This window comes from Rattus rattus, chromosome 18 (assembly GCF_011064425.1).
Source record: "Rattus rattus isolate New Zealand chromosome 18, Rrattus_CSIRO_v1, whole genome shotgun sequence".
Classification (NCBI taxonomy): Eukaryota; Metazoa; Chordata; class Mammalia; order Rodentia; family Muridae; genus Rattus; species Rattus rattus.
In genome coordinates this window covers 6,218,711-6,288,706 of record NC_046171.1, presented here as the reverse complement: position 1 = coordinate 6,288,706, position 69,996 = coordinate 6,218,711, and the positions used below count along the sequence as shown (strand labels likewise).

General features: G+C 52.3%; 3 protein-coding genes across 9 annotated transcripts in view; 1 reads left to right on the top strand and 2 right to left on the bottom strand.

Moving 5' to 3' along the window:
• Hmga1 (high mobility group AT-hook 1) overlaps positions 1-1,926 on the top strand; it is a 7,597-nt gene extending 5,671 nt beyond the window's left edge. For all 5 annotated transcript variants that reach the window (XM_032888561.1, XM_032888563.1, XM_032888559.1 and 2 more), the window contains one exon: positions 700-1,926. In XM_032888561.1, coding sequence (XP_032744452.1) covers positions 700-753 — 54 coding nt within the window. In that variant the 3' untranslated portion in view covers positions 754-1,926. The remainder of the gene's footprint in view (positions 1-699) is intronic.
• A 91-nt stretch (positions 1,927-2,017) lies between these two features.
• Smim29 (small integral membrane protein 29) lies at positions 2,018-4,180 on the bottom strand. Of its 3 annotated transcripts, none has more exons than XM_032888557.1 (5): positions 4,100-4,180; positions 2,966-3,150; positions 2,785-2,810; positions 2,401-2,506; positions 2,018-2,295 (listed from the first exon to the last, which is right to left on the bottom strand). In XM_032888557.1, the coding sequence occupies exons 2-5, from the start codon at positions 3,074-3,076 to the stop codon at positions 2,230-2,232; spliced, it is 309 nt and encodes a 102-aa protein (XP_032744448.1). In that variant the 5' UTR covers positions 3,077-3,150; positions 4,100-4,180; the 3' UTR covers positions 2,018-2,229. The 3 variants fall into 3 exon arrangements, with proteins under 3 accessions (XP_032744448.1, XP_032744446.1, XP_032744447.1); XM_032888555.1 differs by having other exon boundaries at positions 3,815-4,100; XM_032888556.1 differs by lacking the exon at positions 4,100-4,180 and adding an exon at positions 4,025-4,081.
• Positions 4,181-17,688: 13,508 nt separating this feature from the next.
• Positions 17,689-65,130, bottom strand: Nudt3 (nudix hydrolase 3). Its single transcript, XM_032888333.1, has 5 exons — positions 64,783-65,130; positions 39,262-39,372; positions 23,542-23,586; positions 22,379-22,463; positions 17,689-19,197 (listed from the first exon to the last, which is right to left on the bottom strand). Exons 1-5 carry the CDS (start codon positions 64,879-64,881, stop codon positions 19,031-19,033), a joined length of 507 nt encoding a protein of 168 aa, XP_032744224.1. The 5' UTR covers positions 64,882-65,130; the 3' UTR covers positions 17,689-19,030.
• Positions 65,131-69,996: the final 4,866 nt, after the last annotated feature.

Sequence of the window (69,996 nt, the reverse complement as noted above, 5' to 3'; positions counted from 1 at the left end):
CGCCCATGGTCCCCTTCCTAGGACCCGCATGGAAAGATCAGAAAGTGAAGGTCTAGATAGGGAACAGCTCTGTCCTATCTGGGCAACCCCTGCGGGCTGCCTCCAGGTTACTGTGCCCGCCCTGGTTCTAAGCTGCCTGATTAAGAGAGCTGAGCCGCCCCTTAGCGGAGGGGCTGGGGGGCCCTGCTGGCTGAGCCCCAGGAATGAGTAACAGGAAACATGTTGTTTTGGAGTTTGCCTGGCACTGTGGGGGCTGTGGGGCCCTGTGGCGTCCTAACATTCCCGCCCAGTGAGTGAGTGAGTCCCCGGGACGCATACTTTTCCCACCCAGGGAAGGGTCAGCCACTGGACACCCCGGCCTTCTTGGAACCAGCCCCACACCTGCCCTGTGCCACCTCCCAGCTCTCCAGTTCTTGTCCCTTGCCCTCTGTGAAGAGCTAGCCAATTCCTCAGCCCTCCACACGGGCCTGGGCCTGGCGCTGGGTCTGGCCTGTGTGAGAGCAAGTGTGTGTGTGTGTGTGGTTTTTTTTTTCCCCTCCCTTTAAATCCTTCATTTTTATGAATGAAAGCAGCTCGGAGGCTGCTGAGTCACCCACACACTCAGCCCTGACTCATCCCCCTTCTGCAGAGGAGAGCCTGGGAGGGAGGGGTGTTGGCTGAGAATGAAGGCCAGTCCTTGAGTCGCTCTGCCTCCCACAGGAGAAGGAGGAAGAGGAGGGCATCTCCCAGGAGTCCTCGGAGGAGGAGCAGTGACCACTTGCAGTGCCGCCTGCTCCTTGGCCACTGAGGAGCGGCCTTCCCCTGGGACTGGAAGCCCTGCTCCCAAGGCCCCGCCTCGCCCCCACTGCACGCTACTGCACCAGGCCCCAGCTGCAGGCTCTGCGGCACCCACGGGAGCAGGATTTGGCTCAGTCCCTGTGCCCTCCTCCCCCAACACACCTGCCCCCTCCTGACAAGGTTAACTTCCCATCAAGCCGCAGCCCAGCCTGCTGCGTGCCTCCCTCAGAGCCCTCGCTCTTAGCTCTCGGGCGCTTTGTTTCGCGGGTCCCTCCTGCCCTGCTGTTCCTGGCTTCCCTGTAGAGGGTCCTGGGAGCATTCCCTGGCCTTAAGGGGCCACAGCCCCATCTCATTCCGACAAGCCCCGATGGCTGACCTGGCGGCAGCAGTGTGGTCAGTGCAGGGGAAGCTTAGGTCCCAGCATGTATGTCCCCCATCAAGCGTCACCGGGTGGGTTTCTCAGTCCCTCCTGCCCCACCCTACTGAGAATCCTGCACCAGGTTGGCTGAGCCCCTTGGCTGGACAACAGGAAGTAGGATGGTGTTGGCTCCACCCACTTTGCTGCTCTTCCCTGGGACAAGACAGATGGGCGCTACCACCCATCTCGAGTGAGGTCCTGAGCCCTTCCACCTAAGGCAGACGGGGCTCCAACAGGCGCCTCCCCCACTACACTCTTCCTCTAGCAGGGCACCAAGGAGCTCGCCTTGCCCCCTCTCCTTTTGCTCCTCCCTGCCCCCCAAGGTTCTGGTTCCACCTTTTCCTCTGTTCACAAACTACCTCTGGACAGTTGTGTTGTGGTTTTTGTTCAATGTTCATTCTTAGACACCCACCATTGCTGCTACCAGCGCCAGATGTCCATCCTCCCGATTTTGCCTGTACCCCCCACACAGTACACTCTAGGGGAAGGGGGGGGCTGGTGTGCAGCAGCAGGCTGGTTACTGAGTACCCCACGCTAGGGAAGATGGGGCCCCCGCCCCGTGGATGCTGCAGCAGAGTGAGGAGGGGGGCCCACTTGGATGGGAAAAGGGTATAGGACCACCTCCCCTTGTTGTCGGGGAGGGGTGGCCAGTATTTGTCCCAGCCTGGGGCTCCCCCTCTGGTTTCCTATTTGCAGTTACTTGAATAAAAAAAAAAATAGCCTTTTCTGGACAGCTTCTGGTGTGCGTGTAATCACATGACAAGAGGTGCTGCTCAGGCACCTGCCCCACATTGCCGTCGAGTCCTCCCCAAAGAGGGTAACTTGAGGCCACAAAAGTTTTATTTACAAAATATATACAACTATGCATCTGGGCCGGTCACCATGGGAATTGGCTAGAGGAGACAAGGTGCTGTGCTATACCCACTCCACAAGGAAGAAAGGCCCGCCAGTGCCTGGTAGGCCTGGCTCGGGGCCAGCTGTAGGTGCTCAGATGCCCCGTACCTATCTGGGTGGGTGACAAGTGGCGCAGACCTTCATGTCTTGATGTCCAGCAGGGGCATTCGCTTCTGCTGGTAGCCGCTCTGCCAGCCATGAACCACCTGTCAGGAAGAGCAAGACGCTGCAGCCCCATGACTGCCTGGCTGCTTAAAGTGAGGGGGAAACGGCCTCTTGTTGCACCATGGTTCTTACCCAGAAGTACTCACCTTAGGGTCTCCCACATCAGACAGCAGCTCCTGTTCAGCTTCGTGGAGCTCTTCTGCTGGGTCATAGCTATACATGGGAAGCAGGTGATGGCGAAGCCGGTCCACCCTGGGCAACAGGAGAGCATGACTGAGCCCGGACCCCAGTCCTGCTCTTGAATCCATGTCTACTCCCCTCCCTTAAACCAGAGATACCATCAGGCCGAAAAGGAAACCATTTCTTTTTTTTTTTTTTCTTTTTTTTTTTTTTTTTTTTCGGGCTGGGGACCGGGACCAGGGGCCTTGGCGCTTGCTAGGCAAGCGCTCTACCACTGAGCTAAATCCCCCAACCCCAAGGAAACCATTTCTAAGGTAGATGGTAGAGCACCAGGGAGTTAGGACACTCACCGCTTTTTCTTCTGCACATACATTACCTGTAACAGAGACATGGGACTGTGGAAGCTGGGGAGGCGAGCATGGCCCAGTGTGAGGACCCATTTCCACACCCTTAACAGCTGAGATGCTGTGGCCACCATACCATGCACGCCCGGCAGCCTCCCCAGGCAAGTCTGCTGTGGGGGCTCCTTACCACGGCCACCACCACTCCGACCAGGGTGATGAGGAAGAAAGGCCCCAACACGTAGCCCACCATGGAGTCGCTGTTGGCCTGGGGGGCATTGGGCACTGTCGTGTTACTCATGACATCAGAGGCCAGAGGGCGGAGTGGACTGCATGAGTAGTGGTGGCCTAGGGAGGGCGCCTCCCCTGGGCTCCCTGGGGGTGGGAGGAGGGAAGGTTATCAGTTATACCTATGGTGACAAGCAGGTCTGTATCCCTCCCCAAGACCGGGAATGGAAATCCGGGGAAACACTGGGATGATCCCTAGGTAACCATGGCTCTAAGTACCAAGGACAGACCCAGATCTCAGCCAGGCCTGCCTGTTTCCTGCCCAGCACCTACAAACAAGAGGGTGTGGCCTAGCTCAGATGCCTGGTAGACATTTGCAGGGTGTCAACTGCTTGGGGAAGGTTAGGTGCAGGTGCACGGCTAAGTGGAGGGAAAGATAAATAAGGCCTGCACTGCGCTGGAGGGGTGAGCTAGGATCCTGTGAAGGGGGTTCTGGTTCCGTTCCCACGCTACGAGCTAGGAGCCGCACGCAGGCTTACGTCCTACACCCTCCTTGTCCCTGGTGTAACCCTATACTCTGTCCTCAGTATCAGGCTCAGGTACGAGTGTGGACACTATATAGATGGACAGTATCTAGCCCCCTCCCTCTAGTACACCCGGGGCTCCGCCTATGCCCCTCCCCTCCCGGCCAGCGCTGACAGGCAGGGGTGGAGAGGATGGCCCCCATCCACAGATACGAGATCATCCTTGGGAGGCGGCATTGAGATGACCCAAGTTCCTGTCCCGGACTCTCAGATAGAGGAAGAGGTACGGGCTAACTGCGCCCATATCCGTAGGTCAGTTTTGCCAGTTCCCAGTAGCGAGCTCCGGGTCTCAGGCCGAGGGGACAAGCCAGAAACGAAAAAGTATGAGGCCGCTCGTAGGATGCTGGCCCGCCTCGGCAGGCAGATGGTCCCAAGGCGCGGATAGGATGGGGGGTACTGGGGAGGGGGTGTCGAGGGGCCGATGCCCGCCTGGGTACCTTGGAACCCCGGCACCCCGAGCTGCTCCGTGCGGGCGCGCTGCTGCCCATCCATCCAACCCGGCCATGCCTTACCTCCCGCCGTGCAGCCCTGACAGCAACACCTCGGGTTGGCTCCGGCCCCGGAAGAGCCCTCCGGCGCGTGATCAAAGAACCCGGAGAGAAGGCGGGGCCTTAGCATAATGGCCAATCCGGAGGCGAGTGGGCGGGCCAGACAGGGGCCTGCAGTGTCCACGCCGCGGCAACAGGGGGCGACCGAGGGCCGTGCAGCGGGAAGGTTGCGGGGCGGCGCGCTTTCCTGGCTGCACACGGGAGGGCGGGGCGAGTGGTCACTGCAGGAGCTCGGCGACTGGTCGAGGGGAGGGCCTCCCTCCTTTCTGTCCTCACGTCTTCAAAGCAGGTTGTGGTGAAGCTGAAATGATGGCGCGAGACAGGAGCCCAGCACATCCTGTGGGCCAAATAAATGCTTGCTCCCTGGAGCGCTTTCCCGGTGCAGGGTGGGGGTGGGGGGCACAGATGGAGCAGCAGGGTGCAGCTTGCTTGGGTCACGGGCAGCTTGGTAAGCCAGTGTCCAAGCTGTCATGGTCAGACCATTAAAGTTACTCGGACTGGAGAAATCTGAGTAAGATCTACGTTTAGTGGGGGAAGAGGCTCAGCGGTTACGAGCATTTCTTACTGAGGACTCAGGTTAGGTTCCCAGCACCCATGAGGTGGCTCATAACCATTTCCGGAGGCTGCAACACCCTCTTCTGTGCCCCACGGACACTAGGCAAAGCAGGTGATGCAGGCAAGACACACATCAACATGAGACTCTACAACTTTTTTTTGTCTGTGGCAGAGTCTTACCTGATCATCCCTGGCAGGCTTGGAACTTGCAGTATAGCTCAGGGCAACCTTGTGCTTGTGTATGTGAGCCTCCTGGATGCTGGGTGGGCATGTAGCACCATGCCGGGGAGATAGCCCCCCCCCCTCTATCTCATGTAGCCCTGACATCTTGAATTCCTCATCCTGCCTTCAGGTTCAGGTCACCTCCTAAATGCTGGGATTCCAGGCCTCCAGAATTGTAGCCAAATATTCTACCAACTCTCTACCAAGCTCTCTCTTCCTCCCACCGTTTCTCCTCCTCTCCCATCCCTTCTTCCTCCTCACCTCCATCCACCTCTCTTTTCAGAGTGTTGGGATTAAAGGCCTATGCCATCACACCAGCAGGACGTGTATTCACTGAATGGGTGTGATAGTTTTAGTATATACTCTGCACCACGCCTCTTCTCCCACTGCCTGCTGGAGCTGAAGCAAAGCCTCCCAAGTCAGTCAGATGGTAATGAGGACATGGGACAGACTAGGTGCCCTGTTCTTGCAGAGAAATCCCAAGGGGCAGATGTGGGCTACCCAGAACTAGGCCCACTTGCTACTTCCTGCCCGAACAGATTGTTGTGAGTTCTTCGGCTGAGAGTTGACAGGAGGTCAGGTGCAGAGGAAGACCCAACATGCAGAGGCATGGGGCAGATGGGAACCTTGACTAACCCTTCCTCAGACAGCATCACCTGACTGGGGGCAGGATCAGGGAGAGGGAAAGAATCAACAAAGCCCCTCAGCCCGGAGGTCACAGGGGCATCCACTGTCACCTTCAGCAAAGGGACAAGATGCCAGAGAGCGAAGCTGAGATTTTAGAAGCTGGGCTCCCTCCTCGGTTGTCCACATAACCAGTTCGTCTTTATTCTTGGAACTATTTGTTTATTTATTATATATAAGTACACTATAGCTGTCCTCAGACACACCAGAAGAGGGCATCAGATCTCTTTACAGATGGTTGTGAGCCACCATGTGGTTGCTGGGAATTGAACTCAGGACCTCTGGAAGAGTAGTCGGGTGCTCTTAACCGCTGAGCCATCTCTCTAGCCCCCAACCCCCCTTTCATAAAGTATTTACTATTATAATTTGTAGTAGAGTTGTACCAGGGTCTTTCTGGGTAGCTCAGGCTATCATTGCATTGATAACTCTCCTGTCTCAGCTTCCCAAGTACTGGGACTACACACTTGCTACACCATGCCTGGCTACCTTTCTTTGTTGGTTTTCGATTTTTTGGCTTTTATTTATTTATTTATTTATTTATTTTAAAGATTAGGATTGCATGTAGCCCAGGCTAGCCTCATTTCATTATGTAGCTAAAGGTGGGCCTCCTGGCTCCCTCCGAGTGAAGTCCCAGAGTGTGCATCAGTGGCTGGCTTGACTGGCTGCCCCTCCATCCTACCATCGGTTGTTTTAGAGTTGGGGGCTCTAATCTCCAATATTACAAAAACCCTGAGCATTTTGTGGCCCCGTAGGAAACGGGAAGCCTTGGCTTCAGGTCCTCAACCCCACTCTGGAGTAAAGGGTCAGGGGGCTACTGCACATGCGCCAAAACAGTCGCTGGCCCTGGAGCTTACAGAAGTGGGCCATGGCCTTTGTTGCCGATCTGTTTCTGCACATCCGGTCATCCACGTGGTCCCGAATTCTGCCCGTGCCCCTGGGCTTGTGGCCATGTTGCCCCAGTTCCTCCAGCTAAGGAGGCTGCAAGTCCCGCATCCAACCCTGCTCTGCCACCCTTGTTTTGCACCAAAGTGCTGGGAAAGCATATTCATTCTCTCTCTCTCTCTCTCTCTCTCTCTCTCTCTCTCTCTCTCTCTCTCTCTCTCTCTCTCCCTGCCCCTGTCTTCTTCCCGTCTCTGTGATGGGGTGCACTGAGAGGTTAGGGTGACTTGCCGGGCACAAATTCCATTTACTGTGTTTTCAAGATGCCACTTTACTCTGTTTTCTCCGGCCCGGATTTCCCAGGAGCCTGCTTTTGCGACACTGGGATATGGGGAGAGACTCTGCTCTCTGAAAGCACCTTCCGAATGGGGGCGTGTGCAAGGGAACGCAGTCCAGTTTAGAGGCAAAGATCTGAGAGCTTCCCTAAAGTGGGGCAATGAACGTGTCAACAGGATGCACTGTGGCGGCACCTGGTGCACTCGGAGAACTGCTGCAAGTTCCCGGCCCCGGGAATGACCAGGCACCCACTGTAAAGTCACTGCCATGTAAAGTCACTGCTGGCCTCCCTGCCAGGTCACCTGACCTCAGTTTACCACTTGCACAGCGCTGCCCGCCATGTTACAAAACCGACAAAGCCACAGGCGCTAAGCACAGCCTAGACCACGGTGTTTCCTCAGCCCGGGTTACCTCATCCTCATAAATCCTCAGATGTTTCCTCCTTGGAGAAGGACCCACTTCACCTCTGAGCCTTTTCTGCTAACGCTGGAGATCAAACCCAGGTCCTTGCATATCCTAGGCAAGTTTTCTGCCAACCTACACGTGCTCTCTGGACTGAAGCTATGCAGTCGAGCCTGGCTCGATTGAACTCAGAGAAGCGCTTGTCCTTGACTCCTGAGTGCTGGGATTGAAGGCATGTATGCTACTATACCTGGCTGATGTGTGTTTGTGTATGTGTGTGTGTGTGTGTGTGTGTGTGTGTGTGTGTGTGTGTGTGTGTGTCTGCCATAGTGCATGTGTAGAGGTCAGAGGACCACTTGTAGTAACTGGCTTTCTCCTTCCATTATGTGGGTCCTAAGGGACCGAACTCAGGTCACCTGACTTGGTGGCACAAGCCATCTCACCAGCCCTTTGCTTCCTATTTATATATTTACTTAAATACCTACCTACCTACCTACCAAGTGTCTACCATCCACCTATTTACTACATACCTACCAAGTATACACCTGTCTCCTACTAAGTAACTATCCACCTGTCTGTCTGTCTATCCACCTGTCTATCCACCTGTCTAGTCTGTCTATCCACCTATCTGTCTATCCACCTGTCTATCTATGTATGTGTGTATGTATGTATGTATGTATCTATCTATCTATCTCTATCTATCTATCTATATGTGGTTTTTTTTTCTTTTCTTTTTTTCGGAGCTGGGGACCGAACCCAGGGCCTTGCGCTTGCTAGGCAAGCGCTCTACCGCTGAGCTAAATCCCCAACCCCTATCTATGTGTTTTAAGACAGTCTATGTATTCCTGGCTACATTCCTGGAACTCATATGTAGACCAGGCTGGTCTCAAACTCCCCGCTGACCCTGCCTCCCGAGTGCTGGGATTAAAGGCATGTGCCCAGATGTTTTTTATTTTTTGAGACAGGGTTTGAGGGTTGGGGATTTAGCTCAGTGGTAGAGCGCTATGAGGGAAGCGCAAGGCCCTGGGTTCGGGTCCCCATCTCCGAAAAAAAAAAAAAAAAAAGAGACAGGGTTTCATTCACTAAGTTATCCAGGCAGGTCTTGAGGTCACTCTGTAGTCTGGCCTACGCTTAACCCTTCAGTCGGTGTGCCTTGGCTTCCCGGGTCTGATAGCTTGTCGCATTACTGCTTCTGTCTGCCGTGTTATTAGTGAGCGGAGTGCAGCCCTGCCTGGCTCTGACAAAACCACCTAAAGACAGGGATGGCTGCTTTTTCCTCAGTCTCCGATGTGTGTGCAACGTGTATGTGTTCCTGTGCTTAGCTGTTTAAGCCATGGGGGACAAGACACAGAGAGCAAGTCAGCAAGGTGCCAGGGACAAGGGAGCTGAGAATCACCCCCGAGGGACCTATTTCCTCTAGGTCTCCAGACCCTCCTGAAATACTGCCACTAGCTTGGGACCTGGGCTTTTATCGTGAGTCTGTGGGGGGATACTTCCTAACTACACCATCATACCCCGACCCTAGCTCTGGTGCCATACACACCCATCACTTATGAACACAGTAACTGGGGCTGGCAAGCCGTACAGACCATTAACGGCAAGGCTGCACCAGGTCTGACTCCTGAGCTCACACCTCCCACCGGCGATCTTCCCCTCCTTCTGTGATGCTGACACAGACCCGCCTACCCCGATTGTTACCTCTCCCATTTCGCACCATCTGTCACGTAAGCAGGTGCCTGCATGGGGACTGTGTGTCCTGTTGGAGATTGGTTCTAATGCTTTGATTTAATAGGGCATCTGCGTATCCAAATGCTGAAGGACCTTGTCCCCAACTGGCTTTTTTTGATAGATCAATAAAGATGCCAACAGACAATGGCTGGGCAAAGAGAGGGGGGAGGACCCTTAGATTTGTGAGGGCAAGGATGCAGGGGAGAGGAGAATCACCATGACTTGGGGGGGTGGTGCAGGGTGGGGAGGGAAATGGATCAGATTTAGAACTACAGAGGAAAGATCATCCCAAATGTAGGTGAAAGGGAAAGCCGCCCCTGAAGGGCTGCCTAGAGCATGTTGGGCGGCACAGAGGGTAACAGAGTAGCGAAGTTAAACATAGATTCAGACGGTGTTGAGCCAGGAGTACCAGAGGGAAAAGCGTGCTAGCCCTAGGAGGATTAGAACTGCCCAGCCTTTGAGTAGCCAAGGCGTTTACAAAAATAAGCGAATGTGTATATATCTTTCATTCTCCAAAGAGCTCGGCGCCAGGTGGCTGGAATCAGGACCAGAGGGGAGCATCGAGAGGAGTAACGCTACAGTGTCCCACATTTAGCACACTGCTGGTATTCAGGACACTGACTGGAGGCTCACGGCTGCATCCTCTGATATCCAGGTTCTGGCAAGACAGTGATGAGAAACTAACCCTTCAGACCCCAAGTCAGCCTGCGCCGGGAAGGCTGTGGCTTGTGACCGGCTCCCCCCCCCCCCCACCCCCCCCACCTCCCCGCACAGTGACCAGATCTCCAGGGATGGCAGCCAAACAGGGACAGGGGTGAGCAGAGCTACCATGCAGAACATCCACAAGCGCTGTCAGGAATGCAAAACCTGTCCGCACAGTGTCAGGAGCCATCCTGCTTTCTTCGGGGTGACATCCTCCTGTGACTTAACCTTTGGGGGTCTTCTAATGTCCTTTTCTTTTTCTTTTTCTTTTTTTTTTTTTTTCGGAGCTGAGGACCGAACCCAGGGCCTTGTGCTTGCTAGGCAAGCGCTCTACCACTGAGCTAAATCCCCAACCCCTCTCTCATTTTTTTAAAAGATTTATTCATTTATTATATATAAGTACACTGTAGCTGTCTTCAGACACACCAGAAGAGGGCATCGGATCTCTTTACGGATCTCTTTACAGATGGTTGTGAGCCACCATGTGGGTGCTGGGAATTGAACTCAGGACCTCTGGAAGAGCAGTTGAGTGCTCTTAACCGCTGAGCCATCTCTCCAGCCCCTCCTCCCTAATGTCTTTTTCTAGATACAAATCCTGGTCAGTCTGCAGGAAGACAACCTCACACTCTGACTTTCCCTGAGTTACCTCAACCACTGGTGTGACAGAATTCAGTATGATGTAGGTCAGAGAAAGTCTTTTTATTTTATTTTAAAGATTTATTTATTTCATGTATGTGAGCACACTGCTGCTGTCTTCAGACACACCAAAGAGGGCGTCAGATCCCATTACAGATGGTTGTGAGCCGAACTGTGGGTGCTGTGAATCGAACTCAGGACCTCTGGAAGAGCAGCCGGTGCTCTTAACCACTGAGCCATCTCTCCAGCCCTCAGAGGAAGTCTTTTTAACACCCCACTACAGGACAGTTGTAACTCATCCCTCTGATAGGGATTTGAACCTGTAAGCCCAGCTGAGGAAGCTAAGGCAAGAGGACCATGAGTTCAAAGTCAGCCCCTGTTACCTAAGATCCTGTCACAAAGAGGAGCAGGCGCCGGGAGATGGCTGTCTGGAAAGAATTCTGCAGCGCAACCTGTGAGGGTGAGTTTGATCCTGGCACTCGAATAAAAGCTGGACAGCGCCACATGCAGCAACCGCTGGCCGGTGAGGCAGAGACTCCCTGGGGAGGATCCCCAGGGTTTGCTGGCTTCCTGTCTACCTCAATCAGAGGGGCTCTCTCTCAAATAAAAAAATAAATAAATAAATAACCCCCCCCCCAAGAAACCAAGAGGATAACAAGAAAGAGGGGCCGTGCATCTGAAGGAACAAAGAAGAGAGAGGGAGGCAGAGAGGAAAGAGAAAATGATGATAATAATCTCAAAAATAAGAGACAAGGTGGGCTGTGACGGAGACCCCCGGGCTGTGCTGACCTCGGGCCTCCACGGACAGGAGGGGGGACAATGGCAGCACGCAGTCTGAACTCAAGAGCAGGTGTCTGACCTGACAGGCATCCATCCCACAGTGAAGCCAGTCGGTACTATTCAGGGACTACCCTTCTGCCACGAGACAGTGGTAGCTACGCCATCGAGGTGACCTGGACCGACCTTTGTCATCACTCAGATGGCGTCAGCACCCGTTGGGCACACATGTTCGCCTCTGCGCAAGGTCCTGCAGACTTCTGTCCTGGAAGCCTCTCTTCCACTCACCGGGTCAGGGAAGCAGATCGGCCATTGCCAAGGGCCGGGTGTGTCTATCTGGTTTATCATGGCGTGTGGTTTATTAGTGCTTTTATCCCCACCCGCTCGTAGCCTCCCCACCCCCCCCACCCCTGTCTACAGGGCTTCTGCGGGCCCTGAGGGCAGTCTTCCGGGGCAGCTGCTACGTGATCCCCCTGGTTCAGGAGTGCACCCTGTGCGCGAAGTCGTCATTCTCCAGCATGGGTTTAATTTTGTGTCCCTTTGGGGTATGTGTGTGTTTCTATAAACCAGCCTCATTATACTGTTTTTCATTAAACTAAAAATGTTCGTCAAGCTCAGTTTGATGATCTGCCCTATAAACCTGAGGCAGGGGGATCTGTCTTTGAGTTTGAGGTCAGAATGGTCTATGCGGTAAATGAAGCCCTCATCTCTAAGGGCAAACAGTGAAGCCCCAGTTTCCGTGTTGGGGCCAGGGGGACGGAGCTTGTTGAATGCTGCCCCACGCCCAACACAGCCAACCTTCCTCCACCCCACTACCACCCAGAGGGCAGCCAAGCTGTGACGAGCCCTGTCCGGGTTAGCACAGGGTGGGAGGAGTCTACCTTGCTTTCCGTGCCTTCAGCAACGCAGACAGGAGACAAGACAGCCTCTAACTGCCTCAGCGCCTGTGTCACCTGTTTCAGTTCTCTGAGTGGCAAATCCTGACTTTCATGGGGCCATCTCTGACCCGGCAAGGGAGGTGGGGGTCGGGGTGACAGGGAGGGCGAGCGCATCCGAGTCAGAGGATTGACAGGTCACGGGACTGGCAGCTGCTCCCGTAGGATAACAATTAGTAAGTTGTTTTTTTTTTTTTTTTTTCCCTTTTTTTTTTTCGGAGCTGGGGACCGAACCCAGGGCCTTGCGTTTGCTAGGCAAGCGCTCTACCACTGAGCTAAATCCCCAACCCCAAGGTTTTTTTTTTTAAAGATTTATTTTTTTTTATATATGAATATACTGTAGCTGTCTTCAGACCCACCAGAAGAGGGCATCGGATCCCATCACAGATGGTTCTGAGCCACCATGTGGTTGCTGGGAATTGAACTCAGGACCTCTGGAAGAGCAGCCAGTGCTCTTAACCTCTGAGCCATCTCTCCAGCTCCGTAAGTAAGTTTTTAAACTGACTCAGGAAGCCCCTGGGAAGAGGAGAACAGATGTGTATTAAGTACCGAGCAGGCTCAGCAGGAGCAAGGGCATCACTCACAAGGGTGAGCCTTTGTTTTTAACAGAGGGGGCTGTTGGGGATTGGGGATGCTACCCAAGTGCCGGAAGTGCTCTGATGACTCCTCCTTGTGGGAGGAGCCTGCTGTAAAGGGCGGTAGGAAGGCATGTACCGGGTGCAGAGCTCAGTTGTGGAAGAACCCTTGCATGGAGAAAGGCAAGCGGGAAAACTCAGCTTCCTTCTGCTTTCTCAGGACGGGATCCCATTTCTCCCAGTGCCCAAGAGCACTGCCAAGGTCTCCCCAGCAGGGCTCTGAGGACACCGGGAAGGGGGCCAGGCTGGGCCGTTGGGAAAATGGAAATCCCGGTTATGCCCCACAGGCTGTGAAGCTCTGGAACCCGGAGCCCATTTAGCTGGGATCCTACACTCCCGCTCTTGTGTCAAGAGCCGAGGGCAGGAGCTTTAAGGCCCACAGCAACCCTTCCTTGTCTTAGAATGTTCTATCCAGCTCACCTGGCATTACTTGTGTGCCTCCTTCGGTGTCTCTGTGACACATCTGTGTCCCCTGTGAAGCCCCGGGTTGCCTGGCCTGATTCTAAGTCTCAGCTCTGGAGACCCGACTAAATTTAACCACTTCTCCATCACTAAAAGAGGGCAGGAAAGACAAAGATGGCGGCTACTCTGCCCCCATGACCTGGGCTACCTGGAGGAGTCCTGGCCACTGGAACCTTTCTGCTGCCAGGTGGGGCAGGGTTGTAACTCGGGCCCTCAGACCCAGCCCCTCAGAGCTCTAGATGGGACGAAGGCGCAGTCAGCCCCCAGATGCTCCTGCCCAGCCTCAGCAGGGTGGTGGGGTAGCACTTGGCTCTCCCTCAGCAGCTTCCGAGGCTCCCGACTTCTTTTAAGCATTCACTCAACTGGGAGCCATCTGGGCTACGATTTTACTTTTAAACACCAACCTTTCCTTGATTATGACCAGCTGCAAGTGTTCCGGCCATAAAAACAGGAGAAGGCAGCCGACGCTCCCAGAACCATCCCGCAGGCTGTTTTGTTTACAACAGACCGGACCAATTAATTTTGTCACTTGCAGCGCTACACTGCGCCGCACACCCTCCCGTGCCGGCTGCGGGCTGCAAGTCCACCCTCCCTTCCTCTCGCTCTCCGACAAAGGCTGCCTCATCCCACCTGCACTGCAGTGTTTCCCCAAGCGTCTCCCTGGAGCTCTTCTCCAAAATGTCTTTCCAGAGAGTCTGATCTCTTGAACCACAGGCAGGTGAGGAGCAAGCCGCACAGCTCTCATTAGGGGCAGGCGTCCATCACGGGCTGAGGCGAAGGCTCAGGAGAGGGAGAAGCTACTGAGGAAAGACTGGTGGCTCAACTCAGGGCCACGGCAGCTCAGATGGAGGAATGGCCTACAGGAGTATGCAGGTCGCCTCCTAGGTAAAATGATTTCCTTAGAGATCACTCGACTCCACAAACGGGAGTTTGAAGGCCCAACCAACTGCCAGACTGAGGCACCTCATCCTTTGCCGAGGTTAGAAAGACTTCTCTAAAGCCATGCTAGGCGGTGCACGCACACCTTTAATTCCAGCGCTTGGGAGTCGGAGGCAGGCCAATCACTGGGTTTGAGGCTAGCCTGGTCTACAGAGCAAGTTCCAGGACAGAAAAACGAAAATAAGTAGAACGGAGGTTTTTTCCAGTATTGTCTAGTAAGAAGTCAGGTAAGATCAGGGCTCACGGCTGCTTCTCTGTAAGTGAGGCAAACACCTGGCCACCAGGAAAGGAAAAAAGCAGTGACTTCACTTTCTCAGGGCCCCTCAGCAGGATTTCCTCCTTCCCAGGGGAGGCCCTCTGGCCAGTGAGAGCACAGTTTCCCCCACTGGGCTCTTCTCCCCAGGGCCTACGCCAAGTTCTAAGACATGCTAACACTCCCTGAACCACTGAGCGGGGAGCCTTGGGGACAGGAAAGACAAAAAACACTTCATGTCAAAGAGCCAAACTCACGCCACCACCAGACTCACCTCAGGAGTAGCCCAGACACCGGGCACACCAGACGGCACTGTAAGGTAGAAGCGTCCGTCTCCGCCCTCCCTCCTCAAGCTCACAGCCACATCCCAGAGCTCTAGGCACCGGGAAGGGGACCTCCGGGCCCACAGCACAGAACACACTCAGGCGGCAGGTGGCCTCGGTCCTAATGCAGTAAAGTGACACAGAAAACAGCTTCCTCTTTTCGGACATGGGGATTGGCTGCTTCTGGACACTCCAAAGGCTAGGCTAGGGTGCTCACTAAAGGGGCCACCTCGGCCAGAGGAAACGGCCCCACCCCGGAGAGCGGGCACAAGTGCCTTTCAGAAGAGCCAGGTGGCTACCCTGTCCCTCCAGCTCTGACAGACTGCACTGCTCTGCCTTGCCTCCCTTTTGTCAAGAGAGAACTGTCTTTCTGAACAGGAAGTAGTACAGCTCATTCCCCTTTTTCTTAAAGAAAACACTATTTCTTTAGGTTTTCTTCCCCTTCAAGCAATAGTACACTGTCGCTGTCTTCAGACACACCAGAAGAGGGCATCGGATCCCATTACAGATGATTGTGAGCCACCATGTGGTTGCTGGGATTTGAACTCAAGACTTTTGGTTCAGTGCTCTTAACCACTGAGCCATCTCTCCAACCGCCCCCACCCCTCAATTCTTATTCTTATCTCAACTAGGACATGCTTAGAATATACTCCAAAAATCGTGAAATCAGCACACTGAAACAACCCACACTGCTTGGCTGAGCGTGGTGGTGGCACAGGCCTTTCACCCCAGCACTCTAGCGGCTGAGGCCAAGTACTCTGTGAGTTCAAGACCATCCTGGTTTACATAATGAGTTCTAGAACAAGCAGGGCTGGCTACCCAGTGAGATCTTATCTCAAACCAAACCAATCCAAGCCAAACCACACCACACCACAGTGCTTCTTTAGGTCTTTCTGTGACCAGAGATGGGGATGTCGCTCGGGTTGTTTTTACAATGAAGACGGGACTCTAGCAAAGGCGTGGACCAGAGCAAGTACAAGTGGGGAACAAGTGAAGGATAGCATGCTACACACAGCAGGATGCACAAGGGGCAGCTGTGAGCGTTCGCTTGAGCTGGCTTTTCCTCAGTGGCAAGCCCAGGGCCCTTTAAGGCCAACTCCTCACCACGCACAGTATCTCTGCCACTAAGACACCTGGCTACGTGGCTCCATTCACAAACTACTGACCCACTCCCAGGGAAATGACTCGCCCTGCTCCCTGCGGCTGTGGTAAGCAAGGCCACCAGCGGGCCTCCCTGTTGGCAGGTGCTCCACCACACATAGCCAGGGATGGGGGCCTCTGGGCCCACTCTAGGCTTTCGGTGGCCTGTTGGATATCAACACTCCCACAGGTCTCATGCAGGCGAGGCACGGTGGGGCAGGCTGAGCTTCCGTCACGCGGCACTGACAGGGCTGTTCCTTCCCTGTCCAGCCCTGTGTTTGAGCTGAGGAACCGGGGCTCGGCTTGTGTCTCAGTGGCTGCAGTTTCTGGGACATTACTATAGAGACTCTAACGTGGCTGACTCATTCTTTCGTTTTGTCTCCTCCTCTTAAAGACTATGAAGCCCAGGCTACCATTTTTTTTTTTTTTTTTAACTTTTCTATTTTTCGGAGCTGGGGACTGAACCCAGGGCCTTGCACTTGCTAGGCAAGCGCTCTACCACTGAGCTAAATCCCCAACCCCCCAGGCTACCATTAAATGGCAGCAATCCTCCAGTCTCAGCCTTCCAAATGTTGAGATGATGAGCATCACTCTAGGATTAAACTATGCCTGGCTTCTCGTTCTAAAATCACACGTGCACAGAATCAACTCCCGTTTCAGGAGGATCACATGACCTCACTGCAGTTTCCCCAGTGTCTACGATCACAGACAGAAACAGGACACTTTTTTCTTTAAAGACACTCCCTCTATGCTATCTTTTCTACCCAGAGTATGGTGGACTCTAACGGGTATTTCCTAGTGACAGAATCTAGGACATGCAAATTTACTGTGAGCGGGACACCACGGCGCGGAAACCAGTTCCCATCGGGCTGGGGACTCGTGACAGAGCCTGGATTTGGGCAAGTTTTTTTTTTTTTACTTTCTTGTTCCTTCTTTCCTCACTGTGTTTAAGACTGTGGCTCTAACCAATCTGTCACAAAAGAACTCCGACTGTGCCAGCAGCAGCCGCCAGCACGCAGACTGAGCCAGGGAGGAAAAACACCAGCATGCCCCACTCCTCAGGGTACAGGGGACCGACGACAATGGCGGACTCTGGAACTGTCCGGAGCTGGCTCCCGTTAGCTGAACTTGGAGGTCCAATCTCTGCTGTTGGCTGCTGTGACAGGCCACTGAGGCCGCTGAAGGGGACTTGGTGCCCTTTACTGACTGACCCCGTGATGCCAGCAGCAATCAACACTTGGGCACAGTCAGGTGCACCTGCAGTGGCCCGAGAAGGCAGCCGGCAGCTTCCTTCCTTCACAGCTCACAGGGCAGTTTCCCAGCACAGCACTGTCAGGCTGCGTGGCTGAGGAGAGCTGACCCACAAGAGCGTGGTTTGGGATTAAGTTTCCTCTGTGTGTGTGTCAACAGGGCGTCAGGATGCTCTAAGCCAGGCAATAAGAACCAGAGCTTTTGTCCCTAAGCAGGACCCATGACAGCAGGCCTGTCTCTGCACTCATATCCCAGTGATGTCTCTACCCACTGGGCCGCTACCTCGGGAGGCCACTCCTGTCCAGAGGTCTGAGAGCATCTCGAGACACCTCTCCCACCCCTCCACACACACTGAGTTGTTTCCGACTGGTGAGGCGGCTCAGTGGTTCAGGGCACTGACTGCTCTTCCAGAGGTCCTGAGTTCAATTCCCAGCAACCACATGGCAGCTCATAGCTGTAACTCCAAGGTTTGACATCCTCACACTCAGACATACATGCAGGCAAAACACCAATCAATGCACATAAAATAAAGATAAATAAATAATTAAAAAAGAAATCTGTGTTTCAACACTGGGGTACAAAATACAAATTGGATCTATGTAGCCAAAAAGTCTGTCTGCTGACACCCAAGTGTTGAGTGCTGATGGCATGCGTCACCACACACAGTCCTTACGTGGAACAAAGAGCAAAAGGCTTTTCAAAGTCTGAGTGTTTATTAGTTTTTAAATAAAGAGAAGTACTATTTTAATTTCACATCTTGGCTACGTTCCAACATAGGCAATGCCACAACAAGTCCCGAGCTCCCACGCTAAGCCAGGCTCAGCTGCCCTCTCATCCTCCTAGCTCAGCCCTTCCCCAGACCCTCCATTCCCAACCAAACACCACAACTGGCAGGTGAGTTCCGCACAAAACCTCCATAAAATCCCGACTGGAGCCTGCAGCGAGCCAGAGGGTCAGCCGTGGCCCTCACCGGGCGGAAAGGAAGCTGATGTTCGGAGCATGCTCTTGGTGCAACCCTTGGCACAGACATGCTCACACCTTTCCCCCATGCATTTCTCAGGACCTGGGTGGGGCCTCTGCAGGGGGACAGGACTATGGGAGGGAGATGGCTGCAGAGCATGGGGCCGTACCCAGGTCGGCGTGGTGTAAGGCATACAGGGTAAGGGAGGCCACGGCAGCAAGGAAAGCATTATGGAAAGAATTCCCAGCCAGCAGGACAGACGTGGTGCCTGATGGTCCAGTTTCTGAGACTGAGGGTGTCCAGTTTAAAGCCTATTGTGAGCATATCGGACAGAAGTCAGTTTCTATCACTGTTTTTCCAGGCTTGGTAACAGAAAAGAAAACAGGTTCCCTTCTGTTTTCCTTGGCATGGGAATGGCCCAGAGAAAGCCAGAGCCCCAGGGGTGAGAGGAAGGTAGGCTCGACATGGCTGGGAACAGAGGACAGGGAAGCTCGCCTAGTTACTAGCGTTAAACAAACAGGAAGTGTGAGGGGCTTCAAACCAGAAATACCTGGGAAAAAAAGAAAAGAAAAAAAAAAAAAACCCAAACTGTGAAACCCTTAAGAGTTAAGAGCTCTCTAAGCTGCTTATTTACACGGCAGACGTCAGTGTAGACAGATGTGCCCTGCGGGACAACAGTACGGCACAGGACAGGGTTTTAGAAAGTTCCATCGCACATGGGTGTCTTTTAATGGGAAAACAAAAAATCAGAGAAAATACCTGGCCAGGCTGGCGTGAGACAAATGGGAACGATTCGGAACCCAAGGAGGAGAGGGAGGGAGGGAGGGAGGTGCCCTCTCTGAGGACAGGGTGAGTGGGGAGGAACGGGGCATGCAGGAAAGTGCTCGTGAGTTACACCCAGCCCCACCCCCCATGCCACACACCCCCGCCTCTGGCCACAGCCCACAGCAGCACCTCAGTGTGCCCTCTCCACCGCCCACCATGCCATGCCTGGGTGAAAGAGGTGAGGTGGGGTGGTGAGGAGAGCCACGCTTCAGTCTACTTTGCACTCTCCAGCTCTTCCGCAAGTCTGCAGTCATCTGATGCCCGACATGGAGCTGGAGTAGGTGGTGGGCAGCACTGGGGTTCCATTGTTGGCAGAGTAGCCTTGTCGCAGTGCCTCGAAGTAGGACGCTTGCACAGGCTTGTGATACTGCAGCACCTTTACGGCCTCCTCGATTTTAAACCACTCTCTCTTCCTTCCTGTGGAGCAGAGGGAAGAGCTGAACACCGGCTGGGGGGAGGCGGGCTTCATGCAGCAGTGCCTGTGACCCCAGGACTCTGGTGAACCACACAGGGAACCCAAGGCCAGCCTGGGCTACATGAGAGCCCACCTCCATCTGTTCCAAAGCAATGGTTCTCAGTACTTTTCCTTCTTTACAGAAGTAAAGCCTGCACCTCCCATGATTACAGAGTGCACTGTAGGAGCCAGTTGTCTGGGACCTGACACTGAGGATATTCCCAGCATGCACTCTGCTGGCAGCCTTTCCAGGCTCTGAGCACTGTCGACCACATCTCCAAGGAGGGTCTGTCATCCTCATCTTTGGACAGACATCACCCAGGTATCACGCAGACATCACGCGGACATCACCCAGACATCACCTGGACATCACCCAGCTGCCCTGGTCATCATGAGGGCGACTTATAACCTGCTGTCCCCTCCTTTCATTAAGAACAGTGTAAGTGACTGATCTGCCACAGAAAAGAGGGCTGGCGAGCACCTCAGAGGACAAGGTGTTTGCTGTGCAGACCTGGCGAGCTCAATTCAAGCTCTGAGGCCCTGTAAGGCTCAAGAGAGCTGATCACCCCAGAGCGGCTTTCTGGGTCCATGTGCTGTAAGCCGTGGGTGGCTGCACCCACACGCCCATCACGCACACGTGCTCATTTAGAAAAAAGAAAATACAAAAACAAAACCCCAGGTAACTTAACAAAACACCATTTTGAGTCTACTTTTACTGTTTTGCTTTATTTTTTGAGACAGCCTATGTGCCCTGGCTGTCTGGAATGTGCTATGTAGACCAGGCTGACCTTGAACTCACGGAGTGCCAGTACTAAAGGTGTGTTCTCCCACAGCTGGCTGGTTTCTCCTGTATACACTCTCTGGCTCTGTGGGTCTGTGGGCAGTCCATACAACTGCTTCAAGCTGGAGCAGCAGAGCCGGCCTGGGGTCCCCTCCAATGGCGAGGGGAGTACATAAGACACGGAGAGCGAGGCAGCCGGGAGCCAGGCAGACCTCCAGCACCATGAGCTGGGGAGCCTTGGGCAAGCTACAGACTCCTTCCTCGGTGCTCCACTTTCTCACATAGGGGGTGGACAGTAAGTGGGGCTCCCTTCCTAAGCTGTTCTGTCTGTCATGTGCGTAGACCACACGTGTACTTGGTGTCCACAAAGTGCAGAAGAGACAGTCGGATCTGGACCTGGCGCCACAGGGGGTTGAGCTACTACTTGGGTACTGGAGTCTGACCTGGGTCCTCGGAAGAACACCCAGTGCTGTTAACCTCTGAGCCATCTCTTCAGCCCTAATGTGTTAAGTTTTTAAATTGTAGTTGGTTCCCTTATATTATGTACATTTCTATATTATAAAAATGAGGGGTTGGGGATTTAGCTCAGTGGTAGAGCTCTTGCCTAGCAAGCGCAAAGCCCTGGGTTCAGTCCCCAGCTCCGAAAAAAAAAAAAAAAAAAAGAAACGTGGAGGTAGAGGGCAGCTCAGTGGATCTGGCCACCCTTCCAGAATAACTGGGCTCAGCTGCCAGTGCCCACAGGCGGCCCACAACTCCCCTTAACTGGCTCCAGGGCATCCGTCTCTTCTAGTTCTGTGGGCACTAAGCACGTGCGGGTACACAGAGACACATACAGGCACAATAGCCATAGACATAAAATAGGGGTAACTGACCCAGTAATGAGGTCCCAGGCCAGGTATTAGGGTACACCGCTGGCATTTAACCATTTCCTGTCAGGGCATTAATTAAGTGTGCAATCTCAGCAATTAGAAATAACAGCATGCTTCTTAATTCACACCTACCTCAACATGTGTCTACACAGACAGCTGCCTGGAAATGGATGTGGGCCTTGTGTTTGCTGGGCAAATATTCTAGCACCAAGCTAAATCTCAGCCACTAAGAAAAGACCCTTAATCCTGCTGTTGTCTTTAACCCCAGGAGAGCATGCAGCAGGTGAGGACACCCTGAGGAAGGGTGGGCCTCCTGGAGCTCTGCTGCCTCAGAATGGCACAGGCAGCCCCCGTCTTCAGCACTGAGGAGAGCCCAGGACAGCTCCACCTCAGACAGTGCTGCACCACGGCAGGGCAGCGGGAGAACAGCACTCGCCCGCCTTCCTTCCCTCAGTGCCAACTGTTCTGTTTCCTCAGACAGGGTGAGCCACCACATCCACTGTCCACCTCACACTCCACGGAAGCTCAGAGGGCGCACTCCCTCTCCACAGCTCTAGCCACTTCCCACGCTACCGCACACAGCACCATGGAAGTCCGTCGCTCGCTAGTGATTTACATTTAAGACCCACGTTTCACAGTAACGGGTTGCTGCGTGGATGGTACATGCTGTGCCTTCAGCCTTGCAAGGTGAGGCAGGAAGGTCAGGGGTGAGTGCCCTCCTTTCCAGGCTACACATATGTGAAAGCAGGTCGGAGAGCAGGTCACAGGCTTTCCTCTCGCTGGAGTCACCACTGAGTAACACTGATGAGCGAGGAAAAGGCGTTTCTGCATACTAACAAGCAATGCCACCTTAAAAACTGTGGGGCTGGAGAGATGGCCCAGTGGTTAGAGCACTGACTGCCCTTCCAGAGGTCCTGAGTTCAAATCCCAGCAACCACATGGTGGCTCACAACCATCCGTATTGAGATCCGATGCCCTCTTCTGGCCTGCAGGCGTACAATCAGGCAGAAAACTGTATGATGTGTACATAATAAATATTCAGAAAAAGAAAATTTTAAAAAGAAAGTAAAAACAAAACCAACCTGGATGTGGCTCCTGCCAGGCTGAGTTGCAAGGACAGCTATAAACACACCCATCTTGGTCTCCTTTTCAAGCCCTGAACACTTCACTGATTTTCTGTGGTGCTGGGGACAGAATCTAGGGCCTGGTACAATCTAATGATGACCCTGCCTCTCCACAGGAACGAATGGAGAGCTGAAGACAGGAGCGCATCCCGCCTCTTCTCTGGCCCAGCAGGGCAGAGGCCCGAGGCCAGCGCCTGCTCAGGAGCCCAGCACAGCCTGGCTGGGGAGGATCCGCTTGAGTTTAGAAACACGTCTAATTGTTCGGGGATGCATTCCCACTCGAGGCTAACGTCAGCTTCAGGGCATGGGTGCCGCGTTCCTCGGCATGGCACTCCACTCGAGCGTCTCCACCGGGCAGCTCATGACTTACCGATGTTCACTGAGTCCTCCCAGTCTTCCAGCACCTCCGTGACAATAAGCACGTACACATACGTCCTGTGCTTCCTCTCCTGGTTCTGGAGAGAACAGAGTGCTCCTTAGCGGGCTGAGACACTAAGGACGCTCTCCTAGACCCGGTCCAGAAGGCCGAGACACACAATGCCTCTGCGTTTGCTGCTCTGTCCCGAGAGGGCTCCACCAGAACAGAGGGCCCACATCTGGCAGATTTTTTTACAATGTGGCTTTCTGGGTGTGTGTACCCACTCACTCATAAAGCCTAGGGGGTGTCCATCCTCTGGAGAACGAGTTAGAGGTGGCGTGAGCTACCAGACATGAGTGCTGGGAACTGAACTCAGGCCCTCAGTAAAAACAGCAAATGCTTTTTATTTTTGAGAAAGGGTCTCACTATGCAGCCTTGGCTGTCCTGGAAATTGCTATGTGGACCAGGCTGCTCTTGAACTCATGGAGATCCTCCGGCCTCTGTCTCCCAGGGGGCACTGGGATTAAAGGTGTGCCCCCACGCCCAGCACTCTTAATGGCCGAGCCATCTGTACAGCCCGAGCCCACCCTTCAGTCCGGGCCCCCCGTCCCCCGCCACTATGCTGCACAGGGGTGGAAGCTGTGCCCTGGGAAAAGGGAGTGCACAGACTGTGGGTGTGTGGGGCTACTGAGCCCTGGGGCCTGCAGCCCCTCTCCCACTGACCTGCCCCTCGCTGTTCCCATTTCTCTCGGATGCTTCTTTTCACCCCCAGCCCACCCATCTCCTCTCCTCTGCTTCTCTTTTCGCTGGGAGAAGCAGGAGGAATGGATGGCAGGGAGGGTAAGCAAGACACTGCCCACGCTTGGGGCCTGGGTGACTCCAGAGCCATGGAGGAAGAAGCTGGGCACAGTAACCTCAGGGAGATCACCGGGGCTCAAGAGACTATGTGGTGAGCTCCAGGCCAGTGAGAGGCCCCCAGCGCCTAAGAATGACATAGAAGCTGATCCCAGGTCTCCCGACAGGTACACACAGGCAGGCTCACAAACACACAGCAGTAAGAAAAGCAGAGGTTAGTCTGCTGTGCTGCCGGTCCTGACGGAGCCCCGAGGCCCCTTCCAAGGACAGGAAAACACGGCCATTAATGACTTTCAGAACATAGGTATTAGCAGACTTACCTCAAAAATCCCGACCAGTCTTCCCAGCGTCCCTTTAACTCCAGCCTGGAAGAGGGAGGAAGAAGAATGAGCACAGGACGGTACTGCGTGACTCAGAATCTTCTGTCCTCTGTAAACAAGGGTGAGGGCACTGGAGACACGGTGCGGCAGCTGGGTGCACCTCTGCTTTTCCAGAAGACCTGCATTTGGAGCCCGGCACCCATGTCAGGTGACTCACAGCTGCCCGGTACTCTAGCAGACCTAACGCCCTCTCCTGGGCTCCACCCCCACCCCCAAAACACAACAAAAATCACGAGTATGCGCTCGGGAGGACTTGGCTCTGAGCTCATGCACACCTAGACTTCCTGTGTGTCACAGCAAGACATGCCGGGGGGACAGTCCTTTCAGGTTTCTCACTACTGAAAAGCTTGCCACACTGTCAACAAGGTGACAGACGCATGAAGGCCAATAGAGCGTCACGGAACGCTGCCTCGTGTAAGGTGTTTGTTTAGCCATGCAGCACATGCAGGCTGAGCCAGCAGAGTTGGTGAATGCCAGAGGGAGGACCCCACCGCCCAGGCTGGGGTGTGACTGCGGTCTCTGGCAGCGAGAGTCTTAACTGACATGACTTGGGCTGCCTGTGTACAAAAGGCTGCCTCAGAAGCTGCAGGACCCAGCAAAGAGTAAGCCAATGGAACCATACAGGTCTTCTGGTGACAGACGTCACATCACGGAGGGGTGGGGAGAGTGTGTCATCATGGCTGCTTCCACCACATTCTTAATATACATTCTTTATGCCAAGGCCCCTCTGATGGCTGCTGTGCCTTTGGGCTCGTGGGCGATGAACACTTCAGTCCACTCCAGGTCACTGGCTCTCCTTTCCCACGTAAGTCAAGAGCAGTTGTCACAGCTGAGTGTTCTTCTCATCCTCGTTACACTATGTTACTTGGTCTCCACATTTCCACTTCTTTAAAAAGTTATTTATTAACTTAAAAAATTTAATTTGTGCCTACATGGTGTGTGTGTGTGTGTGTGTGAGGCGGGGGGGGGAGGGAGCGAGAGCGCATATGCGAGTGTGTGCACAGCCAGGGATGCCGAAAGAGGACAGGAACATCAAGAAGCCACGAGCCATACAATATGGGCGCTGGGAACCAAACTCGGTGACCTGGAAGGGCGTGTACTCTTAACTGCTGAGCCATCCTTCAGGCACGCTGTCTAGAATTCTTGAGAGTCAAAGGAGACTGATGCAGAAGACCGTGGTCCCACACACCTTTAATCCCAGCACTCGGAAGGCTGAGGCAGGAGGATCTCTGTCAGTCTGAGGTCAGCCTGGTCTACAGAGTGAGATCCAGGACAGTCAGGGCTACACAGAGAGACCCTGTCTCAAAAAATAAACCAAACCAAACCAAACCAAAGCAAAAGGACTAGATGGAGGGGTGGTTCGGATGCTTTCTTTGATGGGGAATTACTGATACTGAAGATCCTTCCCCCAATTGATTTTGATCTATCAATAAAGATGTCAGTGGCCAAAGGCTGGGTGGAAGAGGCGGGACTTCTGGGTTCCTGCAGGCTGGGAAAGAGGATGAGAATCGAGATACTTGGGGGCGAGACAGGACAGACTTGAAGTGACAGGGGAGAGATCCTCCAAAATGTAGGTGGAAAGGGAAAACAACCAGAAAGCATCTTGGGAAGCAGGGCCAATGGGCTTCACAGAAAGTAACTGAGCAACCAAGCTGAGGGCGGATTTAGAGGGATTGGCCAGGAGTACCCGAGGGAGGGAAGGGCACAGTAGTTGCTAAGCCAGTTCAACAATGAGCTAGTGTGTGTGTGTGCGTGTGTGTGCGCGCGCGTGTGTGTGTGCGTGCATGCGTGTCTTTTATCCACAGATCTGAGATAGCTCATCGGCAGGAACACACAGTGGGGTAGAGAAAACTACATGCTACAAAGAGGTTCCTGGGTGACTTGTATATTGAAATGACTGTGTTCTATGTTACTGTCAAGGAATTCAAGCCTAATTCTACATCCCCTCATCTCCAACGGCTTTGGTACTGTGAATGGAGCTGTCCTACCTTCTCTTATGAAACTGCTTCTCTTTCATTTTCAGGAATAACTGTTCTTCCAAGTCAGCTATTTCATGAGCTCGTCAGGGAGTGCCTGAGTGAAGCTGTGCTCTTGGCAAGCCCAGCTAGGAAGCCAGTAGCTCTGTGTTCTGATCCCGAGGAGAGCAACCCCTGGCTTGTGCGTCTGCAGGAGGCCTCCAGCCATAAGGCCAAGGCTGAGTGGACAGCACTGGGGTGAGGAGGGAGCCTGATAAGCTATCACTTACCTGTGCTCCCTCAGTAGCTGCCATCTTACTAATGCTCACTTCTCCCCACTTACTAATGGGAATGAGCTCCAAGGTAACTGCTAATCAGCCTGTGATTTTAAAACACTGACTCACTTTATGCTTATGTCTATGAATGTCTGCCTGCCTGCCTTTGCCCCATGTGCACGCCTCCCACCCAGAGGTCAGAGGAGGTGTTAGATGCTCTGGTACTGGGGTCACTGTTGTGAGTCACCAACATGGAACTCGGTCCTCTGCAAGCCCAACAGCACTCTTAGCCACCCAGCCTTACAATTTACAATTTTGACAAGGCAAATAGTAGTAACTTTTTAGTCAGGGACTCATATAGCCCAGGCTGGCCTTTAAGTCCTTGTATAGCTGAGATAATCCTGAACTCTAGGCTGGATCGGCTGGACTGTGTGTGGAGGAGATGGGACTCAGGCCCTCATGCACGCTGGGGAGGACACTCAGCCTGAGCCACCCTACGGTAAACACAGCGACTTCTGCACCAAACAACATAAATGACTTGCTCTGCCAGAAGAGGTTGGAAATCATGTAACAGCATCTTTCAACTCACTGGGCATGGTGGTGCACATTTTTGATCCCAGCATTCAGAAGGCAGAGGCAGGTGGATCTCTGAGTTTGAGGCCAGCCTGGTCTACAAAGTGAGTTTCAGGACAGCCAGGGCTACACAAAGAACCCTGACTCAAAAGCCAAAAACAACCAAACAAAAAAACCAAAAAGAAAAAAGCAACTTAGTATACAGTTCGAAGAATGTTGTCACCACCCAGCCCATCTTCCTTTTAATCCATCTCCAGCTGGCAAAGCTAACAGGCTTCCGGTTCCTCACTTCACTGCCAGGCTGACATGGTGCACACTTGACAGAAATCCAAAGTGAGCCCCCACCAGCTCTACAGTTAAGAGCACAGAGCTGACGGCAGATGCAGGCAGATCTCTGCGAGCTGGAGGCCGGTCTGGTCTTCATGGTGTCCTTCAGGCCACACAGGGAAGCACGGTGAGATCTTGTCTCAAACAAGCAAGCAAAACCAAACAGAACCACAGAAACACCCCATGTTTACCAGTTTTAAAAACTGGAACTTAGTAGTTTCTTAGAGGAAATGTCCTCAAAGAAATGTCAGAAAGTAGGCACAGTGACTCATGCCTGCAAATTAGCACTCAGGAGACTGAGGCAGGAGGACTGCCATGAGTGTTCAGACAACCTGAGGGGCCCTGCCTCAAACAACGAGGACAACAGAAAAAAAGGAAGTCAGGACTGAGGGGGAGCGCGTGCGCACGGCGTCTGCAGTGTGAGGACGGCTGGGGTGATCCTAGCAACTCAAGCAATGGTTCAGACAGAGGCTGCAGTGCAGCGCAGCCGGAGGCCATGGAGGGAGGAGCCTGAGGCCATGGAGGGAGGAGCCTGAGCCAATGGAGGGAGGAGCCTGAGGCCATGGAGGGAGGGTCTTCATGGAGACACCCTCAGGGGTGGCTCTTTGAAAACCACCTCATGTCTTCACAGTTCTTGGAAGCCAACTCTGACTCCTCAGTCTCCAGTGCTGCCAGCAGTGCGAACGCGGGTATTTTTACCACCCACATGACTGCAGAAGCAGGTCGGGACAGGCGCCAGCTCAGCATCTGACAGCGCCTGGCTCAGACATCTGACTCGGATGTGTGTAAGCTCAACCCCATCAGCGCTGGTGCAGACTTGTTTAATCATCTTTATGTCAAACCCTAACCCAGAAGGAGTCTTCACTTACGCTAGCAAGACCCTGCCCTTCGCAGTGCGGTGCTCAGGGCTGGGGACACTGCTTCCTGCATGTGGCAGGCAGGCCCACGGTTTACTTCTCAATCGTGCAAAAGCAGCCAAGCATGAACCCCCAAGGACTCTGTGCCCACTCTAGAAAACAAACCATCTTTTAATTTTATTATTATTATTATTTGTTGGTTTGTTTGAGGAAGGTTCTTTCTGTGTAATCCTGGCTGTCTTGAAACTTGCTATGTCAATCAGGCAGGCCTTGAACTTGCAGAGATTTTCCTGCCTCTGACTCTCAGTGCTGGGATCAAAGGTTTGCATCACCATACCTAGCTTACAAACCTTTTTAAAAAATATTTATTTATTTATTTATTTAATGTATATGAGTACACTGTTGCTGTCCTCAGACACACCAGAGGAGGGCACCAGATCTGATTACAGATGGTTGTGAGCCACCACATGGTCACTGGGAATTGAACTCAGGACCTCGGGAAGAGCAGACAGCGCTCTTAACTTCTGAACCATCTCTCCAGCCCACAAACCTTTTTAAAGGGGGGAAAACTGTATCACTCTTTCCTTGAGGGTGTTCTATGCCCACATGAAAATAAAAAAAGCTTAAACTCCCATGTTTGCCAGCCTCCCCGTGTGGGTACCAGGCCCAGTCCTGACAGGAAGGCCCCACAGAACTCTTACCACCAAGAGCCCTGCTTCGGCCCCAGGTGGACCAGCTCTATCCAAAGTGGGTTTCCCTCATGGTAGGTGTCTGGTAGGCACAGATGCACCTCCCACGAACCTCCCTGCCAGGGCACCAGATTCTGTCTCACGTGGGGAAGGTGCGCCTGAGTAAGGCGCACAGCGAGCGTGGGCTAAGGGTGCTGCATGGGGCCATTTCAGGCCAGCGGCTCCTGGGAGGATATTCTTGAGGACCGCAGGGAAGATTTCCCACAACAGAGAACCGGCACGAAAAGAAACACTATACTTCTTGCTTGCGCGTCAGGCAGGGACCTGAAACCTGGAGCAACGGCAGTTATCTTGTGACCCTAAAGTGAAGGCCAAAACCCAGCCAGATGTCAACCTAAAGCCACGGCCGACACGGCCACACCAAGCAGTGAACCCTGGGCTGACGGGAGAGAACCGCTCAGGGAGGAGCCGGGATCTAGTAAGAACCATCTTCTCCACGGCTGCAGCTTCCTGATACTTGTTTCTTTAATTCAGACCGTTTTCCATGGCAGAGGAAGCCTCTAGGACAGGAACTGGGAACACTGGAGCGCTGTGTACTGAAGCTCCCTGTGGAAGGCGGGAAGCTCAGTCACAGAGGAGCCCCAGAGGCAACTCTAGTGCAGGGCCCTGCGGAGGGAGGGAGGGAGGGAGGGAGGGAGGGGGGAGGGAGGGAGGAGGGAGGAGGGGGGGGGGGGGGAGGGAGGGGGAGGGGGGGAGGGGGGGGGGGGGGGGGGGGGGAAGGGATAAGGAGGGGGGGGGGGGGGAGGGGGAGGGGGGGGGAGGGCGCCCAGAACAGGGGTGTGGTCAGCACCCACACGACACAGACACAGGAAGAGCCTCGCAGGAGCTCAGCAGATATTTTAAACAACCAGAGGGAAAGTGGCCTGGAGAGTTAGCTCAGCTTTCTTTTAGCTTGTGTGGAGGTCGGAGGACAACTTTTGGGAATAGGCTTTCTTCTTCCACCATGTGTAGCAGAGGGTTGAACAGACTGTCGGGGTTGGTGGCAGGCAGGTGTCTTGGTGCATGAAGGCACCTTGCTGGTCCCAGGAATAATAATAATAATAATAATGTTTTATTACTGTGAATAGACAGCCTGTGCGGGGAGCCCCTCCTTGTATGTTTGCTGCCTCCCCACCGCTCAGGCCTCCCCTGCTAGTGACAGTACATGGATTCTCATTCTCCATAGGTTCTCCACAAAAGACACACAGAGTATCACAACAAAACCCCTAACCCAAGAATCCCCCCTCGGTGACCCGCTCACGGAAGAGTGGCTATGCTCATGTCCGTGGATGTAGTTAATTCACCTCAGCTGTTCAACTTACCCGGCTGGGAAATGACCACTGTCTGTCCAGCCCCATTAGGAAGATGCTGTACGGTGGTGGAGGGGTGGCTCAGTGGTTATACGCACTGGCTGCTCTTGCAGAGGACCCAGGTTTGATTCTCAGTACCCACGTAGTGGTTCACAGCCATCAATAACTCGAGTTTGAAGGGGACCCCACTCTGGCCTCTGCACACATTTCACAAATACGATGCACTGACATACGAGTGGGGGACATACACATAAAACAAACAACAGTAAAACCTAAAAGGCCCTTCTGCCCACAGGTCATGGAGTTTCTGCATCCTGGAAGAGAGCCCTCATCATTCTTGGATGCTATCAGCTTGCCTGCCTCAGCAGGGCAGCTGCAGACTGGCTTCCAAATCCTCGGGCCCACACCCTGACTGACATGCCACTCCCTACTTGGAGAATCTTCTTCCTCGGACTGTCAGCCGGGGACTTACTCTGGGGACACACTGTGGAATGAGTGCCACAGTAGTTTCAAACTGGGCCCTTAAGCACTTCCTGGTTTTTTTCCTGGAAGCCTATGAGGGTATGGGACGATGCTCTTTCTAGCCTCCCAAAGGATGGAGGACCACAGCTTCTAGGCCTATAGTGTGCTAGTCTCTAAACCGGAGGGAGGCTTCAGCTGCGCCACGCTGTGTCAGCTTCAGGAAACCTGTTACCTGAAACCACAGGCTCACGCGTACTTCATGAGCTGCCATCACTTTTGTTCCTCCTCCAAAATCAGTGCTCACTGCTGACTGACCCCCCACCCCAGTGCTCACTGCTGACTGACCCCACCCCAGTGCTCACTGCTGACTGACCCCCCCCCCAGTGCTCACTGCTGACTGACCCCCACCCCAGTGCTCTGCTGACCCCCCACCCCAGTGCTCCTGCTGACCCCCCCAGTGCTCACTGCTGACCCCCCAGTGCTCACTGTTGACTGACCCCCAGTGCTCACTGCTGACTGACCCCCAGTGCTCACTGCTGACCCCCCCCCAGTGCTCCTGCTGACTGACCCCCCCCCCAGTGCTCACTGCTGAGACCCCCCCCCAGTGCTCCTGCTGATGCTGACCCCCAGTGCTCTGCTGACTGACCCCCCACCCCAGTGCTCACTGCTGACTGACCCCCAGTGCTCACTGCTGCTGACCCCCCCCAGTGCTCACTGCTGACTGCCCCCCCCCCCCAGTGCTCACTGCTGGCTGAGCCCCCAGTGCTCACTGCTGACTGACCCCAGTGCTCACTGCTGACTGACCCCCAGTGCTCACTGCTGACTGATCCCCCCCCAGTGCTCACTGCTGACTGACCCCCAGTGCTCACTGCTGACTGAGCCCCAGTGCTCACTGCTGACTGATCCCCCACCCCAGTGCTCACTGCTGACTGGAGCCCCAGTGCTCACTGCTGACTGACCCCCAGTGCTCACTGCTGACTGACCCCCCCAGTGCTCACTGCTGACTGACCCCCCACCCCAGTGCTCACTGCTGACTGAGCCCCCAGTGCTCACTGCTGACTGATCCCCCAGTGCTCACTGCTGACTGATCCCCCCCCACCCCAGTGCTCACTGCTGACTGAGCCCCAGTGCTCACTGCTGACTGATCCCCCACCCCAGTGCTCACTGCTGACTGAGCCCCCAGTGCTCACTGCTGACTGAGCCCCCAGTGCTCACTGCTGGCCTGATCCCCCAGTGCTCACTGCTGACTGACCCCCAGTGCTCACTGCTGACTGACCCCCCAGTGCTCACTGCTGACCCCCAGTGCTCACTGCTGACTGAGCCCCCAGTGCTCACTGCGGACTGACCCCCCAGTGCTCACTGCTGACCCCCCCAGTGCCCCCAGTGCTCACTGCTGACAGCCCCAGTGCTCACTGCTGACTGACCCCCCAGTGCTCACTGTGACTGACCCCCCAGTGCTCACTGCTGACTGACCCCCCCAGTGCTCACTGCTGACTGACCCCCCAGTGCTCACTGCTGACTGACCCCCCAGTGCTCACTGCTGATTCCTCCCCACCCCTCCATTTAGTCAAGCTACTGACCGTGAAGTTACTTTTGGTTTCTTTGCTCTGTGGTACTGCAGAAGGAACCGAGACCCTGTGCACTGTGGGCAAGCTGTCAACCACAGGGACGGCTAGATCCCAGGCCTGGACTGAGTCAAGCTTGCTATGCAGCTCAGGCCGTCCTTGCGTCCACAATTTTCCAATGTCCTCCTCCCTAGCTCTGGGATCCTAAGTGTGTCCCATCACACCATGCTATCTTAAACTGAAGCCACACTTTCTCGATGTTTAATACTCAGTCCCACTTTGTCAGTGTGGCGCTGGAGACTGAGCCCGGGGCTTCAGGAATGGCAGAAAGGATTGTCACTGAGGGTGCCAAGCTGCCCTAGACCTTGCTATGATGGCCCTGTGGGTGAACTTGCCCCATTCCCTTGCCTTCATCTCCTGAGTGCTGGCACTGCAGGTGCCCACAGCCATGCTCGTGTGGACTTCAGTGCTCTTTCCAGATGTGTCAGGAGTGTGTCTAACATCTGTATTTTATTATTCGTGTGTGTGCACTGATGTGTTTCTGTGACTGAGGGCATGTGCCTGCCTTGGCACCCACATGGAGGTCAAAGGTCATCTCTGTGGGGGTCGGTTCTTTCCTCCCACTACGTTTTACCGTTTTATTATTTTGAGACAGGGTCTCTGTGCACCCTGGCTATCCTGGAACTCAGTCTGTACATCACACTCAAGAGATCTGCCTGCCTCTGCCTCCCAGTACTTGGACTAAAGATGTGCACCACCACTGCCTGGCTCTCTTTTTCCCTTAAGGGGAGATCCCAGGATTGAACTTCAGGCCGCCCATCCTGAATGGCAGGCAATCTGCCTGCTGTTTTAGCTTTGAAAGAGGACTTTGTTTGCTCGGACTAGCTTAGAAGCCAGGCTCTTTCCTACACGGCTCAGTGAAACCCTTTTCAAAACAGGAGGGGATAGCTGGGGACACCCCCCCCCCAGCTGCACACAGACGTGTGCTCACTTGCACAGATCTCTCTGACTCTAAGCTTCCGTCTTGGGTGGTGAGCTCTGCAGGTAGCTGCCTCCGGAACGTGAGTGAGCTGGGGTGGCTCACACTGCTTTCCCCAGATAAACCCACTTGTCCCCTCCAGGGTCCTGACCATGGAGGCTCTGGAGGCAGGGGCTATGTCAGTCATATCCACTCTCCCCGATGGCTCAAGAGTCCTCCTGGAATGTGGGGCTGGATGGGAAAGCAAACACAAGTGCCCTGGGAGCCTCTGCTGGACTCATTTCAGCAAACAGGAGGCTGGCTATTATCCCAGTCATTCACCCTCTATCCAACAGGGTTCCAACACCAGCTAGTCCAACTCGGTGGATTCTAATCTCTGCACTGAACGAGCTGCTCGCCATGGCTGCCACTCAATCATTCCTGAGTAAAGGCAGCTTCTTCTCTCCTCCTTTCTGAGTTAGTTTTTGATACAGAGTTCTGGGACAGCCTAGGATTACTTTAAACTCTGGATCCTCTTCTCTCCCCTCCCAAATGCTGGGAACAGAGGGGCGAGCCACCTTTGCCGGCTCATATTTAATTTATTTCCATTAGGTTGGTTCTGGGTGTTTGCATGAGGTGTCTCTATGTAGTTCTGGCTGTTCTGGACTCTTGCTGTGTAGCCCAGGCTGGCCTAAAACTCAAAAGAGATTTACCCGTCTTTGTCTCCTGAATGCAAGGATTAGGCCTGCACCATGGCACCTGCCTGTGTCGGTTGTAAAATGGCTGAAAGAGAATTTGGGTAGCTGTCTGCGCTGAAATCAGTCACTTCTTTGACTAAAGAGCTGCTAACATTTAAGGCAACCACCGTGAAGTGAACAAATTGGGAACTCATCCTACCTGTCCTTGGGAGGTGGAAGGTCTAGTGACTGGCAGCAGAAAGTCTGCTGAGTGTCTCAGGCGCTGAGCTCACAGACACAAGTGAGCGCACGCAGCCCCGCTGCAGAGTAAGGGAACAGCCATGCAACGGTGACAGCTCTGAGGACAGAGGGCCTGGGCTCTCACAGAGGTCGATCGTGGTTCTTACTGTTGCTACCTGTTCAGCTGGACACGGGGTGTCTGTGTTAGACTCTTATCGCTGTGAAGGAACATCATTGCCAAAGCAACCCAGGCAGGGCAGAGGTCACTGGGCTCACAGGTCACGGTCCCCTCCTCAGAGGCAGGCCGCAACTCAAGGCACGCACACTCCTGGGGCAAGTGCTTCTACCTGCTTCCACTCTTCACCTCAGAAGAATTTCTTACAAAGCGCATACACGCCCTGGGTACTGGAGGAGCAGGGGAGGGGAGGGTTTCAGTGGGGGGTTCTGGGTACAGCGCTCAGACGCGTGGCCATGCAAGCGGCCACCGTGAGTGGGCACTAAGGTACAGGAATGCTGTATCAACAAGGAAAAAACGAGATGCAGGTAAGGAAAACAGAACCTTTGGATGAATCTGAAAACAGATGGCCGCTAATATGATTATTGTTGCCGTTGTTGTTGTTGTTGTTATCAGGCAAGATCTTATGATGTACTCCTGGCTAATCTGCAACTCACTGTGTAGGCCAGGGTGGCCTTGAACTCACAGAGATCCACCTGCCTCTGCCTCTTGTGTATGCGGATGCGGATGAAAGGGGTTTGTGTGCTGTCCTGCCCAGCCTGGTTTTCTACACACAGTCTCTCTCTCTCTCTCTCTCTCTCTCTCTCTCTCTCTCTCTCTCTCTCTCTCACACACACACACACACACACACACACACACACACACACACCTCTGAGTGTATGAAAGAAAGAACAACTTGAGGAATTTGGTTCTTTCCTTCCATCATGAAAGTCTGGGACTCAAACACGGGCTTGGCGGCGAGCACCTGACTTGCTGAGCCTTCCTTTTCCTCTGAGACGGGGTCTTGAGCAGCCCAGCTAACCTGAAACTTGCGACATACATGAAGATCCTCCTCCTTCCACGCCCAGGCGCGAGGATTAAGGACGCGCACACCACCATGGCTCACGTGGTGCTCAGTGTGGGGCTCTGCGTGCGCCAGGTGGGAGCTCTACCAACTGAGTGGCCCCAAGTCCCTTAGTGTCTGCTTGTCCGTCTGTTATCTGCTTCTTAGTGTTTAGTCGAGACAGGCCCTTCACGGTTCACGCTGGCCTGCCCGTGCCTACTGTTAACGAGCACGTGTGCGTTTGTGTGCAGCACAGCGCTGTGTGAGTCCCGGGGAGAACTGAGGTGGTCGGGCTGGCCAGCAGGCACCCAACCCACTGGGCCACCCTGCTGCCCAGCACTTGTCTCTCGTGTGCTTTAACGAAGCCCGTTTTCCCCTCTATCTAATGTTCGAGAAGCCTGCAGGCGAAGGAACACTATGGATGGGCAGACGGGCAGATGGACAGACGGATGGACAGCACAAACTCACATGGAAAGAAAAAGACCAAAATGCTAGTGGTAGTATTGAAAAAACTGTATTTCCTTTTTACTTTTCTGTTTCCAAAGGACCAGATTAAAACAAATGCTGGACGGGGCCTAGTGGCACGTGCCTTTAAACCCAAATTTGGGAGGCAGAGACACAGATTTCTGTGGAGCCCCAATCAGGCTGTCTCAAAAAATAAAAGTAACAAAATTGGATGTGTGTGGTAGAGCACATCTTTAATCCCAGCAATCATGAGGCAGAGGCAGGCAGATCTCTGAGTTCAGTGCCAGCCTGATCTACCAAAGATGCTATGGGCTAGCCAGGGCTACAAGTGAGAGCCTGTCTACAAACACTGGGGCTGGAGAGATGGCTCAGCAGTTAAAAGCACTTGCTGCGCTTCCAGAGGTCCTGAGTTCAAATCTTAGCACACATACTAGACAACCCGCTCCCAATCGCCTGTAACACTAGCTCCAGGGGATCCAGCGCCCTCTTCTGGCCTACACAAGCAACTGCATACACATGGTATTTACTTACATACACAAACAATAAACCTTTAAAAATTAAATACTGGGTTGGGGATTTAGCTCAGTGGTAGAGCGCTTGCCTAGCAATTGCAAGGCCCTGGGTTCAGTCCCCAGCTCCGAAAAAAAAAAAATACTATAACAGATGCATGTTTGAACTGGACACTACACGGTAATGTTGGGAAAGTGTGCACACTCAGCTGCAGTCACAAACTTCCATAAAATTCAGTGACTAAGCTGGAAATCCAGAGAGCAGTGAGTTCTAGACAGCAAGCTGGCAGCAGGAGGAAGCCACCACGGCATCAATGTGTGGCAAGAGCCAGCAAAAAGCAGGTGTGCCAGTGTGTGTGTGTGTGTGTGTGTGTGTGTGTGTGTGTGTCCAGGGACCATCAACCAGTGTTCTCCTCAGCCGCTTTCAATCCATTTCTTGAGATAGGGTCTCTCACAAAGTCCCCACTGAGAAGGTTACAGGCGTCTGCCCATGCCTGGCCCTCTCACATGGGGGCTGGGGACAGAACTCAGGCCCTCGAGCTTGTGCGGCAAGTTCTCTCCTCAGTGAGGACTCTGTACCACCTTCTCCAGCATCAGCAGAATGTGCTTTTAAACCTCAGCTAATCTGATAAGGGCACGATACCAGCTTTTTAATTAAAATCGTTGGGGCTGAAGAAATGGCTTAGCTAGTTAAGAACACTGGCTGCTCTTCCAAAGGACCCAGCTCAAATCCCAGCACCCACATGACCCCTCACAACTGTCTGCAAGTCCAACTCCAGGGGAAACAATGCCCTCACACAGTCATACAGCAGGCAAAACACTAATGCATATAAAAAATGAAGTGGAAAAACTAATTTGTTGGGTGTGGTAACACACTCCTTCAATCTCAGACCCTGGAGAGCAGAGGCTCGTGGGTGTCCACAGGTTTGAGGCCAGTCTGGTCTACATAGAAATCCCAGGACAGCAGGGCTACATAATAGAGCAGACCTTGTCAGGAAGGAAGGAAGAAAGACAAAAAAATATTTTTAAGCTGGGCACAGTGGTCTATGCCTTTAATCCCAACATTTGGGAAACGGCAAAACACAGCAAATATACATGAGTCTGAATATGAATGCCTTGCCTCTGTGTGTGTGTGTGTGTGTGTGTGTGTGTGTGTGTGTGTGTGTGTGTGTGTGTGTGTGCCTAGTGCCCAAAGAGGGCAAAGTACAAAGTCACAGTGCCACTGCCTGCACACAGAGGGTCCAAAGCTCCCCTGGAAGCCCCTTGGCTTCTGTCCTGTGGCTAAGGTAGTCTATGCAGGGGTTTACACCAGAGCCTTGCTTTCCCAAAGGAAACTTAGCTGCATCCAATGCAGAGTCTGGAGAAGCACTCTCTGGCCTTCCTGTCCCTCACCCCAAGGGGACTAGGATGGGAGCGGAGGTGCCCTTCCAGAGCAGAGCCCTCTGAGCGCACCTCCATCTAGAAGCTGAGACGACCGTGTCTAACCGTCAACAAAGGGGAGTCGCAGTCGCACAGCCAGACCCATATGCTGACCATGCCTTGTATCCTCTATGGCTACTCCTGCGTCAGAGACTGACTGACTAGAATCACAGATTGTCAGGGGTTTGTCTTGTTACAGAGCATCTCAGGCCAGAGTCTACTGCCTCCTGCCTCCGCCTCCCACGTGCTAGGACCACAGGCGAGCATCCCATCCAGTTACTCATTCACATCCATAGAGAAAGCATGTTAAACTAAAATATAAGTAAATCTCTAATCAGACAAACCCTAAATAAAGGTCTTATAGCCAAGTGGTGACACAGACCTTGGATCCCAGCACTTGGGAGGCAGAAGCAGGCAGATCTCTTAGTTCAAGGCCAGTCCTGTACACAAAGCAAGTTCCAGGCCAGCCAGGGCTGTTAGAAAAAGAAACCCTGTCTCAGAAACAAACAAACACAAAGACCTCTTCCTGACCGTTCTCTTATTTTTTGCTTCCTTTGTTTATATGTGAGGTGGAGAGAGGCTGCCTGCCTTGTCTCCCGAGTGACATGATTAAAGGTGCTGGTTTATTTCGAGACAGGGTCTCGATATGGAACCTGTCTTGGAACTCAATTCACTATGTAAACCAAGCTAGCCTGAAACCACTTATAGCAATCCCCCTGCCTCTACCCCCAGTGCTGGGGCTATGGACACGAGACACTAATCGAGCTGCAACTCTGAAGAGGGTCTGAAAGCCAAGCTACTCAGACAGGCCGTGTGAGCCGGGCAGTCCCCTCTGGCAGAAGCTGCTCTGAGCACAGATCTCTCCTCCATGTGAGGACACCTGAGGCAAACGTGCAGAACCCGCACCTGCAGAGGGTGAGGATGGGACAGTGAGGGTCAGGCTGCTCCCATAGGAGACAGGCAAAGGACAGCAGGACAACAAGGGAGGCTGAGGGGAGCACGGCCACCGCCCACACGAGTCTTGGTCCCCTACAGCGAGGGCAACAGGGACTGAGTCTCAAGAGTACTCTGGGTAAGAGACTCTCACGGGGCTGCAGCGAGAGCCCGACCGACAGAAATGGCGGGCGGGCGGGCGGGCTGGCGGGCGGGCGGTCTCTGGGGCTGCTTGGCACAGAGGCCCGTGTAGCTCTGGCTGCCTCGACTTCACTCTGCTCCTCCTGCCTCCGCCTTAGAGCTGGAATGAGAGGTCTGTACCCCGATCCCGGTTCATACAGTGCTGGGGTCACACTCAGGAATGCCAGGTCACCACTCTACAAACGGAGCCACAGCCTAGCCAAGAACCTTCCGTGTGGTTTTGGTGGCACCGAGAGCTGCCCCTTGCACACGTTAGAACCTGACCACTAACGTGGATTCCCTAGCCCCTAAGTGCCCCAAATGCCACTTCCTATGTCTACAGAACCAGGCTTAGCTCCCACTAGAACAAGCAAATACATTTGAAAAGAAATACTCTGTGTGCCAAGGAAGTTCATGGGGACAAGAGCAGCCGCAGCTGCGTTCTGCACACGTCCTCAGTGAGGTCGCACTGGAAGAGCTGAGCACGGGGCCGCCGTAGGCCGCAGAGCAACTGCTCTTCCTCCTTCCTCTGGGCTTTCACTCCCCCTTAGACCGTGAGCTCTCTGTGCAGAAGGGAGAATTCTAGGAGCCTGAACGTGGGCCTTATGCATGCTAGGAAAACACTGTTCAACTAAGCCACTCCCCAGCCCTCCTGGGCTGTGAGTTCTCACACCAAGGGAACTAAGGACTCACGATTTGACTCTGGATTATCCTGGCACATTTAGGGAGGCGGTCAAGGAAACCGGCCCACATATGTTGTACACACTATGACTGAAATACTATCAGCTCTCAATATCATAACCAGCACTGTATCACTAGCCACGGCGACAGGCACAGGAGCCACGGCCTCGCCCTCCTCCATGTCACAGAGAATGAGCGTCACCAAGCAGCTGCCTCCTCTTAGCACTGACATTTGATCTATGACAAGTACCAGAGGTGATGCTGGAGAAGAGCCACAAGAAGTCACAAAAGCCTGACAGGTGTCACTAGACACCGTCACTATTGACAGCCCTCCTCCTGCAGAAAATGGGGACAAACCCTGTTGTGTCACAGCACTGAAGCCGTGAGGCTGTGGTGACCATTAAATGCTGTCTTTCTGGGGTCACAAGGACAGCACTCTGGGCGGAGACACGACAGTAGCACCTGCAGGACAGGCTGTCAGCACGTACCTCCTCACACACTTCCCGGACCGCTGCCACACTTGGCTCCTCCTCAGGCTCCATGCCTCCTCCAGGAACAATCCATCGGTCTGGATGGCGGCTACTGCTCACGAGCAGCACCTGAAGTCAGAGGTCACAGGGAGGTCACATTCAAGAAGATACTCAAGTCAGTCCAACAGAACAAGCACCACAGTAACTAGGACCTGGCTCTCGCTTACAGCTACAAATAACTTTACGAGGCAGCGCCCGGTGCTAAGAACAGTAGGCGCTCCGCCCAGGACATGCCAATGGCGTCTTCTGGGAACAACCAAGGGCGGTGGCCTTTGCACTCCCCTCCACTCAGCTGTCTGTCTTCTCACCTTCTCCTCCATCCTCTCCTTTTTCCTAAATCCCTCAGAACACACATAAAACAGGTGGGGCCAAGAAGCCTGGAAAAGCTGCAAGACGACCAGGAGTGAGGCCACCAGGTGAACAGACGGACGCCATAAGCTATGGACACTGCCACAGGCCACACAAGTGTCCAGCCCCAGTACACTCCGGAGCTGAGCTCCCTCTGGGCGGAAATCCTTCCACTACTCAAGTTCATTGTGTGCATGGAGGCCAGAAGGGGGCGCTGGAGTCCCTAGAGCTGGAATTACAGCTGCCTCCTGTGCTAGGAATTAAACCGGGGTCCTGAGGAAGAGCAGCCAGTGATCTTAACTACCGAGCCATCTCTCCAGCCCCAGAATTCTGTTTTAATGTATACTATAAGAGTCTCATGCTGTAGTCAGTCTGGCCCGCCTGACTCCCACTTCCCGTGTGCTAAGATTACATGTGTGTCCATCATGTTCAGCTGAAATTTAACTTAGAAAGTTGATTAAGAAATGGGAAGATGACACCGTGAATTTCAAGACAGTCAGGGCTACATATAGAGACACTGTCTCAAAACAAACAAAAGGAAAAAAGACAAAATGCAAAAAAGACGAAAGGCCTGGCTAGAGGTGGCTCAACAATTAAGTGTGCCTGCAGTTCTCTCAGAGAACCCAAGTCTGCTCGCCAGCACACACACTGGGTAAGTCCATCTCCAGGGCGATCAACACTTTCCTCTGGACTCAGCAGGCTACACACGCATGTGTGAATACCCACACGGACACACACATCAGTTAAAAACACATGCACTGAGACCCCATATGTACAACAATGCCAAGCAACCAGAGCTTCCAGGGACTAAGCCACTACCTAAAGACTATACATGGACTGACCCTGGACTCTGACCTCATAGGTAGCAATGAATATCCTAGTAAGAGCACCAGTGGAAGGGGAAGCCCTGGGTCCTGCTAAGACTGAACCCCCAGTGAATGTGATTGTTGGGGGTGGGCAGCAAGGGGGAGGATGGGGAGGGAACACCCATAAAGAAGGGGGGGGGGGGGGATGTTTGCCCGGAAACCGGAAAGGAATAACACTCAAATGTATATAAGAAATACTCAAGTTAATAAAAAAAAAAAAAATGTACATGTGTATACCCACACGGACACACACATCAGTTAAAAACACATGCACATGTGTATACCCACACGGACACACACATCAGTTAAAAACACATGCACATGTGTATACCCACACGGACACACACATAGATTATAATTCTACTACTTTGGACTTAACCAGCTGGTGACGGCGGAGACTGAAGTGCACACTTTCTCCAGTTCCTCCACCACAGCTCTCTGGGGGACTCCAGGTGAGGGTGCGCATGGGCTGCTAACTTTCAGGGCTAGAGGACGGCTGAGTGTTTCCCACAGGCCTTTTTCTGGGGAGGGCTGAGCCTCCTGCGCTATTCCGAACCATTCCCCATGAGCACCCCCTCCCACCCATCTTTGCTGCTGAACTTGCTCCTGCCTCTCTGGCCCTCACAGAAGCCACTGACCTTCCTGCCATCTCATGTCCCTTCCACACCTGGGGCTTCTTGGAAATTTCACTGTCATCCTTGAATCTCCTTTCCCTGTCATGACAGTCTCCTGCTACTGATCCATAAAACCTGTCCTGTGTGGGTCCAGACGGCTCCGCAAGTTCATATGCAGAGCCCAAACTACCCTCCCATACTGACGAGGTGCCATTTGGAACTGTGTTCTGCTTTGAGCAGTATGACACCACTGTGGTCATGCAAACACCACACGGCCTGTGCGAGCATTAGCTGCTGTGCAAGGTTGCTTTCCTTGCCACCGGCGGTGAAGAAGCAACTTAGGAACGTCAGTGGGGCTTTTGTGCTTCTTGGCTATAGATTGAAGGAACTGTTCATCATGGCAAGGAACTGTGTGGTCCCACGCCAGTGGAAACAAATCACCAAGTTCACATCTCTGTGGGTCAGAAGCAGAGACAATGTAATCCCAGTGACTCCAGTTAGGCCCATGACCTTCCGGTTCACAGCCTTCCAGACAGACCCCAGCAGCTGGGCCACTGCGAGCCACATGCCTACGAGGAACTGTCACACTGAAACCATACCCTTCCTCTCTCTATACTAAAGGATACTGAAATATAACACGGACAGGCCATAAAACTCATCATCAAAATACAAGTTCTCACTGGACTCCTCAGATAAAATACAAAAATCAACTCAAAATGGACTAGTAACCTAAATATAGTTAGTTGCCGAACCGATGAAGCCCTGGGACGGAAACAGAAGTCTCTATAATGAGGAGCAAGATATATCAAATTCTTAAGACAGCACGTCAACAACAGAGTGTGAAGATAAAGACCACGTAAGCTGAACTCCAAACTCAGAGCTCTGCCTCAGATGACCTTCTCAAGGCTGCGACAGCAGGGGCTGGAGCACCGACCGCTCTCACAGAGAACGGCATGCAGTGACACACGCACCCAATTCCATGTCCAGCAGTGCACTTCTGTGGACTCAGTGCGTCAGGCAAGGCTACTTCATTTTATTCTGTATGCGTGTGCATGTGTGCGTGTGCACGTGTGCATGCAGGGTGGGGGGTGTGCGCCTCCACACACCTGTGTCCATGTACAGGTCAGAGGACAACATGGAGGAGTCATTTCTTTCCTTCTACAATGTGGGTCTCAGGAATCAACCTGGGTGGGTGGGCTTGGCAGCAGGGGCCTTTTCACAAGGAGGCATCTCTCTAGTGACAACTGTCACTCTTGTCAGAAGGCCATGCTGATGTGCAGTGGCCTAAGGCTTCCTGCCTCTCTTGTCACTACACTGTGTGAGCTGCCTCAACCATACGTTTTGTCCTCATTTGATACAGGACTCCTCTGAACAGATGACCAACACCAAAGTGAATATTCACGTGAACTGCCCCTCCCCTGCCTCGATGACTGTTAAGGCTTCCCAGTGTCACCTGACCTCCTAAAGCCACACTAGGGAACAGTTCAAAGCAAACTCCAGACATCAATAGGTCTTGACCGCTGAATACTTGTCCTGATCACCATGTGCTGAGTGCTTAGCACTTAGCCTAGACGTGTGTGTGTATCACTGGTACCCAGCGTCTGCACAGTCCAAAAGGGGCATCAGTTTGGCTGGAGAGATGGCTCAGCAATAAAGGGCCCTGTTCTTTCTGTGCACCTCACAGAGGACAGAGGGTTCAGTTCCCAGCATCCACACGGCAGCTCACAAACCATCTGTAACTCCAGTTCCAGGAGATCCAAGCTCTCTTCTAGCTTCTGTGGGCACCGCATGCACACCGGCAGGCAAAACACCTCCTCCCATAGAAAAAAGATAAAATTTAAGAGGGGAAGCATCAGAGCACTTAGAAGTTACCACATGGGTTCTGGGATTTGAACCCAGGACCTCTGGAAGAATAGCGGTGCTCTGAAGACTTTATTAATAGGCTCCTATCATAATTCACTTCACTTGCACTTGAGTGTTTTCTGTTTGGGTTTGGTGTTGGAGTCCAAGACTGCACGTGAGCTGGATAAGCACCCATCCCTGAGTCACACCCTGGGCCTTGTGGACCTTGGGCGCCTCCAGCCTTCTGCTGTTACCACCAAGCAGCACCTTTACACCACCCACTTCCCACGGGGGAATACACTAGCGGGCTCCACAGTCCCCCGACTCGTTCTCACCACAGTACAGAGCTTACTCTGCAGCACAGTGTCTTAGTTTTCTATTGCTGGGAAGAGATACCATGATCAAGGTAACTTATAAAAGAAAACATTCAATTTGAGGCTCACAATTCCAGAGACAGACAGACAGACAGACCGACCGACCAAACAAGAAAGACAGACACACATAGAGACACACAGACAGAGACACAGACAGGCAGAAACAGAGACACAGAGACGCAGACAGAAACAGACACTTAACACTACCTCGGAATGGCATGGGCCTGCTGAGCCTCGAAGCTCACCCCCAGTGGTGAACTCTTCCAACAAGGCCACACCTCCTGGCCCCTCCTAGTAGTCACACCAACTGCAGAAAGGCCTATGGTGGCCGTCTTGCTCAGCCTCCCTACATGGCTTGGCCCTGGAGTGTCTCCAGGCCATGCTCCCACTGCACTTGGCCCTGCTGTGGCACTCCTTTCACAACAGCAGAGCTTCCAGTAAGTTCTAGCTCCCAGAACGCTTGTGTGGGCCTGCCCGTGAGGGATCCGCCTACTCGAGTCTGGCCCGCACGCTCAGCTGTAGTCTGCAGTACTGTGAAGAGTATTTGCCACCACGTGTTCTACCCATTCGTCTGTCCGTCCTTCCCCGCGTGGACTGAAGTCCTTAGGAAGCTTTGAGTGGCAATGCCATTCCCAGCTGTGCGGTGTTTCTGCCAAGTCTGTGGTCACAGCAGTGCAAAGGAGACGAATACAGAAAACTGGTCCCAGGAGCCTGGGATACAGCACCAAACCTGACCACACTGGTTCTCAGGCCTCAGTGTGAACTCAGCTGGACAATCTCATGCTACTGTGTGACAAAGAATCTGAGATTTTTTCAATTCCTTAAAATATGAGGCTGTCTCAGTTAGACTTTTACTGCTGTGAGCAGACACCATGACCAAAGCAAGTCTTATAAGGACAACATTTAATTGGGGCTGGTTTACAGGGTCAGAGGTTCAGTCCATTATCATCAAGGAGGGAGCATGGCAGCATCCAGGCAGGCATGGTGCAGGAGGAACTGAGAGTTCTACATCTTCATCCAAAGGAAACAAAGGAGCAGACTGGCTTCCAGGCAGCTAGGAGGAGGGTCTTAAAGCCCACCTCTACAGTGACACACTTCCTTCAACAAGGCCACAGCTTCTAATAGTGCCACTCCCTGGGACGAGCTTATGCAAACCATCCCAGCGGCTGAATTGTGAAAGTGATGGGGTGGTAATAGGCTCAGCTGACAAGGTGTGCCCACTGTACATGTGTCATGGTTTGCATATGCTTGGCCCAGGACAGCACTATTTGGAGGTAGTGGCAGTAGGTGTGCCACAGTGGGCGTGGGCTATTACACCCTAGATCTAGTTACCTTCTAGCAGCCTTCAGATGAGGATGTAGAACTCTCAGCTCCTCCTGCACAGTACCTGCTTGGATGCTGCCATGCTCCTGCCTTGATGACAATGGACTGAATCTCTGACCCAATAAGCCAACCCCAATTAAATAAGAGTTGCCTTGGTCATGGCGTCTGCTCACAGCAGGAAAATCCTAAGACATCGTGCAATGCTAATTTGGTTACCAACACCTGAGAAAAAAAGTCTGAGAACAAAAATAAAAATAAAAAAGGCTCATTATCTCAGCATGGGGGGGTTGTAGAGGCAGGAGGATCGTGCTCATGGTCATCCTCAGCTACACAGGGAGCTGGAAGCCAGCCTGACCTGGGCTACGGAAAATCCTGTTTCAACACCACTCTACCACAGCCTAAAGGGGGTGGGGGGGCTAATTCATGTATCAGAGGAGATTCCAGACAGTATACTCAGTCTATAGATCTATGGCGTTGGCCTTGCTTGGGGCTTACAGCCTTATACCTGGATGCGAAACAGAAAGAGTATCAGGGAGCTGTGAAATGCATTTTGGGAGCAAACATTTAAAGCTCTACATGAAGCAAGCCTCCCTGCATGTTGTCTGGGTCAACAGGAAATGTTTAAAAGGTGGGAACTCCCAATGCAGGCCCAGAGTATAAAATACAAATCGGTTTCAGAGTGGTGCACGCCTGTAAGTCTAGTGCTCCCGAGGCTGAAGCAAGCTGGTTTCAAATTTGAAAGCAACATGAAGAACACAGCAAGTTCCAGACCAGCCGTGGGCTAACACGCTAAGACCCTATATCAATCAACCAGAGAGAGTCAAAGGGAAACACTGATAGAAGGGGGTGGCCTAGGAAAATGTCATCCTATAGGTTCTTAGAGGACTCTGAAGCCAGCCCAAAGGGCCCAGCTACATCTCCAGCTGAGGGAACTCAACACTGTCCCCATGGTGCTCGTCCCAGGCGTGCAGGGTTGAAGACTGAAGGCAATAAAGGCTCACACTGTGGCCGGGTAACACACTGTGGGGCCACAGTGGAGAGCTTAGGCTACTGTGGATGCTAGGAATGTCGGACGGCTGCAAGGGAAGGGAGCTGCAGGCACCAAGTGAAGCAGGTCCAGGCTACAAAGACTGCAAAGCCTACGCCAAGGGGGTGGGGCAGCCATCGCACGCTCCAGATGCTAGACCCTGAACTACAGGATCTGGGTGGCTCTGCCAGGCCCAATCTTCCTGTGACAATCGTGCTGCTGGTTCACACTGGCAATGCTCACTTTGTCATCATCACTGGAAGTCTGTCACATTCTTTTTTATATTGCCTGGGGCCCCAGAAGACATTCTCAACCCCTCGGGATCAAGTGCATGGCCTTGATGGGAACAGGCTCTACTACTGGGCTATCTTCCAGCTGTGTGGCCTTCAGAACAGAGTTCGCAGCTGTTGAGACCTGTGGCTGACTGTTCAGGAGGAACTGAACACATGGTGTTATGAAGAGGGCTATGATGAGCCTTTGGGGACAAGGACAAAATACAGCCTGAGTCTGAAGCGTCCTGTACAGGCTCTCACTCAGTCCCTGGCTCTGTATAACCACTGAAGACTGGGTGGGCCTTAGGGTCCAACTGGGGCCTGGCTTTAGCAGTAACTCACACAGGACAGGACTGTCGAGCTCTGACCTTTCTATTCCCTATATCTCTGCTTCGGGGGTCATAGTGTGTGAGGGCAACACTCCTCACCACGGACAGCCCCTGCCACACCTGCTGTGAGAGTCTGAAATCTCTCTGAAGCCATCCGTATCAAGTCAACTTTCCCTCCCAGAAGTTATTTCTGTCAGGCCTGTGAACTGAGAGGCCACACTCACCAGAGCTCACTAAGTTCCCAGAGTCCTCCAGGACCACACACCACTACTATAAAGATTCACCGTTAGCAGGGTGTGGCGGTGCACGCCTTTAGTCCCAGCAATGGGGAGGCAGAGGCAGGCAGCCCTCTGGGTTTGAAGCCAGCCACAGCTACTGTTACCTGGGTCCTTTCCCACGTCAGCCCTGCTTAGTGACTCTCCTCACCTCCTGGCACTTAAACCCTTCCACCAGAGGATGGCAGCCACAGAAGAGACCCCTAAGGTGTCCAACAGCCAAAGGGAAGGGAAAGGGGGCAGATTTCCTCAAGCGCCTGCAGGACTGAACCACAAGTGCCCTGTGTGCCAGCTAGGCCGGGGAGAAGGAGCAGGCTTGTCACTTAAGGGTAAGGAGCAGGCTTGTCACTAAGGGTAAGGAGCATGCTCAGCAGCTGCGGGGGATTAGCGTGTCTTGGCAGTGCAACAGGGTCTCAAAATAGATGCATTCGGTACATACACGGGAGAGGTCGTCTGAGCAGCGTGTATTTTTAGTAATGGCACACTTACAACTTTTACATGTCCGGGTGAAAACTGATCCAGCCAACAGCCTTCAGAAACGACTGCTGCTCCCGGCACACTCTCGGAGCCCAGGACTCTGGACAGTACCCTGCAACCTACTTCAACTGCACATCGGGAACTAAGGAAGAGAGGGCTAGTGATGGCCTAACTGGGAAAGACAGATAAAGCTTCACTGAGTCAGATCCCGGGAGTCCACATAGAAAGCAGGACACAGCGGTGCCTCCCTACAGCACGACGGAAGATAAAGAGTAAAACTGACCTCACCAAAGCAGCCGGCAGCACAAGAAAGGACGAGACGGCGCGCGCACTGTGGCACACACAGCACACATATCCATGCGTGTGCACAGGCAACAACCACAACAGTATAATATGTCTGGAAACGGATTCCCTGGCTGGCCTGGGATCTGAGATACAGACAGACTGGACCCAAACTCACAAACCACCAGACCCCATCTCCCAAGCACTGGGATTTAAGGTGTGTACCACCATGCCTGGTCCAATACATGAAATACTGGAAAACCTGAAGTTGGATGACAAACGCATTTCAAATGATTGTAGGAATTTGTTTTGTTTTCCAAGCCAGGGTTTCGCTGTGCCACCCTCGCTCTACAGACCAGGCTGGGCTGGAACCAGCTCTGCCTGCTTCTGCCTAGGGTGCTGCCATCAGGAGGGCGTGCCCCCACCCCACCCCACCCGGCAGACCACTGTGGTCATGGCTGAACCTGATGGGACTTCCTAAGCTCCTGTTCTCTTCCAGCAACCACACTTGCTTGTCCTTAGCCCTGCAAAGTCCGCCAACTCACTCTCAGTGTTTCTGACTGAAGCTCACCAAGCTGTTTCCCTCCTGTGCATTTCAGTTTCTTATTATTTTTATTTACACATATAAACGTGTTCTAAGTAAGGGATAGTTCTGTGCACATGTATCCTCAGAGGCCAGAAGGAGGCATCGAATTCCCCGGAGCTGAAATCACGGTGGTGGGCGGTCAGTGCTCTTGCGCATTCATTCTCATTCTCATTCTCATTCATTCATCTCTCTCTCTCTCTCTCTCTCTCTCTCTCTCTCTCTCTCTCTCTCTCTCTCCTTCCCCCCCTTCCCCTGACTCTGTGGAGGAGCGGGGAGCTCTGAAGAGCTCTGCCTTCTTTGCTCTGTAGGCGAGTGTGCACTGCGTGTACCTGGAGCCCGATGGGGTCAAAGCAGGCACCAGATCCCAGAACTGATTATGGGTGACGGCCAACCGCCCCTACAGGCGCCAGGTATGCATGTGGTGCGCAGATATATCTGCAGGCAAACGCTGTCTTAAAAAAAATTAAAACTGCACAGCAGCCAGTGTTTGTAATCTCAGAGCTGAGGAGACCGCTGGGGCTCCCAGACTACCCAGTCTTACCTCATTGGTGAACTCCAGGCCAGTGAGAGACCTCGTCTTAAAAAAAAAAAAAAAAAGTAGGCTACAGAGATAGTTTCGTGAATGAACTATGGACCACATCAACATGAAAAATAAAATTTAGAATCCCAGAACCCACAGTTAAAAAGTTACATGGATGCTGAAGAGATGGCTCAGGGGTTAAGAGCACTGACTGCTCTCCCAGAGGTCCTGAGTTCAATTCCCAGCAACCACATGGCGGCTCATAACCATCTGTCATGGGCTCTGAGGCCCTCTTCTGGCCTGCGGGTGTACATGCAGACAGAGCGCTCCTACATGCAGTAAATAAATGCATCTTTAAAGACTGCACGGTAGCAGGCATCTGCAATCCCAGCCGGCTAAACAGTGAATGAGGAACAAGCAGGAGAACTCCTGGAAGCTGGCGGGCCAGGGTGTATACATGCTCAGCGAGAGACCCTGCCTCAAACCCAAGTGGGAGGTGAGGAAGCACAGCCAAGGACGAGTCTGAGTGCCTGCCCCACGGGGAGGTCACAAGGGGTACAGCAAACCTGTACTGTTACCTTGGTCAAGGCCACATGGAGAGGTCACAAGCCCTAGTGGGGAAACTGCTGCTGTTCCGTTAAAGGGAGACAAGATGTGCTTATCGGCTCTTCTAGAGAACTGTTTATGACCAGAGAGTACTACTGCTGTCAGCTCTGGCCAGAGAAGCTTCTTTCCACAGTGCAGCGCTGACTGCAGAAATCACAGGTGATGGAGTACTGACAACACAGGTGATGGAGTACTGACGGCACAGGTGATGAAGTACTGACGGCACAGGTGATGGAGTACTGACAACACAGGTGATGGAGTACTGACGGCACAGGGTTGATGCTCCGTCCTCAATGCAATGCCTGCATCCCCTCCAGGGCTAATGGGACACTGGAAAAGTGTCTGTGCGACTCTAGGCTTTCAACACTGAAGACAGATAGGTGAGAACAGACGTTCTGGGCCATGCAATCATTGCAATTACAAGGAAGCCTAGGAGGTGCTTTGTGGAAAGGAGGGAGATCAAGAAGATATGCATCAGCTGAAGAGCTCCACGCTGGGCAGCTCACAACTCCCTGGTCTCTGGCCTCTATGGATGCTTAAAAATGTAACAGAACAGCCAGGCACAGCACTCGGAAGGCAGAGGCAGATGGATCTCAAAACACAAATACAAATAATACATTGTTTACTTCTTTTTCTGTCCTGGAACCTGCTCTGTAGACCAGGCTGGCCTTCAAGCCAGAGATCTTTCTGCCTCTGCCTCCTGAGTGCTGAGATTGAAGGTGTGCACCAGCACAGCCTCACTATTTTTAAATGACTACTAATGACCCCGCCTAATAGTTCAGTGTTAGAACACATACCAAGCCTGCATACGCTGCTAGGTTCCTTCACTTCCCAACACTGAGGAGACGGGCTACAAGCACTTGTCTGTGTCCTCAAAGAACAAAGCCGATTGCTGTGAAACTCTAAAAAACAAGTCTGCCATCTTCAGCAGGTGCCGAGGCCAAACAGGGACAATCTCCAGATTGTTACTGATTTTCTACCAGGGAAAAATCTATACCAGGTCCTCTCTGAAATCATTAAGGACAGCCTCCCCTCAGTACTGGTGTGTAGGTGATGGTGTCTGAGGCGCTCTCTCAGCACACACTGCACAAGGATGCAACGAGAACAAGACTTCTTTCCAGCACTAGGGGAAAGGCGCAAACTGTACGGCACTTATTATTGGATATATAGATATAGATATAGATATATAGATATAGATATAAATTCTTCTGAGAAAGGGTGTCAAGGGTGTCTTAGGGTTTCATTGCTGTAAAGAGACACCATGACCAAGGCAAGTCTTATAAGGACAACATTTAATTGGGGCTGCCTTACAGGTTCAAGATTCAGTCCATTATCATCAAGGTAGGAGCATGGCAGTGTACAGGCAGGCATGGTATAGGAGGAGCTGTGAGTTCTACATAGAAGGCAGCGGAAGGGGACTGAGTGTCACACTAGGCGTAGCTTGACCATAGGAGACCTCAACCCCCCCATACACACAGTGACACACTTTTTCCAACAAGGCCACACCTCCTAATATTGCCACTCCCTATGGGTCAAGCATTCAAACACATGAGTCTATGGGGGGTGGGGGTGCCTTCCTTTTCAAACCCCCACACTCAGGTGGCCTTGAACTCATGATCCTGTTGCCTCAGCCTCCCGAGTATGGGGATTAGAGGCACACCCCCATGTCTAACATGGCAAACAGAACGGCAACTTTATGATTTTTCAAGCCAGAGCCCTGGATTATGGGCCCTCCCGCTCCTCCCTCCCCCTCCCCCTCCCCTCCCCGCCTCCGGCTCCTACCTCCCGGTGCTGAATTACAGGTGTGCACTACAAGGTGCTAGGATCCAACCCAGGGTTGTGCATGATAGATAGGCAAGCGTTTTACCGACTGAGATCCATTTCCAGCCCAAATAAAAGTAATTTTCAAAGATAATTTGTTAACTGTCACATAATTTTTTACAAATGCACACTTTGCGAGATGGGAAAAACAGTCATTGTGATTAGCAACTCTACTATATTTTGTAATGTAAAAATGTTACCAACAGCAGAGAGGAATGTGGAGTTATTCAAATTTTTCATTTATTCCTTTATTGATTAAGAGGCAGCACCTCACTCTGCAGCGCAGGCTGGCGCTCACCGCCCTCAGAGCAGCTTACACTCGGTCATGCTTCGGACTCAGTCTAAGTCAGCAGAGCAAACTCCAGAGAACAGGGAATCAGATTTCCTTCTTAAACGTTTTATATATACACGTGTGTCTGTGTATTTATTACATGTGTGTCTGTGTACTGCATGTGTGTCTGTGTATTTATTACATGTGTGTCACACATGTGTCTGTGTATTGCATGTGTGTCTATGTATTGCATGTGTGTCTGTGTATTGCATGTGTCTGTGCATTACATGTGTGTCTGTGTATTACATGTGTCCTTGTATTGCATGTGTGTCCTTGTATTGCATGTGTGTCCTTGTATTGCATGTGTGTCTGTGTCTTGCAGGTGTGTCTGTGTATTACACATGTGTCTGTGTATTACATGTGTGTCTGTCTTAGAAGCCAGAAGAGGGCACGAGTTATAGACAGCTGTGAGCCTGTAGGTGCTGGGAATTGAACCCAGATCCTGTGGAAAAGCAGCCAACGCTCTTAACCTCTGAGCCATCTCTCCAGCCCTGTAAATCATCCTTTACCCACTTAATGAGCAAAGCCAATAAACGCACGTACAGAATTTAGACTAGAAAAAACGATTATGCTATGTTGTGAGCATCACAAAAACACGTATACATCACTCACAACGTCAAACCAAGCCTGACAACTGAGGAAGGGATGTCTTCCTGTGCATGCAGGATGTTACCTAGAGACTGATGATCAGGGCACCATGCAATGCCACAAAGGACAAGCCACACACAGGAGGCATTTTGGAGCTCAAGCGAGTCACATCTGGTGAACTCCAGGAGGATCTCTGTAAGTTCAAAGCCAGTCCACTCTATATAATGAGTTCTAGGCCAGCGAGGGCTGCATAGTTTTACCAGGATTAGAGGGCTCAGCAGTTGAGAGCCCTGGCTGCTCGCAAAGGACCTGGGTTTGGTTCCTGGCACCCACACTGTGGCTCACAGCAGTTTACAACTATAGCTCCAAGGTCTGTCACCCTCTTCTGACCTCCCAGGTACCAGGCACAAATAGGGTACACAGATATACATGTAGGCAAATCGCCCGTACACATAAAATTGACTGCTCTCACAGAGGTCCTGAGTTCAAATCCCAGCAACCACACAGTGGCTCACAACCATCTGTAATGAGACCTGATGCCCTCTTCTGGTGTGTCTGAAGACAGCGACAGTGTACTTACATATAATAAATAAATAAATAAATAAATAAATAAATAAATAAATAAATCTAAAAAAGAAAAAACAAAACAAAAACAACAAAAACTAATAATTTGCTGTAACAAACATGAAATAATGGAAAACTGGCAGTAAGTGGAGAAGTGGACTTCAACCCTATTTAGAGACTTGCCCAAAATAGCTGTTTCTGACGAGTGCCTAAGCCTCTGCCCACAGCATCCACTGCTGCTAGGATACAGGATCAGTGCAGCTTCGGCTGTCAGAGCCGTACATGCCCCACTTGTGTGGCGGGGCTGCCTCTCTCCCCCACTCTGTGGTTAACACTGGCGTGGAGTTGTTCAAGCCTTTTCCATTTTACTGTTCGGTCTTTTGTGGATTTGCCCAAGAAAACGCATGTCCTGCCTTAAGTGTGTTGTTTTACCAGAAATAGCACCACAGACAGAGTGAGCCTTCTCGGTTTTAGTTTCCTGTCACGGAGGTGGATGGATAGGTCACACATAACACTACCTCCAGGCTGACAGATTTAAAGACTGTCTAACCTCAGATCTCCCTCTCCAAAAAGAACTCCCTTTCAAAGTAAAGGGTACAGAACCAGTAAATCTTTCCTTTCTCCATAGAGCACAGTGAAATCTATCTTGTGTTGTTAGAATGAGGATTTCCCCTTCAGTGGTAGAGCTGAAACTGAAGCCTTCTAGCCATGAGCCACCTAGGACCTACAATGCAGGAGAACAGACTTCACTCTCCTTTCAGTCACAGCCTCCTGCCCCCCACCACCACCCCCAACCTCTTATCCAGCATTTGTCCCCAGCACTCTGGACAGTTCTGTCCCAGCAACAGAGCCAACCTCTCCTGAGTCCCCGCCTGTCCCAAGAAGGGACAGTCCACTGTCTCTCTCAGGGCCTCAGGAACAGGAGAGCTCCCAGGTGTACTGCCTCACACCCCCATACCAGCACTAGGGAGGCAGAAGATAGCAGGTCTCAGAGCTCAAGGCCAGCCAGGACTACACAATGACACTTTGTCAAGACAGAAAGGAGGGAAGGAGGGAGGGAGGGAGGGGGAGGGGAGGGAGGGGGAGGAGGGAGGAGGGAGGGGAAATTCTTAGTCAGCTCATACCATGCTCTAAAATTAGTTCCTAACCAAGAGGCATCTTCCTCTCCAGCTTCCACCATGCCTGGCTTAAAACCTTCATCTTGAAAGGACTGGAGAGGTGGCTCAGTGGTTAAGAGCACTGACTGCTCTTCCACAGGTCCTGAGTTCAATTCCCAGATCTGATGCCCTCTTCTGGTGTGTCTGAAGGCAGCGACAGTGTGCTCACATATATACAATAAATAAATCTTAAAAAAAAAAAAAAAAAAAAAAAAGGACTGAGAACCACCTAGAAGACACACCTCTGTGGCAGGCAGCATCCAGAGAACAACCACATAGAAAAGGGTCTCAGAAAAAGCAGCAGACGTGCTGTCTCCTGAGCAGCTGAGTCCTCTGAGGCTTTCCGTGCACTCAACACCAGCCACATCCGGACAGCATCCAGGCCTCGGCTCAGGACTGGGACTGCTGAGGTATAGAGCAATGCCTACCGGTCCTCTGCTTCCCTCACAGCTACACCCCACTTCCCCAGAGTAAGGATGGCCACTATGGACACCCCACTTCCCCAGAGTAAGGACGGCCACTGTGGACACCCCACTTCTCCAGTGTAGGGAAAGCCAGTCCAGACTTCCCAGCCTTCTGTGACCCAGTCAAACCCTCTGTGTGTCTCTCCCCCTCTATCCCCCTCCTGTGCATGGTGGCCTCTCCAGCCCTCTCTAAAGCCTGGAGCACAACCCTAGCTTCACCCACATCAACTACCATCACTATCCAACCTGCCCTGACAAAATCCCAAGTTCTAGGTTTTCTCCAAAGTCCATCACTCTTCTGAATCTCCATCTTTCTTGTCCCTGGGATCTGCGTGTTCTCGGTTCTTGGGACAGTTTCAAAGGAGACACTGAGTACTGAGTTTGCATGGACACCCGCCCGGCCTCCTCAGGACGCAGGTTCCCAGCGCAGCACCGCGACTGTGGTTTGAGGGCTGCTCTGGGGCTGCAGAAGAGGGACATTATCATGTCTCTGTCTCTAGCCAACCCTTTCCTTACAGGGTCTTCTCTTCTCTTTGGAGAAAGTCCATTCCGCCGTCCAGCCCAGAGCTCCCAGCTTTCTTGCAGCAGGGGCGTTCTTTACCGTCAACACTGAGACAGGCAGGCTTCTAAGAACTAGGTATCCAGACCCATCAATCTCCACGGCCCAGTGACCTAAGATTTTCTGCGTAGAATATTCTCATTTTATTATAGTTTAACTGTTTTTATGCTGGCCCAAGCATGCACACAAGTGTGCCCACCCAAGAGACACGCCTGTGTGTGGAGGTGAGAAGACGACTTTCTGAGGTGTTTGTCCCAGCAGCCAGCTCGGCTCACCAGGCTTGGCAGCAGATGACAGTGACGTTGTCCGCTGAGCTCAGCAGACCAGGCATGCTCCTCTTTAGACTAACCCAACAAAGCCAAGTGTCCACAGCGCCCCCACACACTCCCGACGCCACCCCGCATCCCAGCTCATCCTCAGGTTCTTCCAAATCCCTGTCACACCGCCCAGCAGCGCACCTCAGATTCAGTGACCTCACCTTGCACAGACGGCAGCTCAGATGCCACGTCCTACGTGTCTAAACCTCCTCCTCCAGTTCCTATTCTTTCTAGAGATCACGGTCCGATTTCCCATAACAAAAATTATTCCTTTTTGAGGGAAAAAAAAACAAACCAACCTTGTAGTGCCTAACAGAAAGGTAATCTCAGACAGTGTCTCAGGAATACTGCAGGCTGGCCTCCAACTCAGATCGCCCTCTCTCTGCTTCCCAAGCGCTGGGGTAAAGGCACGCACCACCATGACCAGCTCAAACAGTTACACCTAGAATCTTTCTGGATTATTTTCCTAATTTCCTTTATGACTAAAATCCAAATGCTTCGTTTCCTTGGGGTTTTGTTTGCTCTTTGCTTTTGAGCTGGTCTACTGTGGACAGTCTGAGAAGGCTCTACATTCCTGACCCTCCTGCCTCTACCTCCCAAGTGACTGAGGGTGTGTCCCGCCTCACCCGCTTCGCCTTGTTGCTGAAGGCAGACTACACGCTAAAGCATCACAGTACAGAGTGTATACGAGCCATGAGCCAGCTCGGCCCCTCCCTCAAGCGACCAAACAGGAGCCCAGCACCTGAGTCAACTCGGCAATCAGCAGCAAAGGCAGGCATTTAATAACCACAACACGTCCACGGCGAGAGAGTGCACGGCCAGAGGTCACATCACACAGGAAAGCACTCATACACGCTAACTGCTTCTTGGGCTGGAGAGCCAGCTTGGCAGATACTGGGGCTTGTTCCAACAAAGTTGATAACCTGGGTTCAATCCCTAGGTCCCCCATCATGGAAGGAGAGCCAACTGGTGAAAGCTGCCCTGATATGCAAGCACACGTCCATACCCCACAGTGAGGAATATATATTTTAAAAGTTTCCTTCTGGACAGTGGTGGCTCATGCTTTGAATCCCAGCACTTGAGAGGCAGAGGCAATAGGTCTCTGTGAGTTCAATTCAAGGCCAGCCTGTTCTACAGAGTGAGTTCCAGGACAGCCAGGACTACAGAGAAACCCATCTTGAAAACAAAGCAAAACAAAAAGATTCCAGATTGTCAGCAGAAAGGGAACCCTCCGGCCTCAAGCACTGCACCAGCAGGCTTATGGGTCTAGTACACCATGTGTCAATTCCCCACAAATCCTTCCTGGTGGCACAGTCTAACATCTGACCGAAATCTGTGTTGTGTCCTTTAGATATCCAGGAAGATCAGAGAAGCGCTAAGCCTGGTGGCACATGACTGCAATCCCAGCACTCAGGCCGCTGAAGACAAGAGAACTGGCAGGTGCAAGGCCAGCCTCGGCTACATAATGAGTTGAGGACAGGACAGATGATAAAGCAAGTCCATCTCAAAACTTCCCCGCTCCTGGGGCTAGAGGTGGCCCAGCACTTGTAAGCATGCACTGCTCTTCCAGAGACCCAAGTTTGATTGCCAGTACCCATATCCTGTAGCTCACAGACCCTGTAGCTCACGGACCCTGCAGCTCACAGACCCTGCAGCTCATAGACAGACCCTGCAGCTCACAAACCCCTGCAGCTCCAGACCCTGCAGCCTCAAACCCTGCACCCCCAGACCCTGCAGCTCACAAACCCCTGCAGCCCCAGACCCCCAGACCCTGCAGCTCACAAACCCCGCAGCCCTAGATCCTGCAGCCCCAGACCCTGCAGCTCACAGACCCTGCAGCTCACAGACCCTGCAGCCCCAGACCCTGCAGCCCCAGAGGGAGCTGCTACCTGTGCTGAGCACCTGCAGTCACATGCACGAACCTGTACAAATATAACTTAAATAATAAAAGCACGAGTGTAAAGACCCCACCCCCACCCCCGGCTGCTCAACAGCACCAAACCTCTTCCCACTGACATCTGAGCACACGGAGAGATGAAGAACCGTCAGGACACACTGACGCGCTCCTGGAGGACACCTAAACCATGTGAGTTTTGGCTATTAGTTCTTCAGTGGCAAAGATGGACTCCTCAGGCTTACCCACACATTCAATGATTTACCAAACAGTACCCTGCACCTCTGCACTCTGAGTGCCAAGGCAGAGAAACAAATGCTAAAATAATAACAGCCAAGCCCCTGTCCCGAGGACCAGCTTGCCCTCTGGAGTTTCCTGTCCGGAGCCCCTGTCCCGAGGACCAGCCTGCCCTCCTGAGCCCCTGTCCTGAGAACCAGCCTGCCCTCTGGAGTGAGCAGGCAGTCAACAAACACACACTACATGTAGTGGTCAGGGGTGGCTGAGGGAAAAGCAGCAGTGGATCTGCACAGTGACAGTGGGCCAGTGTTGTTTAGTAATGCTTCTTTTGAGTATTTAGAGACAGGTTTCTCTGTAGCCCTGGCTATCCTGAAACCCACTCTGTAGAGCAGGCTGGCCTCAGACTCAGAGATCCACCGGCCTCTGCCTCCCAAGTGCACTACCAGGCCCAGCCTTGCTGTGCTTAACAAAGGTCAGAAGATGGTGGTCGAGGTCCAGCCTGAGGGAGTGAGACTGGTAAGGAACATGGGAGAGAGAACATGAGGCCAAGTGCTGGAGAACAGGGGGAGAGAAGGAAGGGCCGGGTGATGTCAGAGCCACAGCAGGGGGCTCAGCGGCACACAAGGGACACAATCTGACTTCTGGGTTAGAGAATCCTTCTAGCGACTGGGGTGAGATGACATAGGAGGAAGGCCAGAAGCAGGGAGGCCAGCTAAGTCCTGGCGACAGTCCAGGGGAGAAGCAGGAATGGACTGGGCTATGGCAGCAGAGTGAAGGTCAGGGAGAGACGACTAAAGCTGGGCTCCTAGCCAGATTAGAAGTGAATATGGAGTAAGGAAAGGCTAGGGTGACCCCCACGGTGTCCAACCTGAGCTACACGGCACAGGAGGCCTCTCTTACTCAGTGTACAGAGTCTGATTTTGCCATGAGGGGCGGATCTGTGTACCTGGCTGTTACAGATTTTAAGAATAGAATGAGGATTTCGGTTTGAGGGCTGAGGTTATATTAGAGCTCAGTGGAAGTGAATAATATGCATGAGGCCCTAAATTCAATTTCTAACCCGCCTGCTCCCACTTTAAAAAAAAAAAGCGGGGTTGGGGATTTAGCTCAGTGGTAGAGCGCTTGTCTAGCAAGCACAAGGCCCTGGGTTCAGTCCCCAGCTGGGGGGGGGGGCAGAGTTCGTTAGGCCTGCCAATAATCCCAGCCTTGAGAGGCTGAAGCAGGAGGATCACAAGTCCCAAACAGTCTGGACTACACAGTGAAACCCTGTGAAAAAGAAAAAATAAAAATCACATGGGCACCTGAAACTTGAGATGTCTCTCAGGTTCCCACATGGAAACATGGAGTAGTACACTGCTGGCCATCAGGCCTGATTTCAGGAGCGCTCAGAGCTAAAAATAGGCTCCCGAAAGTATCAGTGTGAAGCCCCAACTGCTTAGAAGAGGCTCAAGACTGTGCCCTCACTCACTGCAACCAAGTCAGAAAACTGAGGGAATCCAGGAGGAGCAGAGGTGGAGAAGCCACAGAAGCTCGTGAAGCGAAGGTTCGTAGGGAGAGGAGCTGGATGTGGTGGGAGAGGAGGGTCCACATTCAAGAGCTCAGATACACGGCTGGGTCTCAAGCCAGCCTGAGCTGCACACAGCTGCCTCAAAAAGGACAGGAAAAAAAAAGAAAGGAAGGAAGAGAAAGAGAAAAATCAGAAGAGAAGAAACAAAGATCAAGTAACATGAGAAGTGCGAGCTGGTTACTGGATTTTGAAAACGTTTAGGACGATCTGCACAGATGGTTTCAGTGATGGCGGAGACCAGCGCAGGATGGAGAGCATCACTGTGGGAGGGGCCCACTGGGTAGACAGGAAAGGACAGACACAGGTAGAGAGTTGGCTTTGTAAGCGTCCCCAGGAACTGGGCCTGGCACTCCTATGATTTCATCTAGAGAGGCAAGAGGATCGCCTGAGTGTGGAGCCAGGATTTGAGGATCTGAACTACGTAACAAAATACTTTCTTACACACACACACACTCACACGCTCACACTCACTATATGTGCAGACTATGAACTACATAACAATATACTTTCTTACACACACCCTCACTATACATGTGCAGATTATATGTGTAGACACATATGTGTGGGGAGAGAAAGAGATGTGTACACACACGCACACACACACACAAATGCATGCCTAGGGGACAGCTTAACTGGTAATGAGTACCAACGGTGCACAGTGCACAGTGCACGTGCTTACCGTCCTAGCCCAGGCAGCTCTGAGGCTCGCAGACGGGCAGCTTAACCTTTACAGTGAGCCCAGACCAGTGAGGCTCAAAAACAAACAGCAAAATATAAGGTGGACAACAACTGAGTAACAGGTGACCTGTGGCTTCCGTCGTAAACACACACACACACACACACACACACACACACCACACACACACACACACACACACGGTCAGTCAGTCTGTCTGTCTCTGTCTCTGTCTCACTCCGCCCACCCCTCAAGAAGTAGAATGATAAAACAAATGTATTCCCAGCTGGGCACAGTGGCACACACCTTTAGTCCCAGCACTCCTGAAGCAGAGGCAGGTGGGTCTCTGAGTTCGAGACCAGCCTGGTCTACAGGGGGAGTTCCAGGACAGCCAGGACTGCACAGCAAAACCGTATCTCAAAAGGAAGTACTCCTAAAGAAAGACCCTTCTAACTTGCACCAGGTGATGAAGAAAGCCATGTGTTGCACATGGCAGATGTGTAACTTGTGATTGGGAAATAAGAATCATCTAGAAACAGAAAGTAGGACTAGGGCAAGGAGTAGTTCTAAACGGCAGCTGTAGTGGTGAGCACCTGCAATCTATCCCAGTGCGGAAGGCTGGGTGGAGCAGGAGCACTAGAGCTCAAGACCATCCTGGTCTCCCCGCTGAGTTAAGGGGCCATCTTAGACCACAGAGTTAAGACCGTGTGAAGAAGAAAGACTAACCCAACAAGAAAGGACATACGTATGACCTTGGACCACACCCACACGGTGGGAAGGAGGGGAAATCAGAGCAAAGCCCCCCCCACTGCTTTAGAGAAATGAAAAGTGGACACGCCCCCACTGTGACCTGAGAACCATGTCCTGCTGGACGCCAGGCAAGACACCCAGCACACTCTCCCCACCAGTCAGAGCTGGCTGAAGCCCTTTGTGGTCGCCCAGAGGCTGCCCTGGTGTTTTACTTGCAGGAAGGTGTGGTCTGCATTGACGTCCTACCCTATCTCTCTGGGGGATTTCGGAGACAAACACTCAGGCCACCAGAGTCTGTACCCCCTGAGGATCCCCAGAGTCAGTCCACTCCCCATCGACTTGGTGAGCTCTAGAGTCTGAGAAAATTCCACACAGCAACCCACCAGGCACGCCTGGCACTCACCACAGAAAGAAAGCCCTTAGGTGGTGACCTCTCTTTTAAGGAACAAAAGGCTGGGGAGTCCTTGGAGAAAGCATCTGAGGTGTCAAAGACCCCTCAAACTCATAGAAAGCCAGATGGGGTGCCCGGATCTGCAAGCCTCCTACAGTCATGGAAGTGGAGACAGGAGCATGCCCGAGTGTGTGGCTGACTAGCCTGGCCTTCCTAGCAGCAAAGAAACCCTCCGTCAGGACGATGGGGACAAGCATTGATACCTGTCTTCTGGCCTCTGCTCCAGGCCAGGGCAGGTGCGGCCCCAGTACACACACACAGATACAGCAAACACGTGCTAAGACTCACTGCGCTAACACTGACCCTCAGGTGCTGGCTGCCCTGACTCTGCCAGGCACTGGACGTCCCCTGGTACGCACTCAGCACCAATGACCTTTCTCAGAGGTCAGCGTCCATCACTGTCCATTCCTAAAGACACTCCTCAGCCCTCCTACTGGGGAGTTAGAGAGCACACATAAGTCCTCCCCGTCATCAGAGGTTTGGACAAGAGCCACCTCCCTGGGAAGGCTTAGGGGACAAAGTTGAATGAGACAAGATGATCTATCTGCATTGCCCAATTTCTGAAGGATATGGCGGATTCAAAACCATAAGAGTACATTTGTACAGTTGCTAATCTTTGTATAATATAAAAACAATACAAAAACAGCTACAGGGCTGGAGAGGTGGTTCAGCGGTTAGAGCACTGACTGCTCTTCCAGAGGTCCTGAGTTCAATTCCTGCAACCATCTGTAATGGGATCTGATGCCCTCTTCTGGTGTGTCAGAAGAGTGACAGTGTACTCACATACATGAAATAAAGAAATCTTAAAAAACAAAAAGAGCTGTGGGCGGTGGGTGTGGCTTAGCGGCAGAGCAGTTGCATAACATGCAAGGGGCTCTGGGTCCACTCAGCTCTGAAGGGGAGGAAAAAAGAAGTCTCTAAGTATTCCCACTGAGCAGTGTTCCCCCACTTAAGACTTGGAGGCAAGAAGATCAGGAGTTCAAGGCCAGCCCGGGGCTCCTAAATGTCTCCAAAACAACTATCAACCCAAGTGAAAATAAACCAAAGGAAGAACTGAATTATAAGCTGACTTTCCTTACTGTGCCACCCACATAATGAACGAACTGTCCGCAGGCCTTGCCTCTAAATGGGATAAAAACCGGAAAACACTAGAAGGTGGGTCTGTGTGTACCAACCCCTCCTCCAGAAGCTGCTCAGCTCTCCGGTCTGCATGTGCCTAAGCAGCCATTTCTTCATAACACACATCTGCAGTGTTTGTATAAGACTGCTTTTATATTACACAAAGATTAGCGACTACACAATGTATTCTCATGGTTCTGAATCCGCTTCTCCCTCCTCTTTCCCTCTCTCCCCCTCCCCCTCTCCTTGTCCCCCTCCCCCTCTCCCTCCCTCCCTCTCACACTCGTGCATGTACACACACAGAGTGATCCTTTCTGAACTGGAGTCTTGTGTTGAATTAAGGTCCACCATGACAGGACTGAGAGACAGACAGGGGACTAAGTACAACAGAGTCTTCACGAGCATGAAATTCCACGTGTGGGGGGGAGGGGGGAACAGCTGCTGGGTACAGCAATAATTCAGGGCACCATGTCATAGCACCTCGGCAACTATGTCAGCGATCACGAATGCCCATTTACAGAAATGTTAGGGACAGCTAGTAGTACCCATAAGCAGGGGACTTTTTTCCCTGTTAATTTCAATTTACCAACAGAGAAAACAGCCACAAGTTTGGAAGAAAGACCTCACGGCACCGTGTAGTTGCAGAGGTTTTCCTGTGTCTCCCTCTCTGAGCTCTGAGCTTTGAGCTTTCTCTCATCTGTTTTTCCCATGGTCACAGAGACCCTCACCTTCAGTGAGAGCTCAGTAGCTGTGCTAAGGACTCGTGTCCCGACCTGGATGGGCTCTGATGCTCTCACTGCTTGACCTGGAACTAAGTCAGTTTCCTGGTGCTGAGTGATTTTCAGTCTACTTTTCTTTTAATGCTTTAATCTCTTTTTTTAACCATTTATTTATTTATATGAGTACATTATCTCTGTCTTCAGACACACCAGAAGAGGGCATCGGATCCTATTACAGATGGTTGTGAGCCACCATGTGGTTGCTGGGATTTGAACTCAGGACCTCTGGAAGAGCAGCCAGTGCCCTTAACCACTGAGCCATCTCTCCAGCCCCAATGTTTTCATCTCTTTCTTCACAACCGATGTATGTTTCTTGACAATGGCTACTTAAATTTAACAATCAAGGTCCCATTTACACTTACATTACTGCTGTTCTGTGCTAGTAACAGTCTGTAAACAAGTCTGTCTTGATTAAAGCCATAGTGCCCATTTAAAAAAAAAAAAAAAAAAAAAGGACTGAATGCCTCTTCAGTGGGAATTTTCTTTGCCCACAATGGCTGCAGCCAACTTCAATCTCTGGCACACTACTGAGAACGCAGAAGTTTCCCTGGAACTAACACATCCCTTCCCTTCCAACACAATTACATAATCTGAGCGTTAAACAGTACCTTAGAGATCGCTTTGTGGTCCAAAATCCCTCTGGACCGAGACTGTAAGATCCCCTCTGGGTAGACAGGTGTTGACCTGTAAATCCCACCTAACAGACGCTGTACCTCCGTGGGTTCTTCATTTAAAGCCTGTTTGTTTCACTGAACAGAACAAGTCCAACACCCGCCTGGTCTGTTAACATTCTTGTTCTTACCAAACTCTGACTCCAATAGCCACTGGAATCTGTCATTCAAGACCAGCATGATTGTTCTGCTCCTTAGCCAGTATGCAAAAAGAAATTCAGTAAAGGCAACTCCACCACAAAGCAAATGCTTGAATCCTTCTAGTAACAGTTCAAAATCTTAAGCTCCTAAAAATCAAGTCCCATGCCTGGTCTGACCTGCACAAGGCAATAAATAGGTGGTAAAAACACACAAGCAAGGGTGGACATCAAAGCTGCCTTCAGTCCATTATAAAAGTTTTAACCAAAATTGGAAAATCAGTTGTTCCTTTCTTAAGGACCTTAAGTGTCCAGTATTCATCCAAAATACATTTTCACCTCTAGGATGATCTTTTTAAAACCAAAGGTCTTGCTGTATTCACGTGACTAAAAATTACACAACCTTCTACTTAGAACATGGACTGACCTAACCACAGTACTGTAGAGAGGCACGGTATTATGCTAATTAGTTTTCCTCCCGTTACCATACGGGATCCCATCTGACTTCCCATATGACAATGAAGAGAACAAAGCTTCTAGAACAGCCTTCACCACTGACAGTTTTACTGTATGTATTCTAAAGCCCGCTCATCGACCTTGCTTACAAACTGCGCCCCTTGGGGAGATCTGTGTAATGAAGGAAAAGTAACAAAGTATACGTTTCCAAAACTCTTGTTTTGCAATCCCTCAACAGCACAAAGAATGCTTTCACAGATTTTCTTCAGGCGGTCATTTCATTTAAATTCCCTCCTCCTTCTCCTCCTCCTAAATATCTCCAGACAGTGATTCCTGGCAGTTCATCCGTCCCCTTTCATCAGAGCTTTTCATAACTAACGGGTCAAGTTCCTGTCGCCCATTTCAACACGACGCACTGTACTGCAGGCTTGCCACCACAACCCACCGCCGAGGGCTGAGATGAAACACACTGTTTCACTGCCCTTCATTGTTTCAAGCATCTTACCACCGTGCACACCACAGCAGTGTGTCCCCACAGGCATTTTATGAATTTCCAAAGCAGCTATTCTTTGTGGATTTAAAAACCATGCGCCTTTCCTGATTCTCCCTTCATCACCACAGAAATGGCTTTGTGAAGCCGAAAATTATTTTTTTAAGTCCCTTAAGGAAAAAGAAACAAAACTCTAAATTTGTCTATTTCCCTAGCATCCCCTACGAGTCATCCCTATTGGGAACCGCAGAGAAACGTCGGGATAAAGGTCTTCATAAATACAGCTTTTGATGTTCGTGAAGTTTTTCCGTCAATAACAACAACAACACAACAACAACAACAACAACGGTGTCCAATGCCCTTTCTTTTCAGGCTCCACCACACGGGCTCATCAGCTCAACGTTAGAATCAAACGGCTGGCCCTGGCTTGTCGCTGCCAGGGCTCGCCCGCAGCCACCTCCCCTCGGCCAGCCGCAACCCTGTGGGAGGGAGCGGCCCTCCGCTCCGCCACAAAGGGCGGCCTGCGCCCCGTGCACGTGTGCCGAGCTGCCCAGCGCCGAGCCGCTGCCCGGGTGAACGGCGGCGGGCCTCCGATGACCCGCCGCCGGACGGCATGCCCCTGCCTCGGGCCCTCTCCGCTCCCCTCCCCATCCCCCTTCTCCTCCGGAAACCCCTTCGGGAGTCCCCGACCCCCCGCCCCGGCGCCTCACCTCCTCCTCGCTCTCGCTGCGGAAGCACAGGCACGCGGCCCGCTTCTTGTAGCCGTCGCCGTCGTAGGTGCGGGTCTGGTTCGACTTGAGCTTCATCATCCTCCGGACCCGGGTTGGGGGGTGCCGTGCGGGGCCTCGGAGTCGAGGGAGGGGAGCCTGCTGCGGACGGCCGCGCGCGCGCGCGCCCCAGGCTCGGTCGAGAGGGCGGGGAGGAGGGTCTGTATGTCCGCTACACGGCTCCGCGGCGGGATAGCCTCATTGCCCCCGGCCCAGGCTCCGCGCCGCCGTCACGGCCGCCGTCACCACCGCCGCCGCCCCCTCTACCGCCGCCGCCCCCGACGACGACCGCGCCGCCATTTTGGACGCGCTGCGTCAGCTGCGTAAGGGCACGCGGGCCCGCGGGACGGCCGCGCGTGCGCAGCGCCGCCGGCGTCGGGAATCGCGCCCGGCGCAAAAGAGTGTGTGCACTGAAGGCCGCGGCCGCTACGCACACAGCGTAGGACTAGGGGCGCCGGAAGCCGGGTGAAGCGCGGTGTGTGGGCACCACCCGAGACCCCACGGTCCTGGGCGCTGCTGGGCAGAGAGCAGAGGCCCGCCTAAGGTCACCGGGTAAGCGGCCCAGCCTGATCCAAAGTTGCGTGGCTCAGATGACCAGGAGAGTGGCAGCACTGGTCTGCTGTGCCTCGCCGCAGACCGTCAGCCTTAGCTGCGGGGGATCAGGAGTGGGGCGGGGCGTGTGTCTGTTTGCTCTTTGCGGTCAGTTGGTAGCTGTCAGGACGCTTGTGCATCCTGCGGCCATTTGTGCAAAAAAGGCAAAAGCTGCCCAGGAGTGAAGCTCAGGGCCAGACCACTTGCCTGGCATGCTTGAGGACTGGGTTCGAACCCCAACACTGCAAAAGAAAATTTAAAAAGGGACGAAAAGAAAAGAAACGCATCCTCTTAAACAGGAGGAGCAGAAAAGGGGAGACAGTGTGCACAGCACGCGTACATAAATCGTGAAATACCATTTCTGGCAGTGACTATACCTTGGGATTGACCCTCTTGGAGGACGCAAAAGTGGGGTACAGCACTCCCGCACCAAAATTGGCACTGTTAAAAAACCATGTGCAGGGGTTGGGGATTTAGCTCAGTGGTAGAGCGCTTGCCTAGGAAGCGTAAGGCCCTGAGTTCGGTCCCCAGCTCCAAAAAAAAGAACCAAAAAAAAAAAAAAAACCATGTGCAAACGTTTAGAAAATTCTGTCGGGATATTCAAGATTTATAAATAGATCCCAAACTATTTATTCATGTGTGGGGGCAGGTGTGTGCATGGTGATTGCTTCTGTGAGGTCAGAGGGCAAGTTATAGGAATCTTTTTCCTCCCACCACACAGAACCAGAAAACTGGACGACGTAAGTGGTGAGGCCTGGCTGCAAATGACCTTACTGGGTCATCTGACTGGCCCCCATTACCTCTTTTACTTATCTTGTATGTAGTATACTCATTAATAGTCTAGAGGGGCCCAAGAGGTGTCAGTTTCAAAAGGCCACCCAGGAGCCTGACAACCTGAGCTAGATCCCTGGTACCCACATAGTGAAGGGAAAGAACCAACTTCCACAATTACCACATGTGTTCTATGTGTGTGTGTATCCACACACATCGTAACTTTTTAAAAATACCTAAATGAAGGGGCTGGAGAGATGGCTCAGCGGTTAAGAGCACTGGCTGTTCTTCCAGAGGACCCTGGTTCAATCCCCAGCACCCACGTGGCAGCTCACAACTGTCTGTGGTTCCAGTTCCTTCACACGGCCATTTATACACACGCAGCCAAAACACCAATAAAATAAAATTTTAAAAAGTCTAGCTGTAGAGGTGACAGTAGCTCCTGAAAATGAACGCGTGACCAGTAAGCAGGAAGCACCAGACATTATCAGCAACAGCAAAATACAATTTAAAACTGTAGTGAGTGCTGGGGGGTGTAGCTTATTTGCCTGGTATGAATGAAACTCTAGATTCCAAATAAACTACGTAATGGCAGTAATCCAAGCACCGAGGAGAGAGAAGCAGGGAGATCAGGAACTCAAGGCCATCATCCTTGGCTACACAGCAAGTTTGAGGCTAGCCTAGGCTACATGGGACCCTGTCCCAAAGAGGAAAGGGATTGGAACAGGCAGTAGAGAGATGGCTCAGCAGTTAAAAACACTTAGTAGTCTTGCAGAAAACCCTGGCCTGGTCCCTAGCACCCATGAGGTGGGTCACCACCACCATAACTCCAGTCCCAGGGGGTCCAACACCTACTGGATCCTGTAGGCGTCGCACACCGGCATTCACACATACACAGACAATATGTCTTCAAAAACAAACTATTGCTGACAGGAGCCTGATACAGCTGTCTCCTGAGAGGCTCTGCCAGAGCATGACAAATACAGAGGCAGATGCTTGCAGCCACCACTGAACTGAGAACGGGGTCCCCATTGGAGGAGTTAGAGAAAGGACTGAAGGATCTGAAGGTGCTTGCAACCCCATAAGAACAACAATACCAACCAACCAGAGCTCCCAGGGACTAAACCACCATGCAAAGAGTACACATGGACCAACCCATGGATCCAGCTGCATATGTAATAGAGAATTGCCTTGTTGGGCACCAATGGGAGGTGAAGCCCTTGGTCCTGCCAAGGCTCGACCCTACAGTGTAAAGAAATGTCAGGGCAGGGAGGTAAGAAGGGGTGGTGGGTTGGTGAGGGAGCACCCTCATGGAAGCAGGGGGAGGTGGGATGGGATAGGGGTTTTATGGACAGGAAACCGGGAAAGGGGGATAACATTTGGAACGTAAATTTTAAAATATCCCGGTGTGGCCTTGGTGGGGATAGAACGACATGGTTTCTGCCCCTGGGACAGGGCCCCTGGTGTGAGCCTCCAGGAGTGTCAATAGGGGCTGTGTGTGTAAGGCTTGTCTGCGTGATAATGTACATATTTTCTGGACCCAGTACTAGCAGTGCAAGACTCTTTCCTTCCGAGGAGCGTCCTCCCTCTTAACGTTAATGACTCCATGATAATCAGAAACAGCGCAAATCCAGGAGTCGAGGGTGTGGCTATGTCTCAGCAAAACGGTAAACAGTGGGACCTTCTGGACAGACTGTAAGGCTGTGGGAACGAACTCTAAATACATGAGTTCAAAAATACGTAATTTCTCAACTCTGAAAAACGAAGATGTTATATGAATTACACGAGGCACTTCATGAATGCAAAGGACAAATGCAGCTGCACTGTGAGCCCCCTTAGTAGAAAATTACTAAGGAAGGAGATAAAGAGATTTAAGGTGTGATGATCAAAGGAAATCCCACGTAGCTAAGGTTTTTGTTTACTCTTACAAAGGCAGATGGATTCCTGAGTTCAGGGTCAACCTAGGACAGAGCAAGGTTGGGCCCACGCAGGGTGGAAATGGTAACTTCAGGGCAGAGTCCCACCCAGCTAGTTTATTGTCTGTGCTTGACAGAGGCAGACGGATCTGAGTTCTCTTACAATGTCAAGAGAAAATGTGCACTTGCTCTCTCCTAAAAATCAAGGGCTGGGGTTCTGGGATGCTGGTTCATAGGTTCATCAAAAGGAAACCTGAAATAAATGACCAAACTGATATGTAAATAAAAAACTGGGGTTTGGGACTGCTCTTTAGCTCAGTTCAATTCCCAGCAACCACATGGTGGCTCACAACCATCTGTAAAGAGATCTGATGCCTCTTCTTGTATCTAGACAGCTACATGTGTACTTATATGTAATAAATAAATAAATCTTTTAAAAAAAAAAAAAAAAAACTGGGGTTTGGGGGCCCTGGGTTTTGTCCCCCAGCAAGGCCCTGGGTTTGGTCCCCAGCTGAAAAAAAAAAAAAAAAGACAACTGGGCTTTTGGTCCACATGAGATGAATTAGTAGGTCCTTTAGAATCTTCTCTAGGGAGAGCTGAGCTGTCCAGAGATCTCTGGAGAGCGAAAACAGCCCTTAGAGAATTTTTTCTAACAGGATTTCTCACTTGGTTGGAAGATCCAATCATTCTTTATAACAGCCTTTCTGACTTTGGTCAGAAAACCCATGAGCTGCTGTCTAGATAGCTTTTAGAATTTTTACTAGCAGAGAGAGCTGTCTCAACCAGAGAGTTTTTAGAATAGCAAGGAAAAACTGTCTAGTGGAGAGAGAGAGAGAGAGAGAGAGAGAGAGAGAGAGAGAGAGAGAGAGAGAGAGAGAACGAGCTCGAGAATGAGCGCGCAGACGGGAAAGACATCACAGCGTACCCAGGCCGCCAGCTTGGACCTAACAACTTCGAGCCCTTTCTTTTCACAGTTCCCAAACACCCGTTCTCTTGGGAACTCCTCTCCATGTGGAAGCCCTTGGCAGTCCCTTACAGCTTGGTCTCCTCTCCCACTGCATATTTCGTCCTCTCTAACGATGCCCTTTGTCTCACAATGGCCCCTTTGATGTGCCCATCAAGCAGACAAGGCGTATTTCTCGAGTGGCTGCTCCTCTGGACACGGGCCATACATTTATCACAGGCTTCCAATAAAGCCGTTTCAAACAGTCATGGCCTCTGGGCTTCCACCGGCTGGAACTGCCTAACAAGACCTCTCATCTTCTCCCCAGCCATGTACCCATTCTGTCCTAGTTTCCTCTCCTAAACCCGAGAGAATGACGGATTCCCCTCCCCTTCTCGCTGAGTTCCCCGACGCAGTACCTCACCATGACCACTTGGCGGCCAGAGCAGCCAATGGCCGGCCTGAGAATCTTGTCTTCCCTTGATACTGGAGTGAGGGCTTCAGTGTTTTGAGACACTGTTTCTGCTAGTTCCTGCTCTCTCGCTGGCCTGGTGGCCCAGACCTATAATTCCAGCCCTAGAGAGGTACCAGGAGAAGGATAGGAAGTTCCAGGTCAGCCTGTGAGTGACTTTTGTCTCACCTCTAGAAGGAGGCCACCTTGGTCTGCACAGTAAACTCTAGCTCAGTGTATGCAGACGCCAGAATAGAGTGCAGACCCCTTGAAGCTGAAGTTACATCCACTTGAATGTCACCCAACATGGGTACTCTGGTCCTGCCGCCTAATCATCTCATCAGCCCAGTTATCTTTTTAGCTGGTAAATAATTATGTCCATTTGTGAGCACGGTGATAATATGGGTGGTATATGGAATACGCATATAAATGAGCAAGCTAAGCTAATCAATACATTCGCTGCCACTATTAACCCTTTATGGTGG

Coding starts and splice junctions, on each gene's coding strand:
- Smim29 (XM_032888555.1), bottom strand. CDS start 4,079: ATGGATGGGCAGCAGCGCGCCCGCACGGAGCAGCTCGGGGTGCCGGGG. Junction 2,811..2,965: donor TCGGAGTGGTGGTGGCCGTG/GTAAGGAGCCCC, acceptor TCTCTGTTACAG/GTAATGTATGTGCAGAAGAA. Junction 2,296..2,400: donor CTGATGTGGGAGACCCTAAG/GTGAGTACTTCT, acceptor TCTTCCTGACAG/GTGGTTCATGGCTGGCAGAG.
- Nudt3 (XM_032888333.1), bottom strand. CDS start 64,881: ATGATGAAGCTCAAGTCGAACCAGACCCGCACCTACGACGGCGACGGC. Junction 23,587..39,261: donor TCCGGGAAGTGTGTGAGGAG/GTACGTGCTGAC, acceptor TCCCTCTTCCAG/GCTGGAGTTAAAGGGACGCT. Junction 19,198..22,378: donor GGAGGACTCAGTGAACATCG/GTAAGTCATGAG, acceptor TCTGCTCCACAG/GAAGGAAGAGAGAGTGGTTT.